Source organism: Populus nigra, chromosome 16 (assembly GCF_951802175.1).
Source record: "Populus nigra chromosome 16, ddPopNigr1.1, whole genome shotgun sequence".
In the NCBI taxonomy this organism is placed as follows: Eukaryota; Viridiplantae; Streptophyta; class Magnoliopsida; order Malpighiales; family Salicaceae; genus Populus; species Populus nigra.
In genome coordinates, this window is record NC_084867.1 from 6,562,285 (window position 1) to 6,634,373 (window position 72,089).

General features: G+C 34.7%; 4 protein-coding genes and 2 long non-coding RNA genes across 7 annotated transcripts; 2 read left to right on the forward strand and 4 right to left on the reverse strand.

Moving 5' to 3' along the window:
- Window positions 1–8,892: 8,892 nt before the first annotated feature.
- On the reverse strand, window positions 8,893–10,702 carry LOC133676131 (uncharacterized). Its single transcript, XR_009835548.1, has 2 exons — window positions 9,237–10,702; window positions 8,893–9,131 (listed from the first exon to the last, which is right to left on the reverse strand). It is a non-coding gene; the product is annotated as an uncharacterized LOC133676131 (long non-coding RNA).
- On the forward strand, window positions 10,211–11,794 carry LOC133676130 (non-specific lipid transfer protein GPI-anchored 10-like). The gene is made up of 4 exons (XM_062097720.1): window positions 10,211–10,397; window positions 10,657–11,023; window positions 11,196–11,294; window positions 11,481–11,794. The coding sequence occupies exons 2-4, from the start codon at window positions 10,663–10,665 to the stop codon at window positions 11,630–11,632; spliced, it is 612 nt and encodes a 203-aa protein (XP_061953704.1). The 5' UTR covers window positions 10,211–10,397; window positions 10,657–10,662; the 3' UTR covers window positions 11,633–11,794.
- A 548-nt stretch (window positions 11,795–12,342) lies between these two features.
- Window positions 12,343–14,354, reverse strand: LOC133676129 (uncharacterized). Its single transcript, XM_062097719.1, has 2 exons — window positions 13,838–14,354; window positions 12,343–12,723 (listed from the first exon to the last, which is right to left on the reverse strand). The coding sequence occupies exons 1-2, from the start codon at window positions 14,282–14,284 to the stop codon at window positions 12,550–12,552; spliced, it is 621 nt and encodes a 206-aa protein (XP_061953703.1). The 5' UTR covers window positions 14,285–14,354; the 3' UTR covers window positions 12,343–12,549.
- A 29,990-nt stretch (window positions 14,355–44,344) lies between these two features.
- On the reverse strand, window positions 44,345–50,040 carry LOC133676339 (uncharacterized). Of its 2 annotated transcripts, XR_009835578.1 has the most exons (3): window positions 48,575–49,026; window positions 47,127–48,469; window positions 44,345–44,541 (listed from the first exon to the last, which is right to left on the reverse strand). It is a non-coding gene; the product is annotated as an uncharacterized LOC133676339 (long non-coding RNA). The 2 variants fall into 2 exon arrangements; XR_009835579.1 differs by lacking the exon at window positions 44,345–44,541 and having other exon boundaries at window positions 47,895–48,469; window positions 48,575–50,040.
- On the forward strand, window positions 49,551–51,140 carry LOC133676338 (non-specific lipid transfer protein GPI-anchored 10-like). Its single transcript, XM_062098001.1, has 4 exons — window positions 49,551–49,735; window positions 49,995–50,361; window positions 50,534–50,632; window positions 50,819–51,140. The coding sequence occupies exons 2-4, from the start codon at window positions 50,001–50,003 to the stop codon at window positions 50,968–50,970; spliced, it is 612 nt and encodes a 203-aa protein (XP_061953985.1). The 5' UTR covers window positions 49,551–49,735; window positions 49,995–50,000; the 3' UTR covers window positions 50,971–51,140.
- A 541-nt stretch (window positions 51,141–51,681) lies between these two features.
- On the reverse strand, window positions 51,682–53,693 carry LOC133676337 (uncharacterized). The gene is made up of 2 exons (XM_062098000.1): window positions 53,177–53,693; window positions 51,682–52,062 (listed from the first exon to the last, which is right to left on the reverse strand). Exons 1-2 carry the CDS (start codon window positions 53,621–53,623, stop codon window positions 51,889–51,891), a joined length of 621 nt encoding a protein of 206 aa, XP_061953984.1. The 5' UTR covers window positions 53,624–53,693; the 3' UTR covers window positions 51,682–51,888.
- Between the last annotated feature and the right edge of the window lie 18,396 nt (window positions 53,694–72,089).

Genomic DNA, 72,089 nt, shown 5'->3' on the forward strand with positions numbered 1-72,089 from the left:
GATTCCTCCTTGTGTTTGCATGAATTGTTGAAGAGTATCCTCTAGGGATCTCTTATGTGGTGGTTGGTATGTATTATGTGTGGGAGCATGAAATGGTTGGGGTGGAGGTTGAAATGTTTGAGGTACTGAAGGGCCCTCATTTCTCCATCCAAAATTTGGGTGGTTCCTCCATCCAGGATTGTAGGTCTCAGAGTAGGGATTGCCTACTTGGTTTGAAAATGGCTTTCTAGCATTACTTGAATCAGAAGTTTGGCTATATAGCACTTCCTTGAAGGCTGGAATGGTAGGACACTCAGTTGTCCTATGCCCTTTGATCTCACAAACAACACAACTTTCCTCTTGTTGTTCACTCATGACATGCACTTTTTTAATCTCAAGAGACTCTACTTTCCTAGCCAATGAGGCTAATCTAGCATTGAGGTCATCAGTCTCTTTCAATTGGAACTTCCCACTTGAATGAGAAATGGTGTTTCTAGACTCAACATGAAGTGGTAGAGAAGTCTCACATTGCTTTGTGTTTTAAGCCAATTGATCAAAGAAATCAAAGGCTTCACTTGGTTCTTTGTCATAAAACTCACCATTACACATGGTTGACACTAGCTTTTTAAAATCTGCGGTAAGAGAGTCGTAGAAGAAACTACTAACCTCCACATCTCAAAACCATGGTGAGGGCATGCATTTAACAAGTCTTTGAACCTTTCCCAAGCTTGGTGAAATGACTTATTTGGACTACAAGAAAAATTCATCATTTGATGTTGTAAGGCTGCCGTCCTATGAATGGGGAAGTATTTTTTCAAAAATTCAGCTTGCATTTCTCTCCATGTACCTATAGACCTAGGACGCAAGGAGTTTAGCCAAAGCTTGGCTTTATCCTTTAGAGAGAATGGGAACAATTTAAGCCGAATGGTTTCCTCAGTGCATGTTCTATTAATAAAAGTATTACATACCTCTTCAAAGTCCTTAATATGTATCTATGGATTTTCAGAATCCATACCGTGAAATGTGGGAAGAAGTTGAATCATGCCCGGTTTCAAATTGAAAGCTTGTTGGTTAAGAGGCAAGATAATACACGAAGGTGTACTTTGTCTAGCTGGGTGAAGATACTCCCTAAGAGTTCGAAAATTAGGTTGATCATTGAATTGTGAAGGTCCATTACCTTGAACACTCCCTTCACCCTCTACATCTTCAACATTAGCCATGATGAAAAATAATATAACAATTATATGAATATGAAAGAAAAAGAAAAAGAAAAAGAAGATTGCAAATAAAAGTAAATGAAACGTAAAAGTTAAAGTAATAGCACAAAAAAAAAAATACAACAAATTAAGAAATTCACTCTCTAACTAATAAGCAATATTAACAACAATAAACATTAAAAGATAATTACAACAAGCATGAATAAAAAGGCGGTAGTACCGGCCAAGCACTTCAAACAATAAATATAAGAAAAATAACAACAATAAACAACAAAATAAAATAAAATGAACAAAAGGCGGTAGTACTGGCCTTATAATATAAACAATAAATATTAGAAACTAATTAGAATAGACAATAAAAGAAAAATGGTTGAACCAACCAAAATCGAACAATTAATAGTCCAGTCCACAGTACAATATCCGAAAAGTTGAGGTCAATTTTTTTTTTTTAGGCAGTGAAACCAGCCATTTTGATTTTTTATTTATATGTATTTTTTTTTTCCAATAATGAAATATAAATTTGTTACCTTTGCTTGCTAGCTCCCCGGCAACGGCGCCAAAATTGCTTGACCGCTTTTTATGATCGACTTGTTTTAACTCGCAAGTGCACGAGTGTGCGATGTAGCAATTAACTCGGTAAGATCGAGGTCATATCCACAGAGAGCTAGATCTGGAAATTAAGCTAGGTAACAAAAAAAAACTCAAAAGAAATTAAATTAACAATAACTTGGTTGAAAATGATTGATGGATTTGTTTTCAAAGATGAAAAAGTGTAAATAGATTTTAAATAACAAGAAAAAGTAAATCTTGGTCCAAATCAGTTTTAATGGTGATGTATTGGTGATTCCTTCGACATATATAAGATAACTCAACCTAATATCAACGATGGTGATATTAGATCGGAAGATATTACAATGAAGTTTAAAAAGATGAAGATTGATTATTGTTTAAGAATCAACAAGTATTTTCATATTAAGTAAGACATTGAATCAAGTAATCTCTATACCAAAACTAAGGTTTGTGCATAAAAATTCAAGATTATAACATTACCTAAATGATTTCTAAAATTTCTTTGCAATAATAAAACATTCATGAAGAAAATGAAAAGATAGACATTAAGATTCATTCATATCTTAAAGAACTCACCTCAACCACCATCATCCTTGATTTGGATCCAAGAAGAAGATTAGCCAACCATGATTATATATAATAACACTTTAATAAACATAAAATGATTTGAATCAAACTGAAATAATGAGTTTTACAAGCTAAAGAACCGAAATCTATAAGAAGAACACAACACAATTTCAGTAAAAATTCAGACACAAATCTGACTCTAACTTTGGACAGCAATTCGACCCTTTTTGAAGCCTCCTCTAGAGATGGCTATTAGAGACATATTTATAGACCATTCTGTTAGCTTTCTAGATCATTAAATAACAGCTCATTTGGACATCTGAGTCAAAAGTTATGGGCAAAACACCAAAAGGTGTTCTGGAAAATCAAACCAGGCCAGCTTGGAGAACACTTTGGTGCATGTTTTTCTTCCTCCTTTATGAGTTGTCTCTTTTTTCTTTTGACCCAAAATAATGTCACAATGTCCCCTCCAGCTTTCCATCCATGTGCTTGCCCTCTTGGATCAATGAATTACCCAAATAAATCAAATGTTATTTGTTGTGTGGACATGTAGGATCATGGATTGTGTTTGGGCTGATTTGGAGGGTGATTTGGGGCTGAATTTAAGCATCAAATAAGGATACAAATGTACCTATTATTTGGGCTAAGATTGACATTGAAACCTTGAGTGTTTGATGGTTGAAGTTTGCACACAACATAAGACATGTTTGGGCTTGAAATAGATCATATGATATTCTTTTCTAGAATTGGACTAGAATTGATTTTTGGGGCAAATTTGAAGCACTTATTTGAACCAAGATTTGCTTCAATCTTCAACTAAATTTCTCTTCAATTCTTTGTTCCGAATTCCGACGTTGAATTTTCTGAAATAATTCATTTAAGCTCCAAAAACCTATCGAAACATTAAAAGAAACTTCATTACTAAAAAGCACATCAATTATTATAAAAAACCCAAATAAAAATAATAAATACATATGTAAAATAAGAGACTTAATGATACTTTTGATGCACAATCACTAGCACCGATGGTGGCAATGACATGCGTTAGTTTTTTACCTTCACTAACAAACCCATTGGCGCCATGCATGCAGGAGATGTTTTTGGAAAAGCCAATGCATGTTAAGAGTGAAGGGGAATATGGTTGGTTATAAGATACAACAAGATAATTAATCCCAAAGAGGGGTTGCAACCAATCTAGGGTTGTTCGCATTGCTAGAGGGTCCCTTTCCTTGAAGTGAACAATAAGCCTTGTCTGACCTCAGACGAGGAGAGAAACTGTGGTATATTAGCCTTGAATTTAACTGAATATGAAGTCAATAATATGACCAAAGGATACTACCAAGTTGTATTGCAAAGTATATTGCTTCCCTGCCTTTTTTTTTAACTTCCTTCTTTTATACTTGTCTTTGCAGGACTAATAGCTAAAGAAGAAGGGGGAACTTCATCAGAGCCTATAGAAAAGAGTTTAGCCCAGGGGTCTTTATCTCATATAGCTGGTGGAGGTAGAGATGAAAAGATGATGAGGGACTCCCCCATCATTGTTGGTGAATCCTTCGCTCTTGAGGGTTCTGTTTCTGAGGAGATGATGGTAGGGGCCATAACCCTCGCTTCTAGTTAACCCTCCAATTTCAGCATGGAAAATTGGTGTAGAAACTCTAGTGGGATGGGATTTGTCGTAATTATAAGGCCAAGCATTATAATTTTCACTCTTATTTACCGTTGTCTTGGTAAAACCAATTTTAGTGGCCCATTCTTAGTTGGTTGATATCTGCATACTTACCCAGCCACCATTCATACCTTCATGTTTTCTTCAAGGGTGTCAATTCTCAGCAATCCTCGTGCCATCATACTTCTTCTCACTTCACTGTGAAATTCTTCGCAATAATCAATGTCATGCCTATTATGTTAATGATATAGGCAGAAGTCACCATTATTTTTTGTGATTGGTGTTTTGAGAGCTACCTTTAACACCTTGTATACTCACTTATGGCTATCCTTAAAGCTTTTGCTTCCTTCCTTGCTTCTCATCTCTACAACATTAATGTTTCTATTTCCTGAAACATTGTTGGGAAGATGATTTGAATTCACACTTGGTGTTTTGATAAGCTAAAGAGCTTATCTTATGAAAGTGATGCATGTCTCAATGCTATGTCCTGGAGCATCAGAATGATATTCACATTTTAAGTCATGTTTGTACTAGTAGGTGAATGATAGATGCATGGCTAAAGTTGTGATAAGTGTTACTTGTTCGAGGTTGAGGAGATGCTGGTACATTTTTCCTAAGGATATTGAAAGTGAGGGAAGTTGTTCATTGTTTCTCTGCAAGGGGAGAAATGTTCTTTTAGTTGTTCATTGTTTTGAGAGTTGGCTTTAACACCTTGTATAACTCACTCATGGCTATCTTTATAGCTTTTGCTTCCTTCCTTCCTGTCTCTACAACATTAACATTTCTACTTCCCCGAAGCATGGTTGGGAAGAGGATTTGAATTCATATTAGGTGCATCATTAAAAGTGATCCATCTAGCTTTGATGAGCTAAAGTACCTTCTATAAGTCGGGTTTGTACTAGTAGAGGAATGGTGAATGCGTGGTTAAGGCGGGGATGGGTGCTACTTGTTCAATACTGAGAAGACGCAGATGCATTTTTCCTAAGGTTATGGAAAGTGAGGGAAGATGTTCATTGTTTCTCTGTAAGTCATTTTAGGGGCAAAATGTTCTTTCAGTTTGAGTATCTTGTTGGTTCTTTGTGTTGGGTTGACTTTTGTCTAAATATGTCAACTCGATCAACCTTCTTAGCTGAGGAATACAATAAAACATGGACAAACGGTGTCACTCAATCTCTTCATCAAAAACAAGTGACATGTCATTTACTTAAACCCTAAAAATTAAGGCTTTGTATTTAGGATTGTGATAAATTTTAATTTGGTCCTTATTATTTCAATTTAAGCTCAAACATCCTTAATTAAGATGAAACTAACTAATTTTATGAAATTACACCCCTGCCAAAATTAATAGAGATCCCCTAAGTCCGGCGGCTCCCTTATTTTCAAATTTATTCAATCTAGTCCCCAATTAAGCCTTAAACATTGATTTTCTTCAATTTAGCCTTTGGAAAAGTTTGGTACAACCCCTAATATGGCACACCTTTTGCAGAAAGATCCTTCGTCTTGAATGTTCTCAATTTGGTCTCTTTTAGCCTTAAAACTTCAAATTTCTTGCTATTGAACACCTGATTTTACCAACTTGGCCTTCCAAAGTTTCAATTGTGTCCCTGATCTTTCAATCTTTATGAATTGATCCGAATTAAGCCTTCAAACTTTATTTTTCTTCAATTGAATCCATAAAACTCATTAAAAGTTTAATGAAGTTAGTATATTTAATGATTCTTGAGTCTATATTCATAATTGGATTACATTATGAAACCCTCTAACTTTGATTGGTTGTGTTGAATTGAGTCTTTGATATATATATATATATATATATATATATATATATATATATATATATATATATATATAAAAAAAAGGGTGTCATGTATTTAACAAGGGAGAAGGAATATAGAAGGATTCCAGAGGAAAAGTGAAAAAAAACTAAGGCTTGGTGTAGGGGTTTTAGAACGAGAAATTGATAAGTGTAGAAGATTATTTTATGACCTTCAAGTTTCGATGGAAAAGGAGGAACAATGCTGCAAGCATGAAAAACAAAAAAGGACAGTCATGGTTATTATTTAAAAGTATGTACGTAAGTGGTTAGTAAGACGTGCTTATTTGAAATCTTTATCAGCCACTATATCCATATAGTGTTAGCAAAAAAGGGATTCTTAAGACTTAAACAATAAGCGTATGAAACAATCATTATTCATATTAAAGATTCGAGGACGAATCTTCTTGAAGAAAAAGGTAATGATACGGTTCAACCATGGATTCTCATGAAGGGCCTTCAATTTTGTGCTTGGGTTTGATGGAGAGGCCATTCAGCCAAGATTGTGTTTTTCCTTGTAATTTAGCTTATGTTCCCTTCGGCTATGATGTGTTTTTGGTATGGGATAGGTTTAGCTAGCCTTTGTTTATGCATGATGATGGGTTTAATCCAATCTCTTTGATGATTCATTTGGCCAAATCAAGTTAGCCCATGTATGGGTTTGATTTAGGCAACAAAGTTAGGAGCTTGTATTATGTTTAATTCGGGTTATATTAATGAGTATGAGTTTGGGCCACATGGAGTTCAAAGTTGGCTTGGGCTAATTAATATGCTGGGATCCTTTTCTTACATGGATCAAAAAATTATTCTCCTAAAATTGAAAGGGAAATTCGTTCATTATTGTCCTTATTATTCAGAAAAATATTTAGCAACAAAGGAGGAAGTTTTCTAATCATGCAAGGAAACTAAAAGAGGTTGTCGTAACTGAATCCTACACTTTGAAGGATTATCTAATTGTAAAGATTTAATTCTCCTAGTCAAGGAATGAAAGTGATGGGTGGCTCCAAGGGGAATTAATTTATAAGATTATTTTTCATGTTATGAAGGGAAATCTTAGTCTTACAAGGAAAGAAGACTTTAGCAATTAAATTCTTATTCAGATTAGATTTCCTAGCATTAAAGGACTTTAAAAGTTGGCTAAGCAATCCTAGAGTATCTAGGAAGGTGGATCTCAACCAAAAGTTATTTAAGCTAGAAAATTAAGATATTTTATCTTGTTTTGTGTCACCAATAAGCTATTATTCAGACTTGTTGTTTTCATTATTATTTCTATATTTGAGCTTAATTAATATTTTGGTTTTCAGTTGAGATCTAAGGCTTGTTTGGATCGGGTTTGGGCTTACTAATACAGGTTTAGGGCTAATTTTTGTAAGTGGGTCAATTAAGTAGGGTTAATTTTTTAGAACTATTTAAACACATATAAAACCTAAATTTCAAAACCTTTGATGAATAATACTTTTGAACTTTTCAATTTAACGTGTGAGAGAGATTCTTATATTATTTGGTTCTTGAACAAACTAAATCTGACTTATGAAAGATTATCTGGCTTCGTGACATTATTCAACTTCATTCTAATAGTGTTGATACCTTAGGATATATTTTTATTGTGTCACACTTTTATGAGACCTCTTTTTTCATTCTATGATTAAATCACAATCTTAATTGTGGGTTGCGTGATCATGAGGTTTGCATCAGATGGTGGATCTGGCAGCTCGCTAGACCCATATATATATGAGCTAAGCGTTTGGCTGAACCCGAGTGTGCTGGGTTATTACTCTATCTCTTGTTACTCTTTCGAAAGAGAGGATGCAGGTAAAAACAAAACAAAAAATGCTTATCCATTACTTACCGTGCACTGCTTTTTCTCTATCAAATGTGTCTCTAACTTTACAAATGGATAACAAAAATCAAATTATGCTTTGGATTGAACTTGAGATATATCTTTGTAAAATAGGCGGTAACGAAAATATGTATACCTTGCATATCAAGAAGGGCTTTCCTTACTTTCCTGTAACATGCATTGCAATCAATGTTGATCCTAAGCACCATACAGAAAAACTGCATAAGTTCGTTAACAAATCAGAAAATTAATGCGATAACTTCAATCCAAGCTGCCGCAAAATGCTTGCCTAATGTGTATATTGTGTGATATATGGCATTTTTAATGTTGCCTTTTCTGTCATGAATATTTAACTGGCTAGAGAGGAGCTTCTTTTGGAATCCAAACGTGTCGATGCTAAACGGACGATAGAAAAGTCCAGATTAAAAGGCAAATGAATGGGATATCTAGATTATGAAGTATCAGAACAACTTTTTTTATTTTATTGTATTTCCTATTATTTTTGGAATCTGATTCTCCAGTTGTTAATAGAGAGGTAAGGCGTGGTGATGGCAGCGTTGTTTACCGGTTATTCTTGACTTCTTTGCATTGTTTTTAATACATATTGCATGAACAATAGAGGAGAGCATCCCTTTAATGTATATACTTAATTCTTCTCCAGAAAGCGGAATACAAGGGAGAAACAAATTAAAACTCTAGTCTTCTCTGCTATATTCTTAACTCTATAGATGCTGCAAAAAGTGAGGGAAGTGGTCACCAATTATTAAGGCAGTCCTCATTTTGTCAACAAGCATTTTGCTGCTTTCAACTAATCAACAGGAATAGAGGATGAAACCAGAACACTTGACACTCATCATGAGTTGAGTTTCAGGAGTTGGTTTTACATAATTTAAAAGGCATGAAAGCGTAAAAATGTCTCATTGAGGTTTCTACTCATTAGATGATTTAATTCTATATTGTAAGGCATTATGTCAGATTAGCTTACAAATCCAAACAAAACAGACCTTGCTTTATTAGTCCTATCATAAAAGATAAAATAATAGTATTTATATTTGATATCATGCTGATTTTGAAATCAACTATATGTGGTAAGAAAGTAGAGGATTCCTTAACGTTTTGCAGGCTAGGTCGGTGAAGACAACAGGGACTCTTGTCGAAGAACCTTCAGCGATAGATTTAGGAGTGAGTGTCACTTTCTTTTCTAACACATGCACCACAATAGATTCCACATCTGCAGACATACATCCTCCATTAGGGAAATCAACTATGTATTTATGTGTGCATACACACTATGTCTTCGGGTAAGTGTAAATTTAGCATCTCTTTTAGTTGAATCTAAATGCATAAAATTCTTATGGTGTTGGGGACAAAATGAAGAGTTGATCAATTAACATTTGCCTTCAATACTGAAATTGCATCATTCACCCTCTTTAGGCAGCTGGGGCATCGCAATTCGGCTGCTAAAACAACTTCCTGAACCTACAACCATCACCAGAATTATTTACCATAAGTAAAAGAAAACAAGCTCCCTTATGTCTATGATCCATTTACATCAAATGAATCAGATCAACAGAGAGAACGCACCAGAGGTTTCTGCGAGGAGATAACAGGAGCTGAGTTGATTCGACGAAGCAGTGGTCTTACATGTTTGTAGATTGTAAGTTTAGCAAGCCCCTTCTCAGCCCAAAATTCCATTGTAAGTTCATGGATTCATCCTCATGTTATAACTAGTAGCTACCCAATAAATGGACCATTTTTGATAGAGAAATGATATCTTTAGTCGTTGAGACAGCAAAGTTGATTGAGATGGAGCATGTGATGGCAGAACAAATAGATGCAAGCCTAGTGCCATGTTGACAAGGGAATAAAGAGAACTTCTTTTTAATCCATCTTTTGTTGTTTAATTTTCTTTTGCCCCCTCCCCAATAAATGCACGCAACAACCAGTGGGAGCAGATTTTACTGCTTCGACAGAATCAGAAGTGAAGTTTGTACTTGATGTTATAGCTCGACAATTATACGTTTCTGAATACTCACAAGTAGCTGCTATATGTGCAAGGTGAATAGCACTCAGGTTAAAAAATTACATCATCTATCTTTTCAATGGAAGAGAGTTCATAGGCATGCAGGTTACTTGAACTTTAAGATCTATTCTAAAAGCCTAAATTATTGTTTCTATAAGAAAATTAGGAAAAACGTTTTGTCCTTGAAGTTGAATGATGATGCTAACAAGCAAGTAGCTATTTTTCAAGAAGAGGCGTCCCAAAAATTATTTCTACCATTTTGAAAAGGCTGAACACTTTTATGTATTATACATGCCAGATCAAAACTTCCTGGATGTTCTGTCCTTGAAATTTAATCTTGAGTTTGAATCATTTGCCCCAAAGTTCATACAAATTATTTGTAACAACAATTTACTGCCTTTCCTTTTGCAAAAAGGCTATCAGGACCCCTGCTGCTATAATGCGCTCCTCCCATTAGAAAGTAGCTTTTGTTCATATTTTTTGTTTTGAAAATTCAATATTCAGTATTGGATTTGATCGAAATTAATTTACTCGTAATTCGTATGGATGAGATATATTTTATCTTTATATATATAATTAAACAAGTAGTACGATTAAATAGCTTGGAGGGCATACTCTCTACCTATAAGCATTGCTGTGAATTGTAATAGATAAATGATTACACTTGCATGGCATTATTAATCCAGTTTCATTTTGAAGGAAGAAGATGAGACGCAGATCTGGTAAGAACAGCTAGCATGATCATGTCATTCGGAACTTGCACTAGTAAGACAATTGGTTCAAACATGCCATTTTCTAGTCTTTCAACATATCTCACATATATATTATCTTGAATTTAGATGTACAGCTAGCTAGTTAGGTAGAAGAAATGAACAAGAAGTGCATGTAGAACACACACCATGCATGGAACAACTCACACTCAAAATGCACTCTCAGCTTATTTAGTCATCTTTCTAACCCTAGATTTTCTATCCAAAACAGCACATCATGGCCTCTCTGTACTCTGAGCCTCCTACCATTGCAATTACTTCACTAGTTTTGCTTCTTCTCATTTCCCTTCCACCCACAATCCTCTCACAAAATCCCCCCATCCCCACTGACCCAACAGTAACTGATTGCACTCCAAGGCTGCTACCACTGGCCGCATGTGCCCCATTTGTTCAGGGCATGGCTCAGACACCAGTTCAACCTTGCTGTGACAACCTCAACCAACTCTACCAGGAGCAGCCTGGTTGCATTTGCCTCTTGCTCAAAGACACCAACTTGAGCTCTTTCCCAATTAATCGCACCTTAGCCCTGGAGCTGCCTGCTCTTTGCAACGTGCAAATTAACATTGCTGCCTGTTCAGGTATATAATATTCAATCTGAACATTCTAGATCATAGAGGCTGTTGTTCTTTACCATAATTCAAATCCCATTTTCAAGACTAGAAAGATTTAACTTTTTTTCTTTTATTTTCTCATTATGAATTTTATTTACCACTATGTGTGCTAAAACTTCGCAATTTCTTGGTGAATCAGGGACCCCTCAGGTCCTCTCTAGTCCACCTGCTTCTCAAGTTTACCCGGGAGCACCCTCCAATTCTTCTGTTGGGAGACACACCGACTATTCTTTTGCTGGTATTCATAATATTAATTTGGCTTTGCATCCATTAATTTCATTCTTAGGTGAACCCTTTATTATCATTACAGAATGACGGTCCCCTTATCAGTGTTTAGAAGTAGAAAGTGATTTTATTAACAATCCGAGTCTGGTTTTTTATTTTTCTTCCCTGACCATGCTTCTTGTTTTCTTTTGGAACTCAGCTTCTCCTGTGGTTGAAGGGGAGCCAAGATCCTCCATCATGGGAATCGGATTTCATCGGAGTACTGGTGTTAAGTTGGAGGCAGAAGGTTCTTTGATGCTTCTGGTGACTCTGGCAGTCGTTTCTTTATCAAAAGCATTTCGTTGGGTCTAGGTTAATAATAAGCATGTTGTGTTTATCCTATATTGGTATTCTTAGTCTTAGTATTTGGGATAATACAGTGCTGGTTTTAAACAGTTGTTTCTTATGGATGATTGCACCTGTATTAGAAAGGTTAACCAGTTTGGAGTGTAAAAGGTAAGTGCTTGAACGGCATTTTTTAACCTCCAGTGATTTTATTGCAGAAGGCTATGCAATCGTGAAATCGCAGCCAAACTACACGGTTGCTATAATTTAATCATAAGACATGAAACCTTTGAATACCGCCTCAACCCAAAATGCCACTTATCACTCAAAGTGAGCGGGAGGAGTCTATGAAAATACATTTTAGTAGTAGGTAGACAACGAACAAAGAGAACAGCAGGAAATTACCTAGCAATTTTTTTGTCAGGATGAAATTATCAATATGATTTTCCCATTCCGCTTTGAGTTTTTTACTATGCTACTTCGAGCTAACAGCTGCTTCTTTTCTTTGCCACGAATTGACGTGCATATACAAACAACTTGAATATCTTGAAAATGCCGAGTCTTTAACCATTTCTTCCCAAAAGTCCTATTCCAAATAATTTCCCATATGGTTTCTCTAGTTAAGAATGGAAGAATTAGGTCAAACCCCCCCTTCCTATCAACCCTCAAGTTTTCAGTTGAAAACTCTTTCCAAGTTCAGCAAATCAGAAGACTTGCATAGAAACTGAAAGAGAGAATTTCAGACAACCACACAAAAATAGTGTGTGCTAGTAAACTGAACTCATACTAGGAATTTTTCTGTATCAATATCTCACAAAATAATTACATACATACATTTGAAAAGTTACAAAATAGAAGCATTACCTTGTCAATCAAGGACATTCTTTTGTAGGATCTATATCATAGTCCAGAAGTAGAGATTCTTCACATTCAGTATAGAGTGACTATTCCAAACTAGGTGCCACCTCAGTTGGATTGGAGTCGAAGACGTCAGAATTAGATGCTTCAGGTTCTTCTAAAAGATCCCGCGACTGGATTGACTCTTTGTATGCAGGTGTCTCCTTAAAATCCGCTGCCCCTCCATTGTACGTAGCCACGGCAATCCCACATGCAACTAGCTGGCAAATATAAGTAGAACATTAGCCCTAAAGAGTAACAAAGAAACTACTTCCACTAATCTAAACTGAGAGAGGAATCTACTACTGGAGATAAAGTAGCAGAAATCATTCACACCAATTAAAGCTGCAAGCCAAAAGTCTTGAATATATAGGCTTCTATAAGAAGTAGCTTCAAATTTTTCACTGTCCAAACTGAATTAAGGGTTCTCAGCCGTTGTAAGATTGACATGCACAGAGGTCAAGCAGAGATAGTTTCCAGCTTCCATGTGCTTATTCTTTTTCTTCTATTCTTTCGGAAGTGAAAGAAATAGTAAAGAAGAAAACTTTCATAACCTTGGTCATAGCTAGTCAAATACCAAGAAAACCAGTATTCCGTGTTAGAAAATTCTATCCCCGAATATCCAAAAACATTTCTCTATCTGTATCTTCTCTTCGTGTTCGTTTTCCATCTTTCTTCCCATATTAGCCAGATCATGCACCGGTAAAAGTAAAACACAATCAAATGTATTAAAGAAACAAAGGATCACCCTTTTATTCTTCCATTACATTACATTTCATTACATAATACCAAATGTATCCTAAATTCATACACAAATGGAGTATTAATTTGCAGCAACTTGAAACCATACAAAAAATCTTCTACCCATTGATTTCTAAGAATTGTTGGAGTATGTCTATAAGTAGTTGGTAGTTGTAATTGCATATGAGATATCTGAGATCATAACAGGGACAGAGAACAAAAAGTTCCTAGATCACATATAATAACAACTTAAGTAATCATTCTCGAAAGTACAACCAATACTCTGAATCTCAAGCCTAAAAACTAAATTTTCTTTACCCACAGTTTGTTGGGCAATGTTAGAAACAATCCACACTCAAATGACTATAACTAGATTCAACTTAAATTTCTAGTGGTCAATAGATTCACCCCGTCAATAGCATAGGATAAGAAATTGGTAAGTTATAGTCGTATTTACAATCTTTTTCAAGCAAAAAGCCAGAAAATGGAAATATACGATGCATATGAGGCAAATAACTATAATTAGCAGCAGAAAGTCAGAAACAAGAGCAACAATACTTGAACAAAAGATAAAAGTAGACAGGCATATCATACCGCAAAAACAATGCCAAAAGCCCACATATACTGCACGAAGAAACCAAAACCATCCCACTGTGGGCCTTCCCAGAAATCAGGCTCATCCCCAGGAAGCTCTGGCAAGAAATAGCCATCATAATTCTCACCAACACTTGTACTAACATTTTTAACTTCACCATTAAAATTTTCATCACCACCACTACCATCCCTTTTATTCTCTTCTTGGTCTTTGGTCGAAGTAGTTGAGCTCCTCCTGTTCTTGCTGTCAAACCTGCCAATTCTAGAGACAGAGGAAAGTTTCTTGTTGGAAGCTGAGACTATATGGAGGTGATCTTGAGGTGATCTTCTCAGTGGAAACAGGAATTGAGGACGGCATGGAGTGTGGGTGTAAGGGTGGTGTCTCGTGGGGTTGGTGTAGAGGATTCTGCCTCCACCACCATTGCCATTGGCTATGAAGAGAGACATGAATTCGGGGGCGAATGAGGGGATGAGATTTTGCGAACTATGGAGACTAGTATTGTGAGGATAAAATGCAAGCCTTTTTCTGTGTTCCTCTCTAGTTTTGTGGGCTTGGCTTGAACTGGTAGGCCTAGTCTTTATTGGGCATTAAAAATATCACAGTGTAACTACTTTCAATTGGGTTAAAATTGTGTTACGTGTCCATTTCTTACAATTGTTTTTGCAAACACAAAGCAAAAACAAAAAAACAATTTTCCTTTATTCTTTTTAGTTTTCTTCTTTTTTTCAGTTTTTTAATGAAAAATAAAAAAAATACATGTTCATTTCTCAAAGTTTCATAACATTTATTCAACTCAGAAAACTAGAAAATATGTTTATATTATACTGCTTTTCATTTTCATTTTGAGAAAAATCGTATTCAAATTAAATATGTTTTCTATGATGTTTTTTATATTTTGATGTACTTAAATATTTTTTTTCCTAATCTTAATGATATTGTCCATTTTTTAATTTATTTATCATTATTCCGAGAGAAGTTTTTCACCTAATTAAATTGAATTAAATGCAAGAATAAACACAATAAAAATAAGACATTTTCACTATTAAATTTCTATTAATAATAAAATTCAACACCCGAAACAATATTAATTAAAATATAATAAAATTCTTAAAAGTAATTAAATTATTCCAAAGAACAAGAAAAGAGGAGAATCTTATGGGTTAGACCATTTAAAATAATCATTGTATAATTAAGAATTACAATTACAAAAAAGATTTAGCTAAAATGTAAACCGAATTTGCTAACTCATACTACTTCTTGTCAAACATCAACAACTCTGCTTGTTATTCTATTTAAGTTCATAACATTCAACATGACTAAAGTTAGAACCCAACAAATTCCCCAAACATATAAATTATTGTAATTTTAAAGCTAAACATTGATTTATGTCAATGAAACCACTAAAAGCAAAAATAACTATTTAAACAACATGGCCATCATTTATATAAGACAATTGACATTGATAAAAATATATGAGTAATGTCAATGTTAGTGGCTGAAGTAGCTAACAATCAATCTTACTTTCATTTTGAATTAAAAAAAGACTTACATACACACTCCAAATATGCATGTGCTTGCACACATTTTGTGTAAGTGTAAACAATTTAGCTTGCTCATGATAGCCACTTAATGTTAAAAACACCTTATCTTTATTTCCTTGTAAAAACCCTAACTTACATATATTCTTTCCTCACTCTTTTTTCATGTCTTCTTCTTCAACAAAGAATTAATGACAAGTTTGAATGGTCTTTTGGGTGAGGGTTTTATATTATAGAAGGAATTTAATCATAATTGGGTTAATTTAGTAATGCGATGTATGTCCACAACATCATACTTTATTATGATTTGTCGCACATGTACGACGTTGCAATGATCATCCTTTTGGATCAGGATTTTCATGGTTTGGGTGGAAAGAACAAGAATTCTTGTTATTTATCAATAAAAAAAAGGATCAAGTCGCCACATAGTATTTTGGTTACTAGAAATCCTAACTGGTCTCAGAGTATGGATTAGGGGACTGGTTGTGTAAAGTGAGAACATATCACCCATAATATACCTTACTTAAAGTAAACTACATTGTTTATTTATCTAAGTTATGTTTCTATTCACTGGTTTGTTTAAGGTTTAAGAAAAGTTTTCCTCGATAAGAAGATTTTTATCTTTAAAATAAAAGGTGTATTCTTGTCAATTCATTTTAATACCCGGAATATACAATACTTTGTAAAATTCATACCCCAAATATTAATTAACACATTGATTTTTATGGTGTTTTTGAAATTTTAGTCAAATAATAATAGATAATCACAAATTTGTTATAATACCCATTAATATATTTTTTTCATATTTTTTAAAGTATGATAAAAATGCAATTTTTTATTTTTCATGAAGTATGCAAGAAAATTTCAGAATTTGATTGTATGCAAAAAAACAACAACATATATTTTTTTTTTCAAACAAGGAATTTATATATTTCATGTATTTTTTTTTTCTAAATTTTTTAATAAAGAAAAAAATGGCAAGTATATTTAATAATGGGTTAGTACCTTACATTCTAATTTACATCCTAAATATTAAATAAAATAGTTGGAAAACTTGTGAGGGACTCATAAATAATTTTAAAATGATCCCTGAATTTCTTTAGAATTTTTGAAAATTATTTGAGGCCAGTTTGGAAAAAGCATAAAATATGAAAAAATAAACACTACTGAAAAATCAGTATAACATATTTTCCAAACACACTCTTAACTGAAAATTAGAGGCTTTAAAATTGTCTTAAGGTTATATTTGACAATACGCTTTAAGAACAAAATATGATGTTTTTTCCTCTGAGAATTTTAAATCAACCAAATGTTGCTTTAGCAACTAAAAAGGAAATGTATAATGAACATCGAATACAAACATCTAATAAACATAATGAAAAGGGAGGGGATGTGCTCATTAAGCTCCACCCTCTCATCAAAGTTTGAGGAATACCTTAACAATGTTGCCTTTTTTGCTTGGAATTTTTTGCTCCTTTCTCAAGCTTCTAGTCCTCTAGTATTTCTACATTTACTCTTGAACTTAAGAGATTTGCCTTCTACCTCTTTCTCTCCATTTCTTATCAATCTTTCATAGCCCTTCTATCAAGAGACTTTTGGCGATTTAATACTTAAGTTTTTCTCCTCCTTTTCTCTATGATTCTCTCCTCCTTTTTCCTTTGTGATTTCTTTTTCTTTATAATTTCAAAAGGCAAGTAGTTGTAAAATCATTTGTGGGTTTAAAGGTGGTTTTTCAAAACTAGATCATAGAAGATTATTTTCTATTATTTTCTTTTTTTTGTTAGGAGACGATTCTTCTATCTTATTCTTTTATTTTCCAGCTCTCTAGATGTCTAACAAACTCTTGGAGCTTCTAGAAAAAAGTTTGGAACTTCATAACTAAAGCTTAGCAGAAAATGGCTGATTGGGGTGCATTTTTCATGAATTAATCATGGTGAATAGGAGGCTATTGAAGCCAACCAAGCCATAGATTTTGTAAAGGTGGTGTTATTCTTCAACTAGGATCAAGCCATGATTGATTTGGTGGCTTGTAGTTTTCCCTCCATCGATCCAAAGTTGGGTGTAACACTACTAAATTTGATTGAATTAGACAAGACTGTCTTGAAAAAAGAAGTTGAGGGTTTCCATATGACAAGTGGAGTACAAACACTGAACAAGAGTGACACAAACATATAGAAGGGAAACTTGTCTATTGAATAGTTGTGGTTAGATTTCATAAGGTGGTCAAAGATGCTACATTCATTTGCCTAAATATAGAAACTTGATTAGCCTTCTCAGTCGAGAACAACAATAAAAAAGGGACAAACATGTCACTCAATCTCTTCATTAAAAAAGAGTGACATGTCATCTACTTAAACCCTAAAAACTAGGGCTTAGTAATTGGGATTTTGTTAAATTTCAAGTTGATCCCTGTTATTTCAATTTATCTTTTACAAAGTAGCCCTTGTTTTCTGATTTGCTCAATATAGTCCCCAGTTACACCTTAAACTTTAATGTCCTTCAATTTAGTCCTTGAAAACATTTGGCACAACCCCCAATATTACGCATCTTTTGTAGAAAGGTATTTTTGTCTTGAAATTTTTAATTTGCCCTCCTTAGCCTTCAAACTTCAAATTTCTTGCAATTGAACCCCTTATTTTACCAACTTGGCTTTCCAAAGTTTCAATTATGTCCCTAATCATCTAATCTTTGCGAATTGATCTGAATTAGATCTCCAAACTTGATTTTTATTCAATTGAGTTCTTAATTAAATCCATAAAACCAATTAGAAGTTTAATTAAGTCTTAAACTTAATTAATTCTTCCAATTTTGATCAAGTTTAGATTTCAACCTTAATTTTCAATTGTGTCTCTAATCATCTAATCTTTGCGAATTGATCTGAATTAGGCCTCCAAACTTGATTGTTATTCAATTGAGTTCTTAATTGAATCCATAAAACCAATTAGAAGTTTAATTAAGTCTTAAACTTAATTAATTCATCCAATTTTGGTCAAGTTTAGATTTCAACCTCACTTTTCTTTTTTTCATCATCCCATCTTGTCAAAATATCCCAATCTAGCTATTCTTCTAGTATTTTGGTTCAGATGACTTGCTTGTGGTTTGTGCTTAGGTAACTTGCCCATAGTTTGTATTCAGGTAACTTGTTCATGGTTTCTAATTCGGTGACTTGCACGTGGTTTGTGTTCAAATAACCTGTCCATGGTGAAAAATATCTAAGATTCTCCACAAATGATGATGTCTTGGATCTTTTAATGTTGAGTTTTGACCTTCTTTCTTCCGAGATGATTCATCTTTTTTTCGTGCATTTTTAATCATACCTGGACTAAATTCTTGATGGTTCAAATTTGTTGTGCTTTCGAGGAACCTTCTTTAAAAATTCTTGAAAATATGCTTATGATATTTATGTATGCATTTTACTTGTTTTGAAATATAGGTCCTTCTCTTTTTTATCAACTTCTTGAATTGTTCTAATTGTTTGGCTATTAAGCTACTTGAGCTAGCGTGTAGATCTTTGCATGATCTCATTATTCCTTTAGTGATGTTTTTGAGAGTTTTCGACCTTATAGATTTGAGGAAACAATTTCATGCTTCAAAATAGTTTTCTAGAAAAGTTTGAATCAAAGTTGCCTACTACCTTCTTAATTGTTATGAGAAGAACTTTACTTCTTTTTAGATTGTTCGTTGTCGTATCCTTTCAAATGTACTTATATGGGTGACTTAAGTAAATGATACTTTTCAAAAGTCATCCTTTATCTTATTGATTCTTGGGAATAAATCCTATTTGTAGCAGTTGTCAGACTTTTGACCTTTTTTAATTTTGAAAACCTAAGTGATTTTGATGTGCGCTCAAAATAATATCTTTAAATTATGCAATTCTCTATTTTTTTAGAAATGAAAGATTTTTTTCATTGTGTTTTAAAGGGTGTTTAAAATTGGCAAAAGTATATGGTGAGGTGACCATAAATTTAGTATAGGTTTTCTTATAGTAAAAGCTTGTTTTTCTTGCATGCTCATTTTATCTTTATAAATAATAACAAATAGTTTTGCCCACCATGCCATAATTATGATAAATTTTTTAGTATGTTGAGGATACCATTTATCAATCCAAATTGCTTTTTTGCTTGATCAGAAAGGACTTATAAAGACATGTAATGTAGGTTGCAGCTTTTAGTTATGAAATAAAGGGATTTATAGGCTCAACGAGTATTTTAGGGTTTTGCAGACTTGGAATCATGTCCTTTTTTTTCATCATGCATCTTTGATTCGTCCCTTTTGATTGCTTTGATGGGGCATTATCATTTTGTTTTGACCTTGAATTGATCATTTTTTTTTCCTTTTAGATATGCTGGGGCATTTGGATTTTTTGTGCTCTTTCACTTTTTTCACGACCTCTCTTTGGCTTTTTGATCTTTAAATTTTTGCTTACCCCTAATGTGGGGTGTGATCCTAGTTAGGATCAATTCTTAATCTTTGGAATTCTATTTGCTCCCTTATATGGGGTGTGATCCTAGTTAGGATCAATGTTTGATCTTTGGAATTCCTATTTGCCTCCTAGTGTGGGTTGTGATTCCAGTTAGGATCAATTCTTGATCTTTGGAACTTCCATTTGCCCTCCTAGTATGGGATGTAAGTCTAGACAGGGTTTTTGTGGAAGAAAAACTAATTTAGGCTTAAATGGAGACTACAAACGATATATTTAAGAATGTGAAGGGATAACAAAGATGACTTTTTTTCTTTTCAAGCACAAATGATCTAAATCGATAAATATTTGTCTTCATCCAGTGTAATGGTTTGGATTTTTTCGCATAAAACTTTAAATTGATGATGAGTGAATCTTAATATATGTGATTATGCATATAGCTAAAACGCAGCTCATGATATAAGGTGTAAGTGATTTTTTTGTCAGGCATTGCTTGATGAACAAATGTCAAAATCATTTTAAGCAACATCACATTAGTTTTCTTTGAAAACCAAAATCAATCAAAAGTCTAAAAAGTTATTTATAAAAGAGAATTTGTTTTTTTCAAAAGCATTCTAAGCCGATGAGATCATGCAAGGTTGTAAGGGATGTTTATTTCAAAAGAAGGGTATATGCAAAGAGAATTCCTAGCCAAACATTGTTTTATTGATGAGAACAAATTACACAAAGTATTTCTTTATAGAATCTGAATTCATAGGCTTAATTATATCTTCTATATCCATGCTAGTTAAGATCAGTGCCCCTTATGAGAACGCCTTTTTTTACCATATAAAGGCCTTCATATTTCAGTGCTTACTTGTTATGATCTTTATTAAGAAATGGTAGAATTTTTCTTAACACCAAATCATCTTTTGACTGAATTTTCCTGTCTTATATCTTAGATATTCTTTTTTGGTACAACTAGTGATGGAAAATTGTTGTTAGGCTCTTTTCACTTATAATTTTTAGCTAATTATATCTTATTTTTTTTCCTATTCAGCTTCTTCTAAATTAGACTCCATCAATACTCTCAACCAAGAGATTTCTAATTCCAGGGCCATAACCACTTTCATTCCATATACCAACAAGTTAGGTGTAGCATTAGTCGATGTTCGCATTGCTATTCTATATGCGTGGAGAGCATGAGGGAGCATTCATGCCAATCTTTATAAGTGATTACCATCTTTTGGATGATCTTCTTTATGTTTTTATTGGCAACTTCTATAGCTCCACTCATCTTTGGCCTATACATAGATGAATTCAAATGCTTGATCTTTCATTTAGCATATAATTCAAGGATTTTTTTTTCCGTTAAAGTTTTGGGCATTATCCGTGACTATTTTTTCAGGCAACCCATATCAGCAAATCAGTTGTTTCTAAATAAATCTTTTTGACAACTTTTTAAGTCACATGTACATATGAACAAGCTTTGATCCACTTAGTAAAGTTATTAATTGGTACTAAGATGAATATGTTTCCACTACTAACTTTTGGATTAATAGGCCCAATAACATCTACCTTGCCCCCTACATTGCGAATGACCAAGGTGACACTATATTGAATAGTGGAACTGGTGATGTGAACACAAAAAAAGAGAAGTAAAGTCGAAATGACTCCACCATCGCTGCTGATTTCTGAATCAGTAATGACACTATTTCTTACTGTTGATTTTTGAATAGGCAGCGACGCAGTTTTGGTTGCCAATTTCTAAATCAGCAGCGACACAGAAATCGACAGTGACATAGTTTTTGGCTGCCGATTTTTGAATCGACAACGACAAAGTTTTTGGCTGCTGATTTTTGAATCGGCAGCGGCATTGTAAAACCCAACAAAAATTAGTGTTGGATTGGCCTATCCTAGAGAATAATTGGGACAAGAACCAGAGATATCCAGCACCCAAACGCACCCCTCTCATTTAAGAGGGGCTATAAATGCAAGGAGAGAGGGAGGGTGGCCTTTCCTCTTCGCCAAATAGGTAGCCAACTACATCCAACAGGCCCTCTCCCTCTTTTCCAAGGCAAAACCAGCCAGCTGCATGCAACATACCCTCTTCCTCTTTCTTAATGTTAGTTAGTTAACCGATCCACAGTGTAACTAACCCTAACCATCGAACAACCACAATGTCTGTACTAGTAATTTAATTGAATGATAGCATTAAAAATTAGATAAGTTGATTAATCTAGGCACATAATTGTCTACAGTACATGTTTGATTTGATCGAATGTTTTCCTTAAGATTAATAACATAGCTTCGCTACAATTATTAAACCTAGTTGCTTCATAAGTTTTTATACCACAACTCCAGTTTTTATAGCAAACTTAACAATAAATTGTTTACAATAATAACTTAGAGTCCACTCTAACAATTAAAACAAACAATCATAGGATGTAAGCATAGGAAAACAAACATATTCATTATATAAACTGAAAAGAAAATGTCAAATAAATCTCATTTTTCTTGAAATCCAAAGGTTTCGTGCCCTTGCAACTAAGAAAAAGAGCTTAGCCTTGTATGTCTATTGAACAACTAATCAAATGGAAAGAAGAATGCATGATTTCGAGTTTTTGGAGGAAAAATTGTGTTTTTCTTCTTTTTTTTGGCCACCCCCCCTTTCATTTATCTCTTTCTTTTTATTTGATAGGAAACCCTAATCCCTTTTTCCTACAAAATGGTCCTTTCCTAAGTAGATAATTTACATTTAAGTATTTCAACAACTATTTTTCTAAAAAAGAAGAAATAGCCTTGTATAGAATCTTCAAGCTTTGACTTTGGACTTAGAGGGGCTAAATTGCCAAAATAAAGACTTGGATGTTGGTTTGGATGCTTTGGGAAATACTTTGGACTTATTTCTTCACAAAACATGTGTGCTGACAGACTTCATATATCCTCTTAGAAAACTCATATATCTCTCGTATGAGCTCTTTACCTGCTGAAAATTGGTATAATGATAGGTCTTCGAGTCAGGAATCCAAAAAAATTAAGTTTGCATCAAATGGATTTCTCTAGCTTAAGATATTGAAGTCAGAAAGGTCGAAGGTCAACATTGGCAGAATGCGAGATTTGTCTTTGAATGCTGCTATTTCCTTGCTCTTTCTCCTTCTCTTTCTCTTTTTATTTTTCTTTCCATATATGTATAAAAATTTATGCTGCTATTTCTTTTTATTTGATAGGAAACCCTAATCCTTTTTTCCTACAAAATGGTCCTTTCCTAAGTAGATAATTTACATTTAAGTATTTCAACAACTATTTTCCTAAAAAGGAAGAAATAGCCTTGTATAGAATCTTCAAGCTTTGACTTTGGACTTAGAGGAGCTAAATTGCCGAAATAAAGACTTGGATGTTGGTTTGGATGCTTTGGGAAATACTTTGGACTTATTTCTTCACAAAACATGTGTGCTGACAGACTTTATATATCTTCTTAGAAAACTCATATCTCTCTCGTATGAGCTCTTTACCTGCTGAAAATTGGTATAATGATAGGTCTTCGAGTCAGGAATCCAAAAAAATTGAGTTTGCATCAAATGAATTTCTCTAGCTTAAGATATTGAAGTCAGAAAGGTCGAAGGTCAACATTGGCAGAATGCGAGATTTGTCTTTGAATGCTGCTATTTCCATGCTCTTTCTCCTTCTCTTTCTCTTTTTATTTTTCTTTCCATATATGTATAAAAATTTATGCTGCTATTTCTTTTTATTTGATAGGAAACCCTAATCCCTTTTTCCTACAAAATGGTCCTTTCCTAAGTAGATAATTTACATTTAAGTATTTCAACAACTATTTTCCTAAAAAAGAAGAAATAGCCTTGTATAGAATCTTCAAGCTTTGACTTTGGACTTAGAGGAGCTAAATTGCCGAAATAAAGACTTGGATGTTGGTTTGGATGCTTTGGGAAATACTTTGGACTTATTTCTTCACAAAACATGTGTGCTGCCAGACTTCATATATCCTCTTAAAAAGCTCATATCTCTCTCGTATGAGCTCTTTACCTGCTGAAAATTGGTATAATGATAGGTCTTTGAGTCAGGAATCCAAAAAAATTGAGTTTGCATCAAATGGATTTCTCTAGCTTAAGATATTGAAGTCAGAAAGGTCAAAGGTCAACATTGGCAGAATGCGAGATTTGTCTTTGAATGCTGTTATTTCCATGCTCTTTCTCCTTCTCTTTCTCTTTTTATTTTTCTTTCCATATATGTATAAAAATTTATGCTGCTATTTCTTTTTATTTGATAGGAAACCCTAATCCTTTTTTCCTACAAAATGGTCCTTTCCTAAGTAGATAATTTACATTTAAGTATTTCAACAACTATTTTCCTAAAAAAGAAGAAATAGCCTTGTATAAAATCTTCAAGCTTTGACTTTGGACTTAGAGGAGCTAAATTGCTGAAATAAAGACTTGGATGTTAGTTTGGATGCTTTGGGAAATACTTTGGACTTATTTCTTCACAAAACCTGTCTGCTGGCAGACTTCATATATCCTCTTAGAAAACTCATATCTCTCTCATATGAGCTCTTTACCTGCTGAAATTGGTATAATGATAGGTCTTCGAGTCAGGAATCCAAAAAAATTAAGTTTGCATCAAATGGATTTCTCTAGCTCAAGATATTGAAGTCAGAAAGGTCAAAGGTCAACATTGGCAGAATGCGAGATTTGTCTTTGAATGCTGCTATTTTCATGCTCTTTCTCTTTCTCTTTTTATTTTTCTTTCCATATATGTATAAAAAGTTATGGATATTAGCTTTCTAATGCCACTGGAATCACTTCATTTTGAACTCTAGAGCTCAAGCTCTGAACAAAACATCGATCGGATGTCAAATCTGCCAATTATCTCCAATTTACTTCTTTTTGAATCTTACATCCAAAAGTGCCTTCAAAACATAAAACAAAGAATATCAAGGTATTTTATATATAAATCATAGGTTTTATACTAGGTAAATATGAGTAAAACTATCAAATAATATGGTTGCATCAGCTATGTCCTGGAGCATCAGGATGATGTTAAGACAAGTAAGGGAATGGTGGATGCATAACTAAGGCGGGGATGGGTGCTACTTGTTCGATGCTGAGGAGACGTTGGTACATTTTTCCTAAGGATATGAAAAGTGAGGGAAGTTGTTCATTGTGGTACATTTTTCCTAAGGATATGAAAAGTGAGGAAAGTTGTTCATTGGTTCTTTGTAAGTCATTTCGGGGGTTAAATGCTAATTTAGTTGGAGTATCTTACTGGTTTTTTGTGTTGGGTTGACTTTCGTTTGAATATGGCAACTCGATCAGGCTTTTGTGCTGATGAATACAATAAAACTAGGATAGATGACATGTCATTCAATCTCTTCATTAAGAACAAGTGACATGTCATATATATAAAAGGTGTCATGTATTCAACAAGGGAGATGGAACGGAGGAGGATTCCAGAGCAAGAGTGGAAAAAACTAAGGTTTGGTGTCCTTGGTTTAAGAATAAGAAGTTGATAAGAGTAAAAGATTATTCTATAACCTTCAAGCTTCGATGGAAAAGGAAGAATAACGCCACAAGCATGAAAAACAAAAAAAGGACAGTAGTGGTTATTATTTAAAGGTATGTATGTAAGTCGTTAGTAAGGCATGCTTATATAAAATCCTTACCAGCCACTATATTCATACATTGTTATTGGAAGCAAGTGTTAGCAAGAAGGGGATTCTGAAGGCTTAGATAACAGGCCTATGAAACAACCATTATTCATATTAAAGATTCGAGGATGAATCTTGTTGAAGAGAGAGGTAATAATACGGTTCAACCATAGATTTCTTATGAAGGGCCTTAATTTTGTGCTTGGGTTTGATAGAGAGGACATTCGACCAAGATTGTGTTTTTCCTTGGAATTTAGCTTGCTTTACATTTAGCCATGATGGGTGTAACATCCCCATATCCGGGATTAAGCAACAATCTCATGTCAACTGATACACAAAGTAATTAAATTTATGTGTGTGTGTGTGTGTGCAAGTGTTTATATTAAATTTAACTGAAATTTTCACTAAAATTTCGGCAGAGTCTCCCCTACATCAGGAGGTCCCAAGTTATCGATATTTAACATGTTTACACTTCTAATATTTCACATCTCATAACTCAATCATGACCCAATCATCTTGGATCTCAATCCCACAAACATCATCGTCATCACAACCATAATATTTATAACATACATTGAACAACAAATATCATTATAGAGGAATAAATAAGATAAACATATATACATGGACACATTCATATGAAATTCAGAGTTAAGATTATCTATTCAAATTTAAACATTGATTATACAAATTAAGTTATATAAAAGTTGTAATATTACAAAATACAAGGGTATACTCCCTATAACCTAGAATTACAAAAAGTGAACATAAGCTAGGATCTACTCCTATCATGTATGCAAGGGTCCTGAAACAAAATACATATTATTGAAACATGAATATTGATTAGTACTTAAAAGTGCATTATTATTAAGGCTTTATATCATCATATTGCACTTAAAGTATTATTAAATTTCCTAACTTAAGCATGTTTTATAATAACAAGTCTGATAGTATAAGATATCTTTAATTTATGGTAAATGCTCATTTTAAATGCAAGCATATCTCACAATTCAAATGATTAATTCATGTGAGTAACTATTGAAAGTGAAAGGACAAAGAAAGGGCTAAGCTTAGAAAAGAGATGCTGGTTCAATTCAAACTGGCATACTATTCAGTCATTGGTCCATATCTGGAGCTGTAGATATTGGATTTTAGTATGGTTTATATGGCTAAAAAGCTAAGACATAGGCCTAAAACATTCATGAAGAGTCCAAGATTCAAGTATTCCATTTTGGAGTCCAAATCTTGTAGCAAAAGAGAAGTTTGAATCTGTCTTGCAGCCTAGACACTATTTAGTGTTCAGTCCATATCTCGGATTCTAGAAGTCTAAATGAGCTCATTCTTCTTTTGGTGGAAAGCAGAGACAGATTCCTACAAATCCATACCTAAACCACCAAGTCCACTAAGTCATTAGTTGGCCACTAATTCAATAGTTAATTACCAAATGAATAGTTTCTTTTGGCCTATAAAAGGAGGCATTTGCCATTCATTTAAGCATCTTGGTTTTCAGATCAAGATCATTTTCTTGCTTTCTCTCTTTGTAATGTTCAAGTTTTCTTTCATGTTATATTAATCTCTTGTTTATGCTTTTTATTTTCCTTACTACTTTTAGTTAACTTATATCATAATTATGTTCTTATCTTGTTTATTTATGTTCTTCTTCTTCCTTATGTCTAGCTAAATTAATTATGTCAAGGGGAAAAGTTTTCACTAATGGTGTTAGAATATGTATAATATAAACTCAACATGTACTTCAATGTTTATATACAATAAAGTTTGTTATTAATATGTCTTATCTTTTTACCTTACTAATTCTTAATACCTTACTTGTTAAATGATTAATCTAGATTTGTGTTGTATAACACTTGGTACAATAAATGCTTGATCTTTCATAGTCTTCGACGACATCGTTGCAATGAGAGGAACTTGATTTGGCATAAGTTAGCATCATGAATTCCTGATAATTTTTAAAAGTATGGTGTTACTAAAATAAGATAATTAATATGATCATATTAAAAATTTATAATGAACTATGAAGGATAAATCATCCGATTGGAACCTTCTTTGTGTGTGGTTTTTGACACGACCAAAAGATTGATGTCTTCTCCCAAGTGCAGGAGTGTCGAAGTAATAAATAACACGGCAAGACCGGGGTCGAACCACAGGCAGGTTAACTATATAAATTATAAATAACAACAACAACAATAAGAAGAAGAAGTTAAAGAGAGCTTTCAGATGTGATATTGATGTAAGGATTAAAAAATGATAAAAACAATTGTCAAGGTTAGAGGATCCACTAATGGTATTTCAAACAAGTATGATATAAACTCTTATTACTCAATTGGAAACCACACACAAAGGAGGTTCCAATTGGATTATAAATTGTTAACATGATTACATTAGTTATCTTATTCGAATAATGCTAATACTTGTAAATGTTGTCAGGTATTCATGATTATAACTTATGTTAATAACAAATCAAGTTCCTTTCATAGTACAGGTGTCGGTTATACCATACGGTTTGAGCTATGAAAGTGCCAAGTATTTGTTGTACCAAGGGTTATACAACATAAATCTAGATTAATCATTTAACAAGCAAAGTATTAAAAGTGAATAAGATAACAAATATAAAACATGTTAGTATTAAACATTAAAGTTCATGTTGAGTTTACACTATACTTATTCTTACACCATTAGTGTAACCTTTTCACCTTGACATAATAAACTTAGCTAAACATAATGAAGAAGAGAAACATAAATAAACAAGATAAGAACATAAATAAGATATAAGTTAACTAAGTAAAGGAAATGAAATGAAAAGCATAAACAAGAGATTAATATAAACAAATTTTCAGCATTACAAAAATATAAAGAGAGAGCAAGAACATGATCTTGATCTAAAAAACCAAGATGCCTAAATGCATGGCAAATGCCTCTTTTTATAGGCTAAAATTTGGAACTATTGATTTGATGACTAATTGTTGAGTGGGTGACCATATCTTGACTTGGTGATAATCCTTATCTTCTTGTCTGAACAAAACGTCATTGATAACGTCAGAATTTGAACAGACTTAACTCATGAAAGTTTTAGGAAATTGTCTCAACTTTCCAACAAAAAAAAAAGAATCTGTGCATTTGGACTTCTAGAACTTGAGATATGGGCTGAACACTAAACAATGTCTAGGCTGCAGGACAGATTCAGACTTCTCTATTGTTTCTATAATTTGGACTTGAAAATGGCCTTTTTAAATCTTAGACTCCCATAAAAGTTTTAGACTCATGTCTTAGCTTTCCATCCATATAAAGCAGACCTAAATCCAAGATCTACAGCTCTAGATATGACCTGATGACCGAACAAGGTTCTAGTTTGGACTGAACCAACATCTTTTTTCTAAGTTTGGCCCTCTCTTTGTCCTTTCAATTTCAGTACTTAAACTCATCAATCAATCCTTTTATTTATGTGATAGACCTGCATTTAAGATGAACATTTACCATAAATTAAAGTTATCTTATGGTATCAAACTTGTTATTATAAAACATGCTTTAGTTAAGGAGTTATTGATATTTCAAGTGCAAAATGATGATATAAAACCTTGATAAAAATGCACTTTTAAGTACTAATCAACTAGCAAAACAAAAGTCACACAAAAAAGAAACACAAAAACAATGTGAGAAAAACAAAATAATCAATCTTTATAAACAGGATCATCCAAACCAATGCACTCATCTTCACTAGGAAAATTATCAAAGTAAGTTTTCAAACGATGTCCATTTACCTTAAAGACATTGTTATTTTTCAGATTCTCAATATCAAAGGCCCCATAAGGATACACATGTTTCACAATAAATGGACCGCTCCATCTTGATCTTAACTTTCTAGGAAATAAATGGATTCGAGAATTATAAAGCAAAATTTTTTGACCAGCATCAAATGTTTTTCTCAAGATTCTATTGTCATGAAACTCTTTGGTTCTTGCTAAATGAATTTTTCAATTATCATATGCATCATTTTTTATTTCCTCAAGCTCATTTATTTGTAACTTACGCAGCTGGCCAGCATCATCAAGTTTTGAATTGAAAGTTTTGATAGCCCCATAAGTTTTATGTTCAAGTTTCCACAAGCAAGTGACAAGATTTTCCATAAACCAACCTATAAAGTGACATACCTAATGATGTTTTAAATGCAGTTTGATAAGCCCAAATTGCATCATTAAGTGTTAAAGACAAGTCCTTTCGATTAGGGTTCACTGTGTTTTCCAAGATTTATTTGATCTCCTTATTAGCAAGTTCTACTTGTCCAATTGTCTGAGGGTGATAAGGGGTGGAAAATTTGTGTGTGATTCCATATTTCTTCATCAAAGACTCAAATGGTTTGTTGCAGAAATGTGTTCCACCATTACTTATCATGGCTCGAGGGATTCCAAATCGACTAGTAGTTCCACAGTAACAGTCCAAGTGTTTGTTGATGAGCGATTTTGACTATCTTAGAGGCTGAACTGGGTTATCCTTAAATCATAGAACTTATAGCCTCATGTCTTAGCCTTCCAATGAGTCTAATCTCGATTGAATCAAAGTTATATAACTCTAGATATAGTTAAAAATCTGAGGAGAGGTCAGAGAGTAATAGTTTAAAAAAAAGACAGTAACAGTTGGACAGTAACAGTCCAAGTGTTTCTTGATGAGCGATTTTGACTATCTTAGATGCTAAACTTGGTTCTCTTTAAATATAGAAGTTGTAACCTCCTGTCTTAGCTTTCAAACGAGTCTAATCTCTCTTGAATCGGAGTTCTATAACTCTAGATATAGTTAAAAATCCAAGGAGATGTCAGACATTAATAGTTGCACAGTAGGAGTCCAAGTGTTTGTTGATGAGCGATTTTGACTATCTTAGAGGCAAAACTGGGTTCTCTTAAAATCATTGAACTGGTAGCCTCATGTCTTAGCTTTACAAGGAGTCTAATCTCGCTTGAATCAGATTTCTATTACACCTGATATAGTTAAAAATCTGAGGAGAGGTCAGATAGTAACAATTCAAAAACAAGACAGTAACAGTTGGACAGTAACAGTCCAAATGTTTGTTGATGAGCGATTTTGACTATCTTAGAGTCAGAACTTGGTTCTCTTTAAATCATAGAACTTTTAGCCTCATGTCTTAGCTTTCAAACGAGTCTAATCTCTCTTGAATCAGAGTTCTACAACTCTAGATATAGTTAAAAATATGAGAAGAGCTTAGATAATAATAGTTGGACAGTAACAGTCCAAGTGTTTGTTGATGAGCGAATTTGACTATCTTAGAGGCAGAACTGGGTTCTTCTAAAATCATTGACCTTATAAGCTCATGTCTTAGCTTTCCAATGAGTCTAATATTGAATGAATTGGAGTTCTATAACACTCAATATAGTTAAAAATCTAAGGAGAGGTCAGATAGTAAAAGTTCAAAAACGAGACAGTAACAGTCCAAGTGTTTGTTTATGAGTGATTTTGACTATCATAGAGCCACAACTGGGCTTTCCTTAATCATATAACTTGTAGCCTTATGTCTTAGATTTCCAAGGACACTAATCTCGCTTGAATCAGAGTTCTATAACTCCAGATACAGTAAAAATCTAAGGAGAGGTCACACAGTAATAGTTGGACAGTAACAGTCCAAGTGTTTGTTGATGAGCAATTTTGACTATCTTAAAGGCAGAATTGGGTTCTCCTAAATCATTGAACTTGTAGCCTCATGTCTTAGCTTTCCAACTAGTCTAATCTCGCTTGAATCGGAGTTGTATAACTCCAGATATAGTTAAAAATTTGAGAGGTTAGACAGTAATAGTTCGACAGTAACAGTCCAAATGTTTGTGGATAAGCGATTTTGACTATTTTAGAGTCAGAACTTGGTTCTCATTAAATTATAGAACTTTTAGCATCATGTCTTAACTTTTAAACGAGTCTAATCTCTTTTGAATTAGATTCTATAACTCAAGATATAGATAAAAATCTGAGAAGAGGTCAGACAGTAATAGTTGGACAGGAACAGTCCAAGTGTTTGTTGATGAGCGATTTTGACTATCTTAGAGCCAGAACTTGGGTCTCCTTAAATCATAGAACTTTTAGCCTCATGTCTTAGCTTCCAAACGAGTTTAATCTCTCTTGAATTGGAGTTCTATAACTCTAGATATAGTTAAAAATCTGAGACGAGATCAGACAGTAATAGTTGGACAGTAACAGTCCAAGTGTTTGTCGATAAGTGATTTTAACTATCTTAGAGGTAGAAATGGGTTCTCCTAAAATCATTGACCTTATAGCCTCATGTTTTAGCTTTCCAACGAGTCTAATCTTGAATGAATCGGAGTTCTATAACACCCGATATAGCTAAAAATCTAAGGAGAGGTCAGACAGTAAGAGTTGGACAGGAACAATCCAAGTGTTTGTTGATAAGCGATTTTGACTATCTTAGAGCCAGAACTTGGTTCTCGTTAAATCATAGAACTTTTAGCCTCATATCTTAGCTTCCAAATGAGTCTAATCTCTCTTGAATCGGAGTTCTATAACTCAAGATATACTTAAAAATCTGAGAAGAGGTCACACAGTAATAGTTGGACAGTAACAATCCAAGTGTTTGTTGATGAGCGAATTTGACTATCTTAGAGGCAGAAATGAGTTCTCCTAAAATCATGAACTTGTAGCCTCATATCTTCGCTTTCCAATGAGTCTAATCTCGCTTCAATCGGATTTCTATTACTCTAGATATAGTTAAAAATTTAAGGAGAGGTCAGACAATAATAGTTGGACAGTAACAATCCAAGTGTTTGTTGATGAGGGATTTTGACTATCTTAGAGGCAGAACTTAGTTCTCCTAAAATCATTGACTTTATAGCCTCATGTCTTAGCTTTCTAACGAGTCTAATCTTGCTTGAATTGGAGTTCTATAACACCTAATATACTTAAAAAATCTAAGGAGAGGTCATACAGTAAGAGTTTAAAAACGAAGCAGTAACAGTTGAACAGTAACAGTCCAAGTGTTTGTTTATGAGTGATTTTGACTATCTTAGAGGCACAACTGGACTTTGCTTAATCATATAACTTGTAGCCTCAAGTCTTAGGTTTTCAAGGACACTAATCTCGCTTGAATCGCAGTTCTATAACTCTAGATATAATAAAAATCTTAGGAGAGGTCAGATAGTAATAGTTGGATAGTAATATTCCAAGTGTTTGTTGATGAGCAATTTTGACTATCTTAGAGCCAGAACTTGGTTCTCCTTAAATCACAGAACTTTTAGCCTCATATCTTAGCTTTCAAACGAGTCTAATCTCTCTTCAATTGGAGTTCTATAACTCTAGATATAGTTAAAAACCTGAAGAGAGGTCAGACAGTAATAGTTGGACAGTAACAGTCCAATTGTTTGTTGATGAGCAATTTTGACAATCTTAGAGGCATAACTGGGTTCTCCTAAAATCATTGAACTTGTAGCCTTATGTCTTAGCTTTCCAACGACTCTAATCTTGCTTGAATCGGAGTTTTATAACACCTGATATAGTTAAAAATCTGAGGAGAGGTCAGACTGTAAGTGTTCAAAAACGAAAGAGTAACAATTAGACAGTAACAGTCCAAGTGTTTGTTTATGAGTGAGTTTGACTATCTTACAGGCACAACTGGACTTTTCTTATTCATATAACTTGTAGCCTCATGTCTTATATTTTCAAGGACACTAATCTCGCTTGAATCGGAGTCCTATAACTCCAGATATAGTAAAAATCTTAGGAGAGGTCAGACAGTAATAGTTGGACAGTAACAGTCCAAGTGTTTGTTGATGAGCGATTTTGACTATCTTAGAGCCAGAACTTGGTTCTCCTTAAATCATAGAACTTTTAGCCTCATGTCTTAGCTTTCAAACGAGTCTAATCTCTCTTGAATCGGAGTTTTAAAACTCTAGATATAGTGAAAAATCTGAGGAGAGGTCAGACAGTAATAGTTGGATAGTAACAGTCCAACTATTTGTTGATGAGCGATTTTGACAATCCTAAAGGCAGAACTTAGTTCTCCTTAAATCAGAGAAATTTTAGCCTCATGTCTTAGCTTTCCAATGAGTCTAATTTGGCTTGAATCGGAGTTCTATAACACCCGAGATAGTTAAAAATTTAAGGAGAGGTCAGAGAGTACAGTTCAAAAACGAGATAGTAAGAATCCAAAAGTTTGTTTATGAGTGTTTTTTACTATCTTAGAGGCACAACTGGACTTTCCTTAGTCATATAACTTGTAGCCTCATATCTTAGATTTTCAAAGACACTAATCTCACTTGAATCGGAGTTCTATAACTCCAGATATAGTAAAAATCTGAGGAGAGGTAAGACAGTAATAGTTGGACAGTAACAATCCAAGTGTTTGTTGATGAGCGATTTTGACAATCTTAAAAGCAGAACTAGGTTCTCCTAAAATCATTGACCTTATAGCCTCATGTCTTAGCTTTCCAACGAGTCTAATCTTGAATGAATCAGAGTTCTATAACACCTGATATAGTTAAAAATCTGAGAAGAGGTCAAACAGTAACAGTTAAAAAACAAGACAGTAACAGTTGGACAGTAACAGTTCAAGTGTTTGTTTATGAGTGATTTTGACTATCTTAGAGCCACAACTGGACTTTCCTTAATCATATAACTTGTAGCCTCATGTATTAGATTTCCAAAGACACTAATCTCGCTTGAATCAGAGTTCTATAACTCCAGATATAGTAAAAATATGAGGAAAGTTCAGACAGTAAGAGTTGGACAGTAACAGTCCAAGTATTTGTCGATGAGCGATTTTGACTATCTTAGAGCTAGAACTTGGTTCTTCTTAACTCATAGAACTTTTAGCCTCATGTCTTAGCTTTGAAACGAGTCTAATATCTCTTGTATCGGAGTTCTATAACTCTAGATATAGTTAAAAATCTGAGGAGAGGTCAGACAGTAATAGTTGGACAGTAACAGTTCAAGTGTTTGTTGATGAGCGATTTTGAAAATCTTAGAGGCAGAACCGGGTTCTCCTAAAATCATTAAACTTGTAGCATCATGTCTTAGCTTTCCAACGAGTCTAATCTTGCTTGAATTGGAGTTCTATAACACCCGATATAGTTAAAAATGTGAGGAGAGGTCAGATAGTAACAGTTTAAAAACGAGACAGTAACAGTTGGACACTAACAGTCCAAGTGTTTGTTTATGAGTGATTTTGACTATCTTAGAGGCACAACTGGACTTTCCTTAATCATATAACTTGTAGCCTCATGTCTTAGATTTCCAAGGACACTAATCTCGCTTGAATCAGAGTTCTATAACTCCAGACATAGTAAAAATCTGAGGAGAGGTCAGACAGTAATAGTTGGACAGTAACAGTCCAAGTGTTTGTTGATGAGCGATTTTGACTATTTTAGAGCCAAAACTTGGTTCTCCTTAAATCATTGAACTTTTAGCCTCATGTCTTAGCTTTCCAACAAGTCTAATTTGGCTTGAATTGGAGTTCTATAACGCCTGATATAGTTAAAAATATGAGGAGAGGTCAGAGAGTACAGTTCAAAAACAAGACAGTAACAGTCCAAGAGTTTGTTTATGAGTGTTTTTGACTATCTTAGAGGCACAACTGGACTTCCCTAAATCATATAACTTGTAACCTCATGTCTTAGATTTCCAAGGACACTAATCTCGCTTGAATCGGAGTTTTATAACTCCAGATATAGTAAAAATCTGAGAGGTCAGACAGTAATAGTTAGACAATAATAGTCCAAATGTTTGTTTATGAGTGATTTTGACTATCTTAGAGGAATAACTGGCCTTTTATTAATCATGTAACTTGTAGCCTCATGTCTTAGATTTCCAAGGACACTAATCTCGCTTGAATCGGAGTTCTATAACTCCAGATATAGTAAAAATCTGATGAGAGGTCAGACAGTAATAGTTGGACAGTAACAGTCCAAGTGTTTGTTGATGAGCGATTTTGACTATCGTAGAGCCAGAACCGGGTTTTCCTTAAATCAGAGAATTTTTAACCTCATGTCTTAGCTTTCAAATGAGTCTAATCTCTCTTTAATTGGGGCTTTATAACTCTAGAAATATTTAAAAAGCTGAGGAGAGGTCAGACATTAACAGTTCAAAAAGAAGACAGTAATAGTAGGACAGTAACAGTTCAAGTGTTTGTTGTTGAGCAATTTTAACTATCTTATGGGCTGAAATAGGTTTTCCTTAATTCATAGAACTTGTAGCTTCATGTCTTAGCTTTCGAACGAGAATAATCTCGCTTTAATCGGAGTTCTATAACTCCCAATATAGTTAAAAATTTGAGGTGATGTCAGACAGTAACAGTTCAAAAAGGAGACAGTAACAGTTGTACAATAACAGTCCAAGTATTTGTTGATAAGCGATTTTGAGTATCTTAGAGGCAGAACTAGGTTCTTCTAAAATCACTAAACTTGTAGCCTCATGACTTAGCGTTCCAATGAGTCTAATCTCGTTTGAATCGGAGTTCTATAATTCCAGATATAGTTAAAAATCTGAGGAGAGGTCAGACAATGACAGTTCAAAAACGAGACAGTAACAGTTGGATAGTAACAGTCCAAATGTGTGTTGAGAGAGATTTTGACTATCTAAGAGGCTGAACTAGGTTCTCCTTAAATCATAGAACTTGTACCCTTATGTCTTAGCTTTCCAACAACACTAGTCTCGCTTGAATCAGAGTTGTTTAACTCGAGATATAGTTAAAAATCTGAGGAGAGGTCAGACAATCACATTTCAAAAAGAGACAGTAACAGTTGGATACTAAAATTCCAAGTGTTTTTTGATGAGCGATTTTGACTATCTTAGAGCAAGAACTTGGTTCTCCTTAAATCATAAAACTTTTAGCCTCATGTCTTAGCTTTCAAACGAGTCTAATCTGTCTTGAATCGGAGTTCTATAACTCTAGATATAGTTAAAAATCTGAGGAGAGGTCAGACAATAATAGTTGGACAATAACAGTCCAACTGTTTGTTGATGAGTGATTTTGACAATCTTAGAGGCATAACTGGGTTCTCCTAAAATCATTGAACTTGTAGCCTCATGTCTTAGCTTTCTAATGAGTCTAATCTCACTTGAATCAGATTTCTATTACTCTAGATATAGTTAAAAATCTGAGGAGAGGTCAGACAGTAATAGTTGTACAGTAACAGTCCAAGTGTTTGTTGATGAGGGATTTTGACTATCTTAGAGGCAGAACTGGGTTCTCCTAAAATCATTGACCTTATAGCCTCATGTCTTAGCTTTCCAACGAGTCTAATCTCAATTGAATCGACATTCTATAACTCCAATATAGTTAAAAATCTGAGGAGAGGTCAGACAGTAACAGTTCAAAAACGAGACAGTAATAGTTGGACACTAATAGGCCAAGTCTTTGTTATTGAGTCATTTTGACTATTTTAAAGGCAAAACTAGGTTCTCCTTAAAACATAGTACTTGTAGCCTCATGTCTTAGCTTTCCTACGACACTAGTCTCGCTTGAATTGGAGTTCTTTAACTCGAGATATAGTTAAAAATCTGAGGAGAGGTCAGACAGTCACAGTTCAAAAAGAGACAGTAACAGTTGGATACTAAAATTCCAAGTGTTTTTTGATGAGCGATTTTGACTATCTTAGAGCAAGAACTTGGTTCTCCTTAAATCATAAAACTTTTAGCCTCATGTCTTAGCTTTCAAACAAGTCTAATCTGTCTTGAATCGGAGTTCTATAACTCTAGATATAGTTAAAAATCTGAGGAGAGGTCAGACAGTAATAGTTGGACAGTAACAGTCCAACTGTTTGTTGATGAGCGATTTTGACAATCTTAGAGGCAAAACTGGGTTCTTCTAAAATCATTGAACTTGTAGCCTTATGTCTTAGCTTTCCAATGAGTCTAATCTCACTTGAATCAGATTTCTATTACTCTAGATATAGTTAAAAATCTGAGGAGAGGTCAGACAATAATAGTTGTACAGTAACAGTCTAAGTGTTTGTTGATGAGGGATTTTGACTATCTTAGAGGCAGAACTGGGTTCTCCTAAAATCATTGACCTTATAGCCTCATGTCTTAGCTTTCCAACGAGTCTAATCTCGATTGAATCAGCGTTCTATAACTCCAATATAGTTAAAAATCTGAGGAGAGGTCAGACAGTAACAGTTTAAGTCAGACAGTAACAGTTTAAAAACGAGACAGTAATAGTTGGACACTAATAGGCCAAGTCTTTGTTATTGAGTCATTTTGACTATTTTAAAGGCAAAACTAGGTTCTCCTTAAAACATAGTACTTGTAGCCTCATGTCTTAGCTTTCCTACGACACTAGTCTTGCTTGAATTGGAGTTCTTTAACTCGAGATATAGTTAAAAATCTGAGGAGAGGTTAGACAGTCACAGTTCAAAAAAAGACAGTAATAGTTGGATACTAAAATTCCAAGTGTTTTTTGATGAGCGATTTTGACTATCTTAGAGCAAGAACTTGGTTCTCCTTAAATCATAAAACTTTTAGCCTCATGTCTTAGCTTTCAAACGAGTCTAATCTGTCTTGAATCGGAGTTCTATAACTCTAGATATAGTTAAAAATCTGAGGAGAGGTCAGACAGTAATAGTTGGACAGTAACAGTCCAACTGTTTGTTGATGAGCGATTTTGACAATCTTAGAGGCATAACTGGGTTCTCCTAAAACATTGAACTTGTAGCCTCATGTCTTAGCTTTCCAATGAGTCTAATCTCACTTGAATCAGATTTCTATTACTCTAGATATAGTTAAAAATCTGAGGAGAGGTCAGACAGTAATAGTTGTACAGTAACAGTCTAAGTGTTTGTTGATGAGGGATTTTGACTATCTTAGAGGCAGAACTGGGTTCTCCTAAAATCATTGACCTTATAGCCTCATGTCTTAGCTTTCCAACGAGTGTAATCTCGATTGAATCGGCATTCTATAACTCCAATATAGTTAAAAATCTGAGGAGAGGTCAGACAGTAACAGTTCAAAAATGAGACAGTAATAGTTGGACACTAATAGGCCAAGTCTTTGTTATTGAGTCATTTTGACTATTTTAAAAGCAAAACTAGGTTCTCCTTAAAACATAGTACTTGTAGCCTCATGTCTTAGCTTTCCTACGACACTAGTCTCGCTTGAATTGGAGTTCTTTAACTCGAGATATAGTTAAAAATCTGAGGAGAGGTCAGACAGTCACAATTCAAAAAGAGACAGTAATAGTTGGATACTAAAACTCCAAGTGTTTTTTGATGAGCGATTTTGACTATCTTAGAGCAAGAACTTGGTTCTCCTTAAATCATAAAACTTTTAGCCTCATGTCTTAGCTTTCAAACGAGTCTAATCTGTCTTGAATCGGAGTTCTATAACTCTAGATATAGTTAAAAATCTGAGGAGAGGTCAGACAGTAATAGTTGGACAGTAACAGTCCAACTGTTTGTTGATGAGCGATTTTGACAATCTTAGAGGCAAAACTGGGTTCTCCGAAAATCATTGAACTTGTAGCCTCATGTCTTAGCTTTCCAATGAGTCTAATCTCACTTGAATCAGATTTCTATTACTCTAGATATAGTTAAAAATCTAAGAAGAGGTCAGACAGTAATAGTTGTACAGTAACAGTCCAAGTGTTTGTTGATGAGGGATTTTGACTATCTTAGAGGCAGAACTGGGTTCTCCTAAAATCATTGACCTTATAGCCTCATGTCTTAGCTTTCCAACGAGTCTAATCTCAATTGAATCGGCATTCTATAACTCCAATATAGTTAAAAATCCGAGGAGAGGTCAGACAGTAACAGTTTAAAAACGAGACAGTAATAGTTGGACACTAATAGGCCAAGTCTTTGTTATTAAGTCATTTTGACTATTTTAGAGGCAAAACTAGGTTCTCCTTAAAACATAGTACTTGTAGCCTCATGTCTTAGCTTTCCTACGACACTAGTCTCGCTTGAATTGGAGTTCTTTAACTCGAGATATAGTTAAAAATTTGAGGAGAGGTCAGACAGTCACAGTTCAAAAACAAGACAGTAACAGTCCAAGTGTTTGTTGATGAGCGATTTTGACTATCTTAGAGGCTGAACTAGGTTCTCCTTAAATCATAGAACTTGTAGCCTCATGTCTTAGCTTTCCTACGACACTAGTCTCGCTTGAATCGGAGTTCTATAACTCTAGATATAGTTAAAAATTTGAGGAGAGGTCAGACAGTAACAATTCAAAAACGAGACAGTAACAGTTGGAGGGTAGCAGTCCAAGTGTTTGTTGATGAAATATTTTAACTATCTTAGAAGCAGAACTATGTTCTCCTTAAATCATAAAACTTGTAATGTAAGATCTCACATCGGAAGCGAGCGTCCATAACTAGGGTCTTATAAGTGCATGCTCACCTTGACTAGTAAGACGTGTTTTAGGGCCATGCGTGGTTGCCAAGAACAAAACCATGAGGGGACCTTGGTGGAAGCCCTGGATTTGAGTGGACTAGGAGGCCCAAAGCGGATAATATCTTGCTAGTGAGGTGGGGTGTTACATTTGGTATCAGAGCCGAGGACGGCTCGTCTTAAGGTAAGGGGATTGTAAGATCACACATTGGAAGCAAGCGTCCAAAGATAGGGTCTTATAAATGCTTGCTCACCTTGACTAGTAAGACGTGTTTTGGGGCCATGCGTGGCTGCCAAGAACAAAACCATGAGGGGGGCCTAGGTGGAAGCCTTGGATTTGGGTGGACTGGGATGCCTAAAACGGACAATATCTCGCTAGTAAGGTGGGGTGCTACATGTAGCCTCATGTCTTAGCTTTCCAACGACACTAATCTCGCTTGAATCGGAATTCTATAACTCCAGATATAGTTAAAATCTAAGGAGAGGTCAAATAGTAATAGTTGGACACTAATAGTCCAAGTTTTTGTTGATGTGCGATTTTGACTATCTTAGAGGCAGAACTGAGTTCTCCTAAAATCATAGAACTTGTAGCCTTATGTCTTAGCTTTCCAATGACATTAATCTCGTTTAAATCAAAGTTCTATAACTCCAGATATAGTTAAAATCTGAGTAGAGGTCAGATAGTAATAGTTGGAGAGTTAAAGTCCAAGTGTTTGTTGAAGAGCAATTTTGACTATCTTAGAGGCTGAACTAGGTTCACCTTAATTATATAACTTGTAGCCTCATGTCTTAGCTTTCCAATGAGTCTAATCTCACTTGAGTCGGAGTTCTATAACTCCAGATATAGTTAAAAATCCGAGGAGAGGTCAGACAGTAACAATTCAAAAAGGAAACAGTAATAGTTGGAGAGTAACAGTCCAAGTGTTTGTTGAAGAGCAATTTTGACTATCTTAGAGGCTAAACTAGTTCTCCTTAATTCATAGAACTTGTAGCATCATGTCTTAGCTTTCCATTGAGTCTAATCTCGCTTGAATCAGAGTTTTATAACTCCATATATAGTTAAAAATTTGAGGAGAGATCAGATAGTAACAATTCAAAAACGAGACAGTAACAGTTGGACAGTAACAGTCCAAGTGTTTGTTGATGAGCGATTTTGACTATCTTAGAGGCTGAACTAGGTTCTCCTTAAATCATAGAACTTGTAGCCTCATGTCTTAACTTTCTAACGAGTCTAATCTCGATTGAATTGGAGTTCTATAACTCCAGATATAGTTAAAAATCTAAGGAGAGGTGTGAGACAATAATAGTTGGACAGTAACAGTCCAAGTGTTTGTTGGTGAGTGATTTTGACTATCTTAGAGACTGAGTTTCTCCTTAAATCTTAGAAATTGTAGCCTCATGTCTTAGCTTTCTAATGACACTAATCTCGCTTGAATCGGAGTTCTATAACTTCAGATATAGTTAAAATCTGAGGAGAGGTCAGATAGTAATAGTTGGACACTAATAGTCCAAGTTTTTATTGATGAGCGATTTTGACTATCTTAGAGACAGAACTGGGTTCTCCTAAAATCCTGTTGCAGCTTCATGTCTTAGATTTCTAACGAGTCTAATCTCGCTTGAATCAGAGTTCTATAACTCCAGATATAGTTAAAAATCTGAGGAGACAGTAACTGTTAAAAAAGAAGACAGTAACAGTTGGAGAGTAACAGTCCAAGTCTTTATTGAAGAGTAATTTTGACTATCTTAGAAGTTGAACTGGGTTCTCCTTAAATCATAGAACTTGTAGCCTCATGTCTTAGCTTTTCAACAAGTCTAATCTCGATTGGGTCGGAGTTATATAACTCCAGATATAGTGAAAAATCTTAGGAGAGGTCAAATGGTAACAGTTCAAAAATGAGACAGTAACAGTTCAAGTGTTTGTTGATGAGTGATTTTAACTATCTTAAAGGCACAACTGGGTTCTCCTTAAATCATAGAACTTGTAGCCTCATGTCTTAGCTTTCTAACGAGTCTAATCTCCCTTGAATCAGAGTTCTATAACTCCAGATATAGTTAAAAAACTAAGGAGAGGTCAGACAGTAACAGTTCAAAAAGGAGACAGTAACATTTGGACAGTAACAGTTTATGTGTTTGTTGATGAGTGATTTTCACTATCTTAGAGGCACAAATGAGTTCTCCTTAAATCATAGAACTTGTAGCCTCATGCCTTAGCTTTCCGACGAGTCTAATCTTGATTGAATCGGAGTTCTATAACTTGAGATATTGTTAAAAATCTGAGGAGAGGTCAGACAGTAACAGTTCAAAAACGAGACAGTAACAGTTGGACAGTAACAATCCAAATGTTTGTTGATGAGCGATTTTGACTATCTTAGAAGCAGAACTGGGTTCTCCTTAAATCATAAAACTTGTAGCCTCATGTCTTAGCTTTCCAACGACACTAATCTCGCTTGAATCAGAGTTCTATAACTCCAGATATAGTTAAAAATCTTAGGAGAGTTCAAACAGTAACAATTCAAAAACGAGACTGTAACAGTTGGATAGTGACAGTCCAAATATAAAGAAAGGAATGATAACTCTGGTTGGACAAAGAACGACAATAATAATGAGTGAAATGAGAAAAAACATAAAATATTGAGAAATGACTAAAAGAAAACTTATTGGTTGTTGATATGGTTATTATAAAACATATCCTTGAGTGAGGAAAATTTATGAGATAAACTTGTGATTTGCAGGAGGAATTATAGGTGTGGTGCAACAGCAGCAGCAGGGGAGTAGGAGTAGAGCTTTTATTGCAGGTAGGTGAATCACACCTTTACCTTCTAGTTAAATTTCGTGATTTACTATATATTACTGATGTGAAATATGAATTACTAAATGTATATGTACTCAAGGGGAAAGGTTGTTGTGTGAATTGCTAAGTGATGAAATTATCATTGACAAATGAAATATGAGAAGTGTGATTTGAGGCGTAGACTAGCATACATTTAGTATATATTAGGATTCCGGGTAAGGGGATCGCCACATTTGGACTAACATACATTTAGTTCATGTTTTGGCTAGCATACATATGTTAGGATCCCGGGTAAGGGGATCACCTTGTATCGACTCTTACGGGATGATGATGATGATACAAGTGAAAGGGGTATTGGTTATGTGTTAGACAAAGATAATCATGTTTGATCTTATAAAGTTTGGAATGGAGGTTAATAGTGAAAGAGGGAACAATTATTAATAGTTGAATAAGGAAGAGATTCTAATGAAAACCAAAAAAGAGAAGTGAATAAAATATGAATGCATGTTACCCTGTTGAAATTGTTAGATATTCGTGTTGTTATTTTTATGTGATATTCACCTTTCAATAATATGTATTTTATTTCAGGAACATCACATGCACGACAGAAGTAGATCCTAGCTTATGTTCCCTTCTTGTAATTTAGGTTATAGGGGTATACTCTTGTATTTTGTAAACATGAAAATATTTGTATAACTTAATTTGTATAATTAATGGTTAAACTTGATTGAATGAACTTAATCTTTGTGGTTCATATAACTATTTTTCATGTCTAAGTATTTATTTTTTATCCATCCATAATGATATTTTGTTATATAATGTATATCATGAATATTATGGGTAATAGGTGTGGGAATTTTTGTAGAAATTGAAACCCAAGATGATTGGGTCGGGATTAAGTTATGAGATGCGAGTTATTAGAAGTGTTAACAGGTTACATATCGATAACTTGGGACCTTCCGGTATAGCGGGCTCCGTCGAAATTTCAGTAGATTTTAATATGAAAACCATGAATATATATATATATATATATATATATATATATATATATATATATATATATATATATATATATATATATAAGGAAAAAAAATTTACTATGTTTTCGGTTGACATGAGAGTGTTGTTTTTATCCCGGAATGGGGGATGTTACATAATTTCTTAGAACTATTTAAAGACGTGTAAAGCCTAAATTTCAAAACCATTGATGAATAATACTTTTGAACTTTTTAGTTTAACGTGTGAGAGAGATTCTTACGTTATTTGGTTCTTGAACGAACTAAATCTGATTTCTAAGATTATCTGACTCCGTGGCGTCATTTGATTTTATTCCACTAGTGCTAATACCTTGGGATAGGTTCTTATTATGTCACATTCCTAACAGACCTCTTTCATCATTTCAGGATTAGATCACAATCTTGATTGTGGATTGCGTCATCACGAGGTTCACATTAGATAATGAGTCTAGCAGCTCATCAAACCTATATATATCTGGGCTCAGTGCTTGACTGAACTCAGGTATGCTGGGTTATTATTCTATCTTCGGTTACTCTTTTAAAAAAGAGGATATATCTTTGTAAAATAGGCGGTAACGAAAATATTTATACCTTGCATACCAAGAAGGGCTTTCCTTACTTTCCTGTAACATGCATTGCAATCAAAGTTGGTCCTAAGCACCATCCAGAAAAACTCCATAAATTCATAAACAAATCAGAAAATTAATGCGATAACTTTATCAGAGCCTATAGAAAAGAGTTTACCCAGGGGTTTCTATCTCCTATAGCTGGTGGAGGTAGAGATGAAAAGATGATGAGGGACTCCCCCATTATTGTTGGTGAATCCTTCGCTCTTGAGGGTTCTGTTTCTGAGGAGATGATGGTAGGGGCCATAACCCTCGCGTCTAGTTAACCATCCAATTTCAGCATGGAAAATTGGTGTAGAAACTCTAGTGGGATGGGATTTGTCCTAATTTTAAGGCCAAACATGGACAAACGGTGTCACTCAATCTCTTCATTAAAAACAAGTGACATGTCATTTACTTGAACCCTAAAAATTAAAGCTTTGTATTTAGGATTGTGATAAATTTTAATTTGGTCCTTATTATTTCAATTTAAGCTCAAACATCCTTAATTAAGATGAAACTAACTAATTTTATGCAATTACACCCCTGCCAAAATTAATAGAGATCCCTTAAGTCCAGCAGCTCCCTTATTTTCAAATTTATTCAATCTAGTCCCCAATTAAGCCTTAAACATTGATTTTCTTCAATTTAGCATTTGGAAAAGTTTGGTACAACCCCTAATATGGCACACCTTTTGCAGAAAGATCCTTAGTCTTGAATGTTCTCAATTTGGTCTCTTTTAGCCTTAAAACTTCAAATTTCTTGCTATTGAACACCTGATTTTACCAACTTGGCCTTCCAAAGTTTCAATTGTGTCCCTGATCTTTCAATCTTTATGAATTGATCCGAATTAAGCCTTCAAACTTTATTTTTCTTCAATTGAATCCATAAAACTCATTAAAAGTTTAATGAAGTTAGTATATTTAATGATTCTTGAGTCTATTAAGCCTCTAACTTTGATTGGTTGTGTTGAATTGAGTCTTTGATATATATATATATATATATAAAAGGGTGTCATGTATTTAACAAGGGAGAAGGAATATAGAAGGATTCCAGAGCAAAAGTGAAAAAAACTAAGGCTTGGTGTAGGGGTTTTAGAACGAGAAATTGATAAGTGTAGAAGATTATTTTATGACCTTCAAGTTTCGATGGAAAAGGAGGAACAATGCTGCAAGCATGAAAAACAAAAAAGGACAGTCATGGTTATTATTTAAAAGTACGTAAGTGGTTAGTAAGACGTGCTTATTTGAAATCTTTATCAGCCACTATATCCATATAGTGTTAGCAAAAAAGGGATTCTTAAGACGTAAACAATAAGCGTATGAAACAATCATTATTCATATTAAAGATTCGAGGATGAATCTTCTTGAAGAAAGAGGTAATGATACGGTTCAACCATGGATTCTCATGAAGGGCCTTCAATTTTGTGCTTGGGTTTGATGGAGAGGCCATTCGGCCAAGATTGTGTTTTTCCTTGGAATTTAGCTTATGTTCCCTTCGGCTATGATGTGTTTTTGGCATGGGATAGGTTTAGCTAGCCTTTGTTTATGCATGATGATGGATTTAATCCAATCTCTTTGATGATTCATTTGGCCAAATCAAGTTAGCCCATGTATGGGTTTGATTTAGGCAACAAAGTTAGGAGCTTGTATTATGTTTAATTCGGGTTATATTAATGAGTATGAGTTTGGGCCACATGGAGTTCAAAGTTGGCTTGGGCTAATTAATATGCTGGGATCCTTTTCTTACATGGATCAAAAAATTATTCTCCTAAAATTGAAAGGGAAATTCGTTCATTATTGTCCTTATTATTCAGAAAAATATTTAACAACAAAGGAGGAAGTTTTCTAATCATGCAAGGAAACTAAAAGAGGTTGTTGAATCCTACACTTCGAAGGATTATTTAATTGTAAAGATTTAATTCTCCTAGTCAAGGAATGAAAGTGATGGGTGGCTCCAAGGGGAATTAATTTATAAGATTATTTTTCATGTTATGAAGGGAAATCTTAGTCTTACAAGGAAAGAAGACTTTAGCAATTAAATTCTTATTCATATTAGATTTCCTAGCATTAAAGGACTTTAAAAGTTGGCTAAGCAATCCTAGAATATCTAGGAAGGTGGATCTCAACCAAAAGTTATTTAAGCTAGAAAATTAAGATATTTTATCTTGTTTTGTGTCACCAATAAGCTATTATTCAGATTTGTTGTTATCATTATTATTTCTATATTTGAGCTTAATTAATATTTTGGTTTTCAGTTGAGATCTAAGGCTTGTTTGGATCGGGTTTGGGCTTACTAATACAGGTTTAGGGCCAATTTTTGTAAGTGGGTCAATTAAGTAGGGTTAATTTTTTAGAACTATTTAAACACATATAAAACCTAAATTTCAAAACCTTTGATGAATAATACTTTTGAACTTTTCAGTTTAACGTGTGAGAGAGATTCTTACATTATTTGGTTCTTGAACAAACTAAATCTGACTTATGAAAGATTATCTGGCTTCGTGACATTATTCAACTTCATTTTAATAGTGTTGATACCTTAGGATATATTTTTATTGTGTCACACTTTTATGAGACCTCTTTTGTCATTCTATGATTAAATCACAATCTTAATTGTGGGTTGCGTGATCATGAGGTTTGCATCAGATGGTGGATCTAGCAGCTCGCTAGACCCATATATATATGAGCTAAGCGTTTGGCTGAACCCGAGTGTGCTGGGTTATTACTCTATCTCTTGTTACTCTTTCGAAAGAGAGGATGCAGGTAAAAACAAAACAAAAAATGCTTATCCATTACTTACCGTGCACTGCTTTTTCTCTATCAAATGTGTCTCTAACTTTACAAATGGATAACAAAAATCAAATTATGCTTTGGATTGAACTTGAGATATATCTTTGTAAAATAGGCGGTAACGAAAATATGTATACCTTGCATATCAAGAAGGGCTTTCCTTACTTTCCTGTAACATGCATTGCAATCAATGTTGATCCTAAGCACCATACAGAAAAACTGCATAAGTTCGTTAACAAATCAGAAAATTAATGCGATAACTTCAATCCAAGCTGCCGCAAAATGCTTGCCTAATGTGTATATTGTGTGATATATGGCATTTTTAATGTTGCCTTTTCTGTCATGAATATTTAACTGGCTAGAGAGGAGCTTCTTTTGGAATCCAAACGTGTCGATGCTAAACGGACGATAGAAAAGTCCAGATTAAAAGGCAAATGAATGGGATATCTAGATTATGAAGTATCAGAACAACTTTTTTTATTTTATTGTATTTCCTATTATTTTTGGAATCTGATTCTCCAGTTGTTAATAGAGAGGTAAGGCGTGGTGATGGCAGCGTTGTTTACCGGTTATTCTTGACTTCTTTGCATTGTTTTTAATACATATTGCATGAACAATAGAGGAGAGCATCCCTTTAATGTATATACTTAATTCTTCTCCAGAAAGCGGAATACAAGGGAGAAACAAATTAAAACTCTAGTCTTCTCTGCTATATTCTTAACTCTATAGATGCTGCAAAAAGTGAGGGAAGTGGTCACCAATTATTAAGGCAGTCCTCATTTTGTCAACAAGCATTTTGCTGCTTTCAACTAATCAACAGGAATAGAGGATGAAACCAGAACACTTGACACTCATCATGAGTTGAGTTTCAGGAGTTGGTTTTACATAATTTAAAAGGCATGAAAGCGTAAAAATGTCTCATTGAGGTTTCTACTCATTAGATGATTTAATTCTATATTGTAAGGCATTATGTCAGATTAGCTTACAAATCCAAACAAAACAGACCTTGCTTTATTAGTCCTATCATAAAAGATAAAATAATAGTATTTATATTTGATATCATGCTGATTTTGAAATCAACTATATGTGGTAAGAAAGTAGAGGATTCCTTAACGTTTTGCAGGCTAGGTCGGTGAAGACAACAGGGACTCTTGTCGAAGAACCTTCAGCGATAGATTTAGGAGTGAGTGTCACTTTCTTTTCTAACACATGCACCACAATAGATTCCACATCTGCAGACATACATCCTCCATTAGGGAAATCAACTATGTATTTATGTGTGCATACACACTATGTCTTCGGGTAAGTGTAAATTTAGCATCTCTTTTAGTTGAATCTAAATGCATAAAATTCTTATGGTGTTGGGGACAAAATGAAGAGTTGATCAATTAACATTTGCCTTCAATACTGAAATTGCATCATTCACCCTCTTTAGGCAGCTGGGGCATCGCAATTCGGCTGCTAAAACAACTTCCTGAACCTACAACCATCACCAGAATTATTTACCATAAGTAAAAGAAAACAAGCTCCCTTATGTCTATGATCCATTTACATCAAATGAATCAGATCAACAGAGAGAACGCACCAGAGGTTTCTGCGAGGAGATAACAGGAGCTGAGTTGATTCGACGAAGCAGTGGTCTTACATGTTTGTAGATTGTAAGTTTAGCAAGCCCCTTCTCAGCCCAAAATTCCATTGTAAGTTCATGGATTCATCCTCATGTTATAACTAGTAGCTACCCAATAAATGGACCATTTTTGATAGAGAAATGATATCTTTAGTCGTTGAGACAGCAAAGTTGATTGAGATGGAGCATGTGATGGCAGAACAAATAGATGCAAGCCTAGTGCCATGTTGACAAGGGAATAAAGAGAACTTCTTTTTAATCCATCTTTTGTTGTTTAATTTTCTTTTGCCCCCTCCCCAATAAATGCACGCAACAACCAGTGGGAGCAGATTTTACTGCTTCGACAGAATCAGAAGTGAAGTTTGTACTTGATGTTATAGCTCGACAATTATACGTTTCTGAATACTCACAAGTAGCTGCTATATGTGCAAGGTGAATAGCACTCAGGTTAAAAAATTACATCATCTATCTTTTCAATGGAAGAGAGTTCATAGGCATGCAGGTTACTTGAACTTTAAGATCTATTCTAAAAGCCTAAATTATTGTTTCTATAAGAAAATTAGGAAAAACGTTTTGTCCTTGAAGTTGAATGATGATGCTAACAAGCAAGTAGCTATTTTTCAAGAAGAGGCGTCCCAAAAATTATTTCTACCATTTTGAAAAGGCTGAACACTTTTATGTATTATACATGCCAGATCAAAACTTCCTGGATGTTCTGTCCTTGAAATTTAATCTTGAGTTTGAATCATTTGCCCCAAAGTTCATACAAATTATTTGTAACAACAATTTACTGCCTTTCCTTTTGCAAAAAGGCTATCAGGACCCCTGCTGCTATAATGCGCTCCTCCCATTAGAAAGTAGCTTTTGTTCATATTTTTTGTTTTGAAAATTCAATATTCAGTATTGGATTTGATCGAAATTAATTTACTCGTAATTCGTATGGATGAGATATATTTTATCTTTATATATATAATTAAACAAGTAGTACGATTAAATAGCTTGGAGGGCATACTCTCTACCTATAAGCATTGCTGTGAATTGTAATAGATAAATGATTACACTTGCATGGCATTATTAATCCAGTTTCATTTTGAAGGAAGAAGATGAGACGCAGATCTGGTAAGAACAGCTAGCATGATCATGTCATTCGGAACTTGCACTAGTAAGACAATTGGTTCAAACATGCCATTTTCTAGTCTTTCAACATATCTCACATATATATTATCTTGAATTTAGATGTACAGCTAGCTAGTTAGGTAGAAGAAATGAACAAGAAGTGCATGTAGAACACACACCATGCATGGAACAACTCACACTCAAAATGCACTCTCAGCTTATTTAGTCATCTTTCTAACCCTAGATTTTCTATCCAAAACAGCACATCATGGCCTCTCTGTACTCTGAGCCTCCTACCATTGCAATTACTTCACTAGTTTTGCTTCTTCTCATTTCCCTTCCACCCACAATCCTCTCACAAAATCCCCCCATCCCCACTGACCCAACAGTAACTGATTGCACTCCAAGGCTGCTACCACTGGCCGCATGTGCCCCATTTGTTCAGGGCATGGCTCAGACACCAGTTCAACCTTGCTGTGACAACCTCAACCAACTCTACCAGGAGCAGCCTGGTTGCATTTGCCTCTTGCTCAAAGACACCAACTTGAGCTCTTTCCCAATTAATCGCACCTTAGCCCTGGAGCTGCCTGCTCTTTGCAACGTGCAAATTAACATTGCTGCCTGTTCAGGTATATAATATTCAATCTGAACATTCTAGATCATAGAGGCTGTTGTTCTTTACCATAATTCAAATCCCATTTTCAAGACTAGAAAGATTTAACTTTTTTTCTTTTATTTTCTCATTATGAATTTTATTTACCACTATGTGTGCTAAAACTTCGCAATTTCTTGGTGAATCAGGGACCCCTCAGGTCCTCTCTAGTCCACCTGCTTCTCAAGTTTACCCGGGAGCACCCTCCAATTCTTCTGTTGGGAGACACACCGACTATTCTTTTGCTGGTATTCATAATATTAATTTGGCTTTGCATCCATTAATTTCATTCTTAGGTGAACCCTTTATTATCATTACAGAATGACGGTCCCCTTATCAGTGTTTAGAAGTAGAAAGTGATTTTATTAACAATCCGAGTCTGGTTTTTTATTTTTCTTTCCTGACCATGCTTCTTGTTTTCTTTTGGAACTCAGCTTCTCCTGTGGTTGAAGGGGAGCCAAGATCCTCCATCATGGGAATCGGATTTCATCGGAGTACTGGTGTTAAGTTGGAGGCAGAAGGTTCTTTGATGCTTCTGGTGACTTTGGCAGTCGTTTCTTTATCAAAAGCATTTCGTTGGGTCTAGGTTAATAATAAGCATGTTGTGTTTATCCTATATTGGTATTCTTAGTCTTAGTATTTGGGATAATACAGTGCTGGTTTTAAACAGTTGTTTCTTATGGATGATTGCACCTGTATTAGAAAGGTTAACCAGTTTGGAGTGTAAAAGGTAAGTGCTTGAACGGCATTTTTTAACCTCCAGTGATTTTATTGCAGAAGGCTATGCAATCGTGAAATCGCAGCCAAACTACACGGTTGCTATAATTTAATCATAAGACATGAAACCTTTGAATACCACCTCAACCCAAAATGCCACTTATCACTCAAAGTGAGCGGGAGGAGTCTATGAAAATACATTTTAGTAGTAGGTAGACAACGAACAAAGAGAACAGCAGGAAATTACCTAGCAATTTTTTTGTCAGGATGAAATTATCAATATGATTTTCCCATTCCGCTTTGAGTTTTTCACTAAGCTACTTCGAGCTAACAGCTGCTTCTTTTCTTTGCCACGAATTGACGTGCATATACAAACAACTTGAATATCTTGAAAATGCCGAGTCTTTAACCATTTCTTCCCAAAAGTCCTATTCCAAATAATTTCCCATATGGTTTCTCTAGTTAAGAATGGAAGAATTAGGTCAAACCCCCCCCTTCCTATCAACCCTCAAGTTTTCAGTTGAAAACTCTTTCCAAGTTCAGCAAATCAGAAGACTTGCATAGAAACTGAAAGAGAGAATTTCAGACAACCACACAAAAATAGTGTGTGCTAGTAAACTGAACTCATACTAGGAATTTTTCTGTATCAATATCTCACAAAATAATTACATACATACATTTGAAAAGTTACAAAATAGAAGCATTACCTTGTCAATCAAGGACATTCTTTTGTAGGATCTATATCATAGTCCAGAAGTAGAGATTCTTCACATTCAGTATAGAGTGACTATTCCAAACTAGGTGCCACCTCAGTTGGATTGGAGTCGAAGACGTCAGAATTAGATGCTTCAGGTTCTTCTAAAAGATCCCGCGACTGGATTGACTCTTTGTATGCAGGTGTCTCCTTAAAATCCGCTGCCCCTCCATTGTACGTAGCCACGGCAATCCCACATGCAACTAGCTGGCAAATATAAGTAGAACATTAGCCCTAAAGAGTAACAAAGAAACTACTTCCACTAATCTAAACTGAGAGAGGAATCTACTACTGGAGATAAAGTAGCAGAAATCATTCACACCAATTAAAGCTGCAAGCCAAAAGTCTTGAATATATAGGCTTCTATAAGAAGTAGCTTCAAATTTTTCACTGTCCAAACTGAATTAAGGGTTCTCAGCCGTTGTAAGATTGACATGCACAGAGGTCAAGCAGAGATAGTTTCCAGCTTCCATGTGCTTATTTTTTTTCTTCTATTCTTTCGGAAGTGAAAGAAATAGTAAAGAAGAAAACTTTCATAACCTTGGTCATAGCTAGTCAAATACCAAGAAAACCAGTATTCCGTGTTAGAAAATTCTATCCCCGAATATCCAAAAACATTTCTCTATCTGTATCTTCTCTTCGTGTTCGTTTTCCATCTTTCTTCCCATATTAGCCAGATCATGCACCGGTAAAAGTAAAACACAATCAAATGTATTAAAGAAACAAAGGATCACCCTTTTATTCTTCCATTACATTACATTTCATTACATAATACCAAATGTATCCTAAATTCATACACAAATGGAGTATTAATTTGCAGCAACTTGAAACCATACAAAAAATCTTCTACCCATTGATTTCTAAGAATTGTTGGAGTATGTCTATAAGTAGTTGGTAGTTGTAATTGCATATGAGATATCTGAGATCATAACAGGGACAGAGAACAAAAAGTTCCTAGATCACATATAATAACAACTTAAGTAATCATTCTCGAAAGTACAACCAATACTCTGAATCTCAAGTCTAAAAACTAAATTTTCTTTACCCACAGTTTGTTGGGCAATGTTAGAAACAATCCACACTCAAATGACTATAACTAGATTCAACTTAAATTTCTAGTGGTCAATAGATTCACCCCGTCAATAGCATAGGATAAGAAATTGGTAAGTTATAGTCGTATTTACAATCTTTTTCAAGCAAAAAGCCAGAAAATGGAAATATACGATGCATATGAGGCAAATAACTATAATTAGCAGCAGAAAGTCAGAAACAAGAGCAACAATACTTGAACAAAAGATAAAAGTAGACAGGCATATCATACCGCAAAAACAATGCCAAAAGCCCACATATACTGCACGAAGAAACCAAAACCATCCCACTGTGGGCCTTCCCAGAAATCAGGCTCATCCCCAGGAAGCTCTGGCAAGAAATAGCCATCATAATTCTCACCAACACTTGTACTAACATTTTTAACTTCACCATTAACATTTTCATCACCACCACTACCATCCCTTTTATTCTCTTCTTGGTCTTTGGTCGAAGTAGTTGAGCTCCTCCTGTTCTTGCTGTCAAACTTGCCAATTCTAGAGACAGAGGAAAGTTTCTTGTTGGAAGCTGAGACTATATGGAGGTGATCTTGAGGTGATCTTCTCAGTGGAAACAGGAATTGAGGACGGCATGGAGTGTGGGTGTAAGGGTGGTGTCTCGTGGGGTTGGTGTAGAGGATTCTGCCTCCACCACCATTGCCATTGGCTATGAGCAGAGACATGAATTCGGGGGCGAGTGAGGGGATGAGATTTTGCGAACCATGGAGACTAGTATTATGAGGATAAAATGCAAGCCGTTTTCTGTGTTCCTCTCTAGTTTTGTGGGCTTGGCTTGAACTGGTAGGCTTAGTCTTTATTGTGCATTAAAAATATCACCGTGTAACTACTTTCAATTGGGCCTAAAACTGTGTTACCCAAAAAAAACAATTTTCCTTTATTCTTTTTAGTTTTCTTCTCTTTTTTTCAGTTTTTTAATGAAAAATAAAAAAAATACATGTTCATTTCTTAAAGTTTCATAATATTTATCCAACTCAGAAAACTAGAAAATGTGTTTATATTATACTGCTTTTTATTTTCGAAGAAAAATCATATTGAAATTAAATATGTTTTCTAAGATGTTTTTTATATTTTAATGTACTTAAATATATTTTTTCCTAATCTTAATGGTATTGTCCATTTTTTAATTTATTTATCATTATTCTGATAGAAGTTTTTCATCTAATTAAATTGAATGAAATGCAAGATTAAACACAATAAAAATAAGATATTTTCATTATTAAATTTTTATTAATCATAAAATAAATTAAACACCCGAAACAATATTAATTAAAATATAATAAAATTTATTAAATTATTCCAAAGAACAAGAAAGAGAGAAAGAATCTTAAGTGTTGGACCATTTAAAACAATCATAGTATATTTAAAAATCCAATTACAATTACAAGAAAGATTCGACTAAAATGTAAACCAAATTTGTGAACAACTCTACTAACTCATACTATTTTTTGTCAAACATCAACAACTCTGCTTGTTATTGGGATTAACTTCATAACATTCAACATGATTGAAGTTAGAAAAATCTAACAGCTTGATTATCCCATCAAGTTTCCGAAACATATAAATTATTAGAACTTTAAAGTTAAACATTGATCATTTTTTCCATTTTTTAATTTATTTATCATTATTAAACACTACTCTTTTATCACCTATTCCTTAGATTGTCATCGTCTTGGTGAAACAATCCATTTGTGCCTTATGTTTACTTAGCCAATCCATGCCCAGAATCAAGTCAAAATCATATAGCTCTAACGGCATAAGATCTACCATCAATTCTAACCCTCCAATATATAGTCTTACCCCTCTATAAATATCATCAATAAGTATATTCTCTCCTAGAGGTGTACTAACCGTCACTCTTAAACCCAAGTTACTAGATAACACATGCAAGTTATTCACAATTCTATAAGATACAAAGGAATGACTAGCTCTAAGATCAATTAAAGCATAAATTTGCATTGTATTTAACTGTAAAGTACCTGCCACCACATCAGGTACAGCTCCCACATCCTCCTAGGTCATGTGATATACCCGACCCTGAGTCCTCCCTTCCTGATTTCTGAGCCTCTCATGAGTAACACTCATCCTTGACTGGGTAGGCCTGATAGGACGATCAACTGTAACTAATTGTTGTTGGCTCTGAACCTCAATCCTCTAACCATGGGCTCCCTCGGTAGTTCTATAAGGACAATCCTTCTTCCTGTGACTCGTGTCCCCATAATAGTAACAACCTCTACCTACATACGGGCACTCTCACCATCGATGCCCCTCTCCTCTACAAATATAACATCTCCCCAACATCGCAGAGTAATCTCCAGGGTGTCGCTGCTCACACCCATGACATAATGGATATACTGGTCCCTTCTGCTCCGTAAACCCTCTAGTAGTTTTGACTCCCTGTATAGCCTGTCCTCCCCAATATCATCTTCCACTTACCTGTCTAGATCCTTCTAAGCGACCTCCTGGGGTTAAACTCCCACCTCTTCTCTAGAATTGTCCTGATGATTGTCCGCTCTTCCCTTTCTATAGGAGAGGAGGTCTCCTAGTCAAAAACTCAAAATCTCTCCTCTTAGCTCCAGTTGTCTGACTCTGCACGACCACTGGCTTTGGGGTATCCCTTATTACCCTTTCCATACCCTGAGCTGCCTGTACCAATTCCCGCATAGACTGAAACTGCATGACTATCAATATCATCCTCAATTCCTGTATGGCTACGTCTTTTGGACGTGAGCTGAGCCCAATGGAGATGTTTATGGAGACACATGTGTGGAGTGAAGACCGCCAAAGGAGGGTGCAACAGTTCGTCGACAACCATGCTCAACACTTCGTGGTTTATTCGTTCAACCATTTTATTTTGTAAGTTATTATTTTCTTGAATTGAATATGATGATTTCTTTTTTAATTTTCAAGAGACATATAATATCCGGTTAGGGAGAGATACGGGGTCGATCTTTCGACCCACTTAAATTTCGATCCGAATTTGTAGATGGAGGCAGGATCATCTGGTGGACCCGATTAAAATCAGGTGTATAGACTCTTTAACATTACAGCTGATAATTTGTGGGCAGCCCGTAATGTCTCAACCGTTGGGAACTCTCAATAAGTATCGAGCACCCAGTCTAAAGAGATCATGGCCTTGGAACAACAATATCAACAACTATTATTTCATTACTCACATGTGAAGCAAAATACAGTGTTGTTGCATCATGAGTCCTCCCTGCAAATCATAGGTTTATCTTATAAATTTTCCTCACTCAAGAATATGTTTTATAATAACCATATCAACAGCCAATAAGTCTTTCTTTCAATCATTTCTTTATATTTTATGTTTTTCTCATTACATCTATTAATATTGTCGTTTTTTGTCCAACCATAGTTTTCATTCCTTTCTTTATATTTGAATTGTTACTGTTTAAATCACGAACTGTTACTATCTAGACATAGGATTATTACTGTCCAACCGTTACTGTCTTGACATTGAACTATTATTGTCTGATGTCTCCTCAGATTTTTAATTATATCTTGAGTTATAGAACTTCGTTTCAAGTGATATTGGTCTCGTTGGAAAGCTAAGACATGAGGCTATAAGTTCTTTAAAGGAAGGAGAACCTAGTTCTACCCCCAAGATAGTCAAAATTGCTCATCACAAACATTGGATTGTTACTGTCCGACTGTTACTGTTCGACCTCTCCTCGGATTGTTAACTATATCTAGGGTTTTTGAACTCTGTTTCAAGTGATATTGGTCTCGTAGAAAAGCTAAAACACGAGGCTACAAGTTCTCTGAATGAATGAGAACCCAGTTCTACCCCGAAGATAGTCAAAATGGCTCATTAACATACATTGAACTGTCAATGTCCAACTGTTACTGTCTAGAAATTGAATTGTTACTGTTCGATCTCTCCTCAGATTTTTAACTATATCTTGAGTTATAGAACTTCATTTTAAGCGAGATTGGTCTCGTTGGAAAGCTACAACATGAGGCTACAAGTTCTCTAAAGGAAAGAGAACCTTGTTCTATCCCCAAGATAGTTAAAATTGCTCATCAACAAGCATTGGACCGTTACTGTCTAGAAATTAAATTGTTACTGTCTGACCTCTCCTCGGATTGTTAACTATATCTAGAGTTATAGAACTCTGTTTCAAGTGATATTGGTCTCGTAGGAAAGCTAAGACATGAGGCTACAAATTCTTTGAATGAATGAGAACCCAGTTATACCCCGAAGATAGTCAAAATGGCTCATTAACAAACATTGAACTATTAATGTCCAATTATTACTGTCTAGAAATTGAATTGTTACTATCTGATCTCTCCTCAGATTTTTAACTATATCTTAAGTTATAGAACTTCATTTTAAGCGAGTTTGGTCTCATTGGAAAGCTACAACATGAGGCTACAAGTTCTCTGAAGGAAAGAGAACCCCGTCTATCCCTAAGATAGTTAAAATTGCTCATCAACAAACATTGAACTGTTATTGTCCAACTGTTACTATCTTGACATTGAACTATTATTGTCTGACGTCTCCTCAGATTTTTAACTATATCTAGAGTTATAGAACTTCATTTCAAGTGAGATTGGTCTCGTTGGAAAGCTAAGACATGAGGCTATAAGTTCTTTGAAGGAAGGAGAACCTAGTTCTACCCCCAAGATAGTCAAAATTGCTCATCACAAACATTGGATTGTTACTGTCCGACCTCTCCTCAGATTGTTAACTATATCTAGAGTTATAGAACTCTGTTTCAAGTGATATTGGTCTCGTAGGAAAGATAAGACACGAGGCTACAAGTTCTCTGAATCAATAAGAACCCAGTTCTACCCCAAAGATAGTCAAAATGACTCATTAACAAAAATTGAAATGTTAATGTTCAACTGTTACTGTCTAGAAATTGAATTGTTACTGTCCAGTCTCTCCTCAGATTTCTAACTATATCTTGAGTTATAGAACTTTGTTTTAAACGAGATTGGTCTCGTTGGAAAGCTACAACATGAGGCTACAAGTTCTCTAAAGGAAAGAGAACCTCGTTCTATCCCCAAGATAGTCAAAATTGCTTATCAACAAACATTGGACTGTTACTGTCTAGAAATTAAACTGTTACTGTTCGACCTCTCCTCATATTTTTAACTATATATAGAGTTATAGAACTCTGTTAAAAAGCTAAGACATGAGGCTACAAGTTCTCTAAAGGAAGAAGAACTCAGTTCTGCCCCTAAGACTGTCAAAATTGCCCATTAACAAACATTGGATTGTTATTGTCCAACTATTACTGTCTAGAAATTGAATTGTTAGTGTCTAACTGTTACTGTCTAAAAATTAAACTGTTATTGTTCGACTTGTCCTTAGATTTTTAACTATATCTATAATTCAACATCCAAGCATCAATTCATAATTGACTTTGAAATGACTCCTAAGACCATGTTTAGAACACTTTACCTGGTAAGAATTAAGGTTTCGATCTTCAACTCCCTTCTTTTCTTTCTAATGACAGCCGACCCTCCCCTTTTCTTTTCATGTTCAAATTTTCTTGTTAATCCCTTGCCCACAAGTGTTTATTCTACCTATAAACCTTAATCTTGGATGGGTTCTTGAAATTTTGGTGTTTCTCTCTTGATTTGCAAAAATAGATACAAAACTCCCTCTTTTCTTTCCTGACAGTTGTAGCAGATTTTTGGTGAGAAGAGGAGTATTTATACTCTATAATTATTCTTATTTGCATTTAGGCCCTATTTTCTTTAAGTGTATTATTTTTTCCCTCTAAATTTTTTTTCTTCTTATAATAAAGTTATACCTCTTTTGTTTTCTTATAATTTCACCCCATAACTTTTAGTTTAGTTTATTTAATCCAGCCTTGATTTTTTCAGGGTTTAGAACTACCTTTAACATTTGACTATTCATCAGCTGACCCTCTATCTATACTCTAATAAAATCCAACAGTTGACCTGCTCTTACTAGTGTCCCCTACTCTCTTCTTAAACTGGTTATATTGTTTTCTTTTTTCCTTTCTTAAAAAAGAAAGCCTAGGAAGTTTACCCATGGAATAGTCAACCTCATTTCTTTTTCCACCACCTAGTTGGTCTTATTGACCCTCAACAATGCACACCTCAAAAGCTTGGGTTGCTTTTGTCAAATCCTTCATCATCCTGAATTGTAGGGCTATCAATCCCTATTTCAGTTCATGATTGAGTCCATCTCTAAATTTTTCTATCATGTGCTCTACTAGTAGGCACATGATGTGGGGCAAACATTGAGAGGTCATTGAACCTTCTCTCATACTCCAACACAAACATATCATCTTGCCTCAATGCTAAGAACTCATGTTCCTTCATTTTGCGGTGATACCATGAGTAGAACTAATTATCAAATTCAACTTTAAAATTTTCCCACATCCATAACCTCGTGGCTCTCTTTCTCCTTGATTGCACTGTCTCCCACCATGATTGAGCTCTATTGTATAATAGTTGAGTGGCACAATCCACTCTTAATTCATCTGGCACCTATATCTGAATTAGGTTTTTCTCTATTTTTCTGATCCATCTTCCAATAATTTTTGTATTTTGATCCCTCAAGAAAGGCTCATGGCCCATCTCTCTCATGCTCTTTAAAATCCATATTAAGGCAACTACATGATCTATAGGTTTCATAACCATTGGAGTTGGTGGCATTACTAGAGCTACTGGGAGTATAGAGGCCAGGGCATTACCCATATTTTCCATCACTGCCTTCACTATCCTTGCAATAAAAATAGGGTCAGCATACGGAGTAGAGGCTCTCATAAGTGCCACTGGTAGAGGCACAACTGTATGTCCTTATTGTTCAGCCCTCTTTGGCTACGATACTCTAGCTTGTCTAAAAATGGTATCATCTAGGAGTCCAACGAACTCATCTGATCTCCTCTGAATGGAAATTGATAGCACATGTGAGGCAATATCAGCTAGGAAATCCTCCCATTGACTTTCTTCATGATCTATATCTTGATCCCTCCTCCTCACTAAAAAGAGATTTGTCCTCCTACCTTGTCTCATACGAACCATCCTAAAATAACTCCACATATATTAATTTCCATAATAGTTCCTGAATCCATGCCAGGGCTTTGATACAAAATGTAACATCCGCCAATAAAAAAAATATTTACTTGTAATCATACTTAATGTCTTATGAAATATTGTAACTTTTAGAGTGAGATTATACACACACACACATATACATTCTGCTAAGAAATCTTAAATTGTAAAATCTATCAAAATTTGGTTGAGTCTCTCCTATAATGGGAGATCTCAAGTTATCGACTAGAGCCTGTAACACTTCATGTAAAACCTAATGAAAATGTAAGTAAACGGTCGGCCTATACTAAACAAAATCTAAGAGAGCAAACCAGACTACTCTAGGGAGGATTTGGGAGAGGGGGAAACTGGTTCTAGGATAACTTAAAGAGGAAAAAGAACAAAGTGGAACAGCCCCTCAAACACCCCATCACACATCCCATCACACATTTATAGGGGATATAAATACAAGGGGGAGAAAAAGAGATGACTCTTCCTCTCCTCCAAAACCAGCAGCAGTTAATGTTGCAGCTAGCACCATCCCTAAAAACAAAACATAACCAAGACAACATGCATGCAAATTCCCTTAACTGTTGAGTGCGAAGAGAGTTATATATAAAAAAAGAAAACAAAAAACATGAAAGAAAGGGGAGTCTAGAGGACCGGCTGGAACAAGCAGAGGGAAGAAGGGAGAAACCGAAAGAAGGGGGAGGAATAAACTACTAAAACCTTTCCTAAGGTTACCTAAAATTGTAAGGTAAGCAAAAAACATCACTTTCCTACTTGTTTCTTAGAGATTTCATGATAGGAGGAGAAAACTTCAAGAGAATAGTCTAGGCTCATGCACCTATGATTATTGAGGACTAGATAAAGAGATTAAAGAAAATGAGGCTGAATGGGGGGACATAATTCTAGAAATGTTAACAAAAAGAAATGAATGGACATGATGAACAAAACCTTGACTAAGGACTAGCTAAGCGAGATAATGAAAAAGGATGAAATGAAATGATAAAATATGAAATTTATGACCTTGTTTAACTTATGAAACATATTTGAGCTGAGATAAAATTCATATTCATGATAATGTATTGATTGTGCATACTTAATTGAAGACTTGTGTGAAAATGAAATCTAAAAATGTGCAGAATTATGATCTTGTTGAACCCTTAGAAGGATGTTTAAGTTGAAACAGGATTCATGTTGAAGTTAATGCTTTGATTTGTTATGTGATTGGTGAAATTGCATGGTTATGAACCAAGTGAATTAAGTTATGATTGTAGCATGTTGTTGTGAATATACTTATGATAAAAATGATGAATTGCATTTGTAAACTAGGGAGAAAATGGACAATAATGTCCGATCAAAGAAAAGAGAGGGAAAATCATGAAGGAAACTATGCATGATGAACAGACTTAGAATGACATGAGATGGTGTGGAAATAGAACCCTTATATGTTGTAGAATTTCTATTAGTTGTGTTGGTGCATTGTCATGATACAATTGAGAACATAAAAATGTATGATTGTAGCAATATTAGGTGCCGGTTTTGGAAATGATGATTTGGGAGAAACCTTGATAAATGTACATGCAGAGATTTTGCTTTTATGTTGCTTGATAATGTATGATAAATAGAGTATGATTAGTGACATTTTATGTTCAGCTTGATAAGGCGTAGTGTAAACCTTACGAGTAGTCTAGGGAGAAGGTATAACCAAAAATGACTCGATTTATCGCTGATGATTTCTAAATTAGCAGCGAATTAGTTTGCATTGAAGATTTCTAGGTCGGTAGAGATGCAATTTTCATCACCAATTTCTGAATTGACAGTAACCTATGTACGTTGATAATCCCGACGTTAGTCATAGAACTAGACTGCATTGATGATTTCTAGGTCGGCAGCGACGCAGTTTTCATCAATGATTTTTGAGTTGACAGTAAATTATGCGTGGTGATGATCCTAGTGCCAGTCGCAGAACTGAATTGCGTTGACGATTTCTAAGTCAGCAACGATGCAGTTTGGTCAACGATTCCTGAGGAAAACAATAGATCAAATGCGCTGACGATTTCATATGTTAGCCGTAGGACTGATTGCATTGATAATTTCTAGGTCGATAGTGACTCAGTTTCCATCGATGATTTCTGAGGTTGTAGGGGATGATATTCGCTGATGATTTCATACATCAGTCATAGCTCAATCATTGTTGATGATTTTTGTGTCACCAGCGAACCAGTTTTCGCTCACAATTTCTGTGTCGCCAGCAACCCAGTTTCGCTAACGACTTTCTGCGATAGCAGTAACTTAGTTCATTAATGAATTCCATATCAAAACTAATTTAATGCTTGTACAGATTTCGTCATCAGTCTGATCTAATTCACTATAAAACTCAAGAATTAAATGCTAGGACGTTCATGAGTGGCTGCATTTAAAATATGTTGATTGCATGATTGTATAATGTGTGGAGCACTTGAATGTGAACATGTGTATTCTTGAAATATATATGATGATGGTTATGTGGTTGCTTGATGCGAATATGTTGATTATGATTATTTGATGTGTCAGGTGGTATGATCATGATCGAACCTTTAACTAGACAAGGGCACCTATCGGGGGGAACAGGTAGGTGGTTTCCACCTTCTTCTTGGATAATGTTAATTTTCTGAAATGATTTCATTCTAGAAGATATATTATTGTGTTGTGGTGAATATTAAACTGTCTATGAAATGTTTGATTGAATTAATGATAAGCTTCGGCTAATGGGATCTTAAATGGATGGTCGGGTTGAATTGATGATTAGCTTCAGCTAATGGTATCCGAGATGGATGGTCGAGTTGTGTTTAATGATTAGCTTCAGCTAATGGCGTCCCCATAGGACAGATAGAAGAAGTATGTGGATGTAAGGAGGAGACCCCTCAAGTTTAGTGTGGGGGACCAGGTATTCATAAAGGTAGCCTCGTGGAAGAACATGTTGAGGTTTGGATTGAAAGGAAAGCTAACTTTCCATTTCATCGGACCCTTTAAAATTTTATAGCAAATTGGGCCAATAGCTTACAAAGTAGACTTGCACCCACAATTAGCCAAGGTCCACGATGTGTTCCATGTCTCTTTACTATGAAAGGCTGACGTGGATCCCACTCGAGTTCTACCCCAAGTTCCGGTAGAAGTCAAGGAAGACTTAACACTCGAACTGAGGCCCACAAAAATTCTAGATCGGGGAGTGAAAGAACTACTGATTATGGCAAAGCGCCTACATAGAAGAACTTGGGAGAAGAAATTTGAAATGAAAAAGAAGTACCCCGAACTATTTGAACCAGGTAAAGAACACGAAACCTCTTTAATTTCAAGGATGAAATTCTATTAGGAGGGGAGAATATAGAACCTAGCAAAAATTTAAGTAAAAGGTCGACCTATACTAAACAAAATCTAAGGGAGCAAACCGGCCTGGTCTAGGGAGGATTTGGGAGGGGGTAAAACCAATTCTAAGATAACTTAAAGAGGAACAAAAACAAAGTGGAAAAGCCCTCAAACACCCCATCACAGTTATGAGGGATATAAATACAAAGGGGAGAAAAAGAGATGACTCTTCCTCTCTCTCATAACCGGCAGCAACTAATGTTGCAGCTAGCACCCTCCCTAAAAAGAAAATAGAACCAAGACAGCATGCATGCAAATTCCCTTGACTGTTGAATGAAAAGAGAGTTAGAAAAAAAAAACAAAAAAATGGAAGAAGGAGGGAGATAGAAGGAGGGAGAAACCAACAAAAAAAGGAGGAAGTAGCTACTAAAACCTTTCCTAGGGTTACCTAAAATTGTAAGGTAAGAAAAAAACACCACTTTCCTACTTGTTTCTTAGAGATTTCAGGACAGAAAGGAGGAGGAAACTTCAATAGAATGGTCTAGGGTCTTACACCTATGATTATTGAGGACTAGATAGAGAGAGTAAAGAAAATGAGGTTGAATAGGGGGACATAATTCTAGAAACGTTAACAAAGAGAAATGAATGGACATGATGAACAAAACCTTGACTAAGGACCGACTAAGGGAGATAATGAAAAAGGATGAAATGAAACGATAAAATCTGAAATTTGTAACCTTGTTTAACTGGTGAAACATACTTGAGCTGAGATAAAATTCATGTTCATGATAATGTATTGATTGTGCATACTTGATTGAAGAGTTGTGTGAAAATGAAATGTAAGAATGTGCAAAATTGTGATCTTATTGAACCCTTAAAAGGTGTTTGAGCTGAAACATAATTCATGTTGAAGATAATGCTTTGATTTTTTTATGTGATTGGCAAAATTGCATGGTTATGAACCAAGTGAATTAAGTTATGATTATAGCATGTTGTTATGAATATACTTATGATAAAAATGATGAATTGCATGTGTAAACTATGGAGAAAATGGACAACAATGTCCAATCAAAGAAAAGAGAAGGAAAATCATGAAGGAAACTATGCATGATGAACATACTTAGAATGACATGAGATGGTATGGAAATAAAACCCTTATATATTATAGAATTGTTATTATTTGTGTTGGTGCATTGCCATGATACAATTGAGAACATAAAAATATATGATTGTAGCCGGTTTTGGAAGTGATGATTTGGGAGAAACCTTGATAAATGTACATGCAAAGATTTTGCTTTTATGTTGCTTGATAATGTATGATAAATGGAGTTGATTAGTGAAATTCTATATTCAACTGGGTTGGGATATATGTAGGGGGAAAGCTGTAACGTAAACCTTACGCGTAGTCAACGGAGAAGGCAAAACCAAAAATGACTCAATTTGTCGTTGACGATTTCTGAATCAACAGCGACTTAGTTTGCGTTGATGATTTATGGGTCGGAAGCGACATAGTTTTCATCAATGATTTCTGAGTCGATAGTAAATTATACGCGCTGGTGATCCTAGCATCAGCCGCAGAATTGGAACGTGTTGATGATTTCTAGGTCGGCAATGATGCAATTTTGTCAATGATTCCTGAGGAAAACAGTATAACAAATACGCTAACGATTCCATGTGTCAGTCGTAGGACTGATGGCGTTGATGATTTCTGGGTCGGTAGCAACTGAGTTCGTGTCAATGATTTTTGAGTCAGCAAGGGATGATATTCGCTGACGATTTTTGTGTCACCAGCAAACCAGTTTTCAATGATGATTTTTGTGTTCCCAATGAACCAGTTTTCGCTGACAAATTTTATGATAGCAGCGACTTAGTCCATTGATGAATTCCACATCATAACCGATTTAATGCTTGTGATGATTTCATCGTCGGTCTGATCTAATTCACTACAAAACTCAAGAATTAAATGCTAGGACGTCCGTGAGTGGCCACATTTAAAATAAAGTGAAGTGTCTTGATATGATGATGTTCATTGTATGATTGTATAATGTGTGGAACATTTGAATGTGAACATGTGTATTATTGGAATATGTATGATGATGGTCATGTGGTTGCTTGATGTGAATATGCTGATTATGATTATTTGATGTGTCAGGTGGTACGATCGGGATCGGACCTTCAACCAGACAAGGGCACCCCTCGCGAGGAACAGGTAGGTGGTTTCTACCTTCTTCTTGCATAATGTTAATTTTCTAAAATGATTTCAATATGGAAGATATATTATTGTGTTGTGATGAATATTAAACCATCTATGAAATGTTTGATTGAATTAATGATTAGCTCTGGCCAATGGCATCCAAAATGGATGGTCGAGTTGAATTGATGATTAGTTTCAGCTAATAGCATCCTCAAAGAATGGTTGGCTTATGTTTACTGATTACCTTCAGCTAATGACATCCTAGTAGGATGATCGAGATGAGTATTATGATTGGTTTTGGTTAAGTGCATCTTAGAGTGATGGTCGGGTGGAATTCGATGATTAGCTTCGGCTAATGGCATCCGAGGTGGATGACCGGATTTGATAGTTATAATTAGTTTGGGTAATTAGTGTAACCATATGGATTGAGTTATGTACGTAGGGAATTATGAAAGAACTATAAATGAAAAGTATCGATAATGTTCTTTTAGTTATTTATTTTCTTGTTTTTAGTTGCTTATAATTCTTGCAATTATTTTGTAATATAGCAGGGACGTCACACCAATAAGGTGCGTAAGGATCCCATTCCACGAGTCCGTATATTTTACAAAGAACTTTGTATTCGCATGTTTATGTCACTATATATTTTGTATGAACAAATGTATTAAATGTGTAACCGTCGTCCGACACTTTTGTATAAGCTTGTAATGACAGTAGTAGTATAATAGAAAGGCAAACTTATGAATTTGTAAATGGGATGTAATGTAGACTTATGAACATGTAAATATGATGTTGTGAGTATGTGTAATGAACATTTTTTATGAAGATGTTGATTTACAATATCATATGTATATTGTGCCATACTAATGAATGGAATCTATATATCAATTCCCGGAATGTTATTGTGAAAAGCATCGAGAACATAATGGCTTACAAAAAAAAATTCTTACCATCAATTTTAACTATGAAAAATTGAGATATTACAATTGATATCAGAGCTCCTGGTTTGGATCTTGAGGAATGAGTATAATAATGTTCTTGTGATCTATTTTCAGGATGGTGAGCACACGAAGGGGGACGTGAACCGAGCCACCCTCCATAGAAAGAAGGAGTAGAGGCTGAAATGCCCAAGACTGGCAGAATAAGGATCCATTGGATGATACTACTTCCCATGCTCCAGTAAGATCATCTAAACCCTTTAAGGGAAGAACTGCAGAGGCTGAGGAAGAGCAGGTACCAAATCGGACGGGGAAAGTACTCCTAACGTGGGTGGGACGTTAAGAAAGAACAAAGACACACCCCTTAACTGTTCCAACAGGGATGCGCCCGCCTTATGTTGATCCTGAAATCCTAGTCCAACAGGCATGAATTGATTGAGTAAGTACAAGTCCCTGATAGACTGCTATATTAAAATTGTTACATTCCAAATACCTGAGGGTAGGAGGATAGTTTTTGAATGAGAGAGGATTCCCAACCCGATCACCTTAATATTTGTAACAGCCTGGAAATTTCTGAGAAAAGGATGTATGGGATACCTTGCATACATCTTAAACTTTGATGGAGGAAGTCCGCGATTGAATGATATTCCTATGGTGAACGAATTTCCAGACGTATTTCCCGAAGAATTGTTGGGACTGCCCCTAGAGTGAGAGCTAAAAGTGTCTATAAATACTTTCCCAGAAGTGCCACCCATAGCTCAACAACCATATCGAATGGCTCCGACAGAAATGAATGAGCTAAGGACCAACTACAAGAGTTGCTAGACAAAGGGTTTATACGACACAACAATTCACTATGTGGGGCGCCAGTCTTATTTATGAAAAAGAAAGATGGAACCAATAGACTTTGCATTGACTATCGTCAATTGAACAAAATAACAATGACAAATAAGTACATGTTACCGCGGATAGATGATTTATTTGATCAACTGAAGGGAGCTAGAGTATTTTCAAAAATAGATTTGAGGTCAGGGTACTATTAGATAAAGATTAAGGAGTCAGATGTACCGAAGATCGTATTCAGGACCCGCTATGGGCACTATGAATTCTTAGTGCTACTGTTCGGGTTGACGAATGCCCCAACCCTTGTCATAACCCATTTCTGGGTTATTCCCCAAATTCACTTCTTTTTCTTCCAAAATAAAATAAAAGCTAGCAATGTGAAGAAAGTAGGCCAAAGAGGATTCCAAAAAATACATAAAAACCAAGCTGCAATTTTGGAGGAAATTTTAAGCCTAATTGTACCCTATTATGCCCAAAAATGGAAAAACAATGCAAATTCAAGGTCAAATTAAATGATTATTGGACGAAAATGCATAAACATTAAGTCCAAGAACATAATTAATTTTTAATAGTCAATTTAATTTGATCATGGGCCAAATTTAATTTTAATTATATTTAAGAATTAATTTGGGTCCAATTGAAGGATTTAATTAGGTGCAAGGACTTAATTATACTTTAAATGGAAATTAATTTTACTAGGGGTTTAATTGGTGAAAAATTAAGTTTGGGAGCTCAATTTGAGCTTGATTGAGAATATTAGAATTTTAAGAGATCAAATTTAATTTTTATCAAGTTAATTGATTGAAATCAAGGGCAAAATCGCAAGAAAATTAAAGTTTTTTGGTCAATTAGGGGTCAAATTGAAGAAATTCGTAGCAAAGGACGAATCTGTAAAATACATCGAATTATGGGGACCAAATCGGTTGAAATCAAGGGTGAAATTAAAGAAATTGAAAGTTTAATGATCAATCAAGGGTCAAATTTCATAGATCCAAAACCAATGACCAAAGAGAAAAAGGCAAGCAAATTTAGGGCTGAAATTAAAGTTTTCCCAGGGATGTAATTGCATAAAATTAAAAGTTTGAAGCCAATATAGGATGTAATTGAGACAAATTAACAATCGAAGGACTAAAGTGAACGTTACAAAAACGGTGTCGTTTTGGTGACTATTCATCTTCTTCCTTATTTTTCTCTAAAATAACAACTCAGTGAGGCTACTTTGCACATGCATTTAATGCCTTTAATCTTCACTAAATTTGACAAACCTTGCATGCAAATGATCACCAAACATTTCTCTACAACCCCGTATCCGTTCAGGCTGATTGACGACATAGCAACCGCGACGCCGACCTAAAAAGACCAACTCAGACAGCCTTTAATTGCTAAATTTGATAGTTCATGTTACCTACTTTGAGCCAACAGTTGGGATCCTTCAGAACTGAACCAAGGGCCAGAATTTTTTCCTAGTGAAGACAAGATTACCCTTTTCCATCCCTTATAAATAGGTGTGGATTTCATGGCTTGAGCATGAAGAAAATAGGGTCCAATGTTGGCCAAAAATCAGCCCCTTGCTCAGTTTCTGCACATTTTTTCTCTCCTTCTCTCTCTCTGTTGTTCCAGCTGCCGAACGAAGCCACCATTAACTTGTCTTACACTAGCTCCACCACAGGTGATTAGTACTTAAAAGTGCATTTTTATCAAGGTTCTATATCATCATTTTGCACTTGAAATATCAATAACTATATAACTAAAGCATGTTTTATAATAACATATCTAATAATATAAGATACCTTTAATTTATGGTAAATGTTCATCTTAAATGCAGGCCTATCACATAAATGAAAGAATTGATTGATGAGTTGAAGTACTGAAATTGAAAGGACAAAGAGATGGCCAAACTAGAACATTGTTCGGTAATCGGGTCATATCTGGAGCTCTAGATCTCGGATTTAGGTCTACTTTATATGGATGGAAAGGTAAGACATAGGCCTACAACTTTCATGGGAGCCCAAGATTTAACAAGGCCGTTTTCAAGTCCAAATTGTAGCAACAACGAAGAAGTCCGAATCTGTCCTGCATCCCAGACATTGTTCAGTGTTCAGCCCATATCTCGAGTTCTAGAAGTCCAAATGATCTCAAAATTTCACCCTGGAAAGATGAGACAATTTCCTAGAACTTTCATGATTGAAGCCTGTTCAAATTATGACGTTATCAATGACGTTTTTGGCAGACAAGAAGATAAAAATTGTTACCAAGTCAAGATGTGGCCACCTATTCATCAATTAATCAACAAATCAATAGTTCTGAATTTTGGCCTATAAAAGGAGGCATTTGCCATGTATTTAGGCATCTTGGTGTTCAGATCAAGATCATGCTCTTGCTCTCTCTTTTGTAATACTTAAGTTTTGTTTATATTAATCTCTTGTTTATGCCTTTCATTTCCTTTTCTTTACTTAGTTAACTTCTTTCTCATTTATGTTCTTATCTTGTTTATTTATGTTTCTTTCTTTCATTATGTGTAGCTAAGTTAATTATGTCAAGGTGAAAAGGGTACACTAATGGTGTAAGAATAAGTATAATATAAACTTAACATGGACCTTAATGTTGGATACTAACATGCTTTGTATTTGTTATCTTGTTCACTTTTAATACTTTGCTTGTTAAATGGTTAATCTAGATTTATGTTGTATAACACCTGGTACAACAAATACTTGGCACTTTCATAGCCCATACTGTATGGTATAACCGACACCTGAGCTATGAAAGGAACTTGATTTGTTGTTAACATAAGTTATAATCATGAATGCCTGACAATATTTACAAGTATTAGCATTATTCAAATAAGATAACTAATGTAATCATGTTAACAATTTATAATCTGATTGGAACCTCCTTCTGTGTGGTTTCCAATTGAATAATAAGAGTTTATACTATACTTGTTTGAAATAGCATTAGTGGATCCTCTAACATTGACATTTGTTGTTATCATTGTTTAATCCTTATGTTAATCTTCCATCTCAAAGTTCTCATCAACTTCTTCTTCATCATCTTTATTATTATCATTATTAATAGTATTATTGGTATTATTATTATTATTACTACTACTACTACTACTAGTATTATTATTATTATTATTATTATTATTATTATTATTATTATTATTATTATTATTATTATTATTATTATTATTGTCATTGTTATTGTTGTATTATTGTTGTTTATAATTTATACAATTAACCTCCCTGTGATTCGACCCCGGTCTTGCCGGGTTATTTATTACTTCGACACTCCTACACTTGGGAAAAGACATCAATCTTTCGGTCGTGTCAACAGGTAACTAGCCGAACCACTTTTCAGCCACCAGGAGACACCGATGCGCCCTTTCTCTCTCCTATGGAGTTGTTTCTTCCTCTTTCAATTGCAGTCACCCCAGTCGACTCAGGCCACCATCACCTCCACCCACTGCACGCTAGGCCAGTGACAAAAGCTTCTTCCCCTCTGTAAGGTTACCTTCCAATTCTCCCCACCGTCTGTAACTGTAAAGTTGCATGCAGAACGTGAACTATTGTTATGTTCTGCAATTAATTAACTCTGAAGATGGGTCGGGCCTGATCTGGCCCACCCAAATGGTTGGGTCAGGTCCGGCCCACAACAAAAAACAACGAAAAAAGATATTTTGGGCCGAGATCGGCCCAAACCTTTCTTGGGCTAAGCCCGGCCTAGTTAGTTGGGTCGGCCAAGTCCATATATATTTAATAAATATTTATTTATAATATAATACATATTATAATATTTTATTAAAAAAAATCAAAAATCCTTTCAAAAAAATTGTGATTTTCTCAAATGTTTTTCCTATCAATCTTGCATAATATCAGGTTGTATATTTATACTATAAGATACAAATTTGGTATTAAAATATTTGATTTTCTCCGAAATATTTCTAAAAAAATATTCAAAAATATTCAAAAAAATTTCACAACTTTTAAACTAATTTCCTTTAAAAAAAACAAAAAAAAAAATTTTTTTTCATGCATATGGCCGAATCCTAAAACTTTTCCAAGCCTATTTTCTTAAAAAGACAAAAAGCATTGCATCTTTCTCATGTTTTAAAAATAAAAAAACGGATATCATAACCAGTTTATGATTATCCTTTAGGATTTGGCCAAAATATCAAAAAACCTTTACCAATCATTTTTTAGGGTTTAGATGTAGACTTTAATATCTATGGGGTATAAAACTACACAATAGAGTACATCCTCGGGTATTAAAGATACAAGGTGTAAAATAAATGCAATGTTAAAGTTTGAACTTTAGAATGGCTAAGATTAAATTGGATGAGGTAGAGACTCACTCACAACGAGAGATCTACCTTAGACCTTAGAAAAGACCAACAAATAGAAACTCGGCCTAGAAAAACAATCAAATAACAATGCAGCTTACCTTAGGTAAGGTGCACTAGGGGTGATGCATGTTCTCCTTCACAACCAGTCCCTTACCCAGACTCTTACAGACCATAGGTTCCTAGTAACCATAATACTAGATGGCAACTCCTAAACCTTAATCATAATTTTATGACTAAACCCAAAACTCTTTCTTTCCCAACAACACGCACCTCTTCAGGAGGCATGAAAAGCTCGTTGTCACTCCGACATCGTGCCCCTACAACAACTCTCTTCATGGACTTGATTAATTGGGTTTTCCAATCGTACCTTGACAAATATGTGGTAGTATTTATTGATAACATTCTAGTTTACTCGAACACCTTTG

Excerpts from the sequence above, each read along its gene's own strand:
- LOC133676338 (XM_062098001.1), top strand. The coding sequence starts at position 50,001 with ATGGCCTCTCTGTACTCTGAGCCTCCTACCATTGCAATTACTTCACTA. Across the intron at positions 50,362-50,533 it reads TAACATTGCTGCCTGTTCAG|GGACCCCTCAGGTCCTCTCT; the intron begins GTATATAATATT and ends TTGGTGAATCAG. Across the intron at positions 50,633-50,818 it reads CACCGACTATTCTTTTGCTG|CTTCTCCTGTGGTTGAAGGG; the intron begins GTATTCATAATA and ends TTTGGAACTCAG.
- LOC133676129 (XM_062097719.1), bottom strand. The coding sequence starts at position 14,284 with ATGTCTCTCTTCATAGCCAATGGCAATGGTGGTGGAGGCAGAATCCTC. Across the intron at positions 12,724-13,837 it reads CTTTTGGCATTGTTTTTGCG|CTAGTTGCATGTGGGATTGC; the intron begins GTATGATATGCC and ends TATATTTGCCAG.
- LOC133676337 (XM_062098000.1), bottom strand. The coding sequence starts at position 53,623 with ATGTCTCTGCTCATAGCCAATGGCAATGGTGGTGGAGGCAGAATCCTC. Across the intron at positions 52,063-53,176 it reads CTTTTGGCATTGTTTTTGCG|CTAGTTGCATGTGGGATTGC; the intron begins GTATGATATGCC and ends TATATTTGCCAG.
- LOC133676130 (XM_062097720.1), top strand. The coding sequence starts at position 10,663 with ATGGCCTCTCTGTACTCTGAGCCTCCTACCATTGCAATTACTTCACTA. Across the intron at positions 11,024-11,195 it reads TAACATTGCTGCCTGTTCAG|GGACCCCTCAGGTCCTCTCT; the intron begins GTATATAATATT and ends TTGGTGAATCAG. Across the intron at positions 11,295-11,480 it reads CACCGACTATTCTTTTGCTG|CTTCTCCTGTGGTTGAAGGG; the intron begins GTATTCATAATA and ends TTTGGAACTCAG.